The sequence below is a fragment of the Populus alba genome, chromosome 18 (assembly GCF_005239225.2).
Source record: "Populus alba chromosome 18, ASM523922v2, whole genome shotgun sequence".
Taxonomy (NCBI): domain Eukaryota; kingdom Viridiplantae; phylum Streptophyta; class Magnoliopsida; order Malpighiales; family Salicaceae; genus Populus; species Populus alba.
In genome coordinates, this window is record NC_133301.1 from 6014311 (window position 1) to 6086399 (window position 72089).

The 72089-nt window shown below is 33.4% G+C and overlaps 5 protein-coding genes across 11 annotated transcripts in view; 2 read left to right on the forward strand and 3 right to left on the reverse strand.

Annotated features, from left to right (window-relative positions):
• Nucleotides 1–221: 221 nt before the first annotated feature.
• On the reverse strand, nucleotides 222–7269 carry LOC118040670 (uncharacterized). 2 transcript variants are annotated; one of them, XM_073406430.1, is made up of 6 exons: nucleotides 6800–7269; nucleotides 6264–6667; nucleotides 5140–5540; nucleotides 1802–2180; nucleotides 536–613; nucleotides 222–460 (listed from the first exon to the last, which is right to left on the reverse strand). In XM_073406430.1, the coding sequence occupies exons 4-6, from the start codon at nucleotides 2156–2158 to the stop codon at nucleotides 410–412; spliced, it is 486 nt and encodes a 161-aa protein (XP_073262531.1). In that variant the 5' UTR covers nucleotides 2159–2180; nucleotides 5140–5540; nucleotides 6264–6667; nucleotides 6800–7269; the 3' UTR covers nucleotides 222–409. The 2 variants fall into 2 exon arrangements, with proteins under 2 accessions (XP_073262531.1, XP_034903559.1); XM_035047668.2 differs by lacking the exons at nucleotides 5140–5540; nucleotides 6264–6667; nucleotides 6800–7269 and adding an exon at nucleotides 2389–2650.
• Nucleotides 7270–11668: 4399 nt separating this feature from the next.
• Nucleotides 11669–15074, reverse strand: LOC118040672 (vacuolar-processing enzyme). The gene is made up of 9 exons (XM_035047671.2): nucleotides 14799–15074; nucleotides 14527–14691; nucleotides 14264–14420; nucleotides 13892–13977; nucleotides 13614–13813; nucleotides 13273–13321; nucleotides 12941–13150; nucleotides 12209–12415; nucleotides 11669–12072 (listed from the first exon to the last, which is right to left on the reverse strand). The coding sequence occupies exons 1-9, from the start codon at nucleotides 15012–15014 to the stop codon at nucleotides 11890–11892; spliced, it is 1473 nt and encodes a 490-aa protein (XP_034903562.1). The 5' UTR covers nucleotides 15015–15074; the 3' UTR covers nucleotides 11669–11889.
• Nucleotides 15075–40905: 25831 nt separating this feature from the next.
• On the reverse strand, nucleotides 40906–42813 carry LOC118040673 (probable protein phosphatase 2C 72). The gene is made up of 5 exons (XM_035047672.2): nucleotides 42546–42813; nucleotides 42145–42459; nucleotides 41904–42021; nucleotides 41586–41809; nucleotides 40906–41484 (listed from the first exon to the last, which is right to left on the reverse strand). The coding sequence occupies exons 1-5, from the start codon at nucleotides 42717–42719 to the stop codon at nucleotides 41287–41289; spliced, it is 1029 nt and encodes a 342-aa protein (XP_034903563.1). The 5' UTR covers nucleotides 42720–42813; the 3' UTR covers nucleotides 40906–41286.
• A 7070-nt stretch (nucleotides 42814–49883) lies between these two features.
• On the forward strand, nucleotides 49884–53698 carry LOC118040674 ((S)-coclaurine N-methyltransferase). Of its 2 annotated transcripts, none has more exons than XM_073406107.1 (8): nucleotides 49884–50199; nucleotides 50916–51024; nucleotides 51878–52102; nucleotides 52234–52333; nucleotides 52412–52522; nucleotides 52655–52738; nucleotides 52886–53024; nucleotides 53166–53306. In XM_073406107.1, the coding sequence occupies exons 1-7, from the start codon at nucleotides 50013–50015 to the stop codon at nucleotides 52997–52999; spliced, it is 930 nt and encodes a 309-aa protein (XP_073262208.1). In that variant the 5' UTR covers nucleotides 49884–50012; the 3' UTR covers nucleotides 53000–53024; nucleotides 53166–53306. The 2 variants fall into 2 exon arrangements, with proteins under 2 accessions (XP_073262208.1, XP_034903565.1); XM_035047674.1 differs by having other exon boundaries at nucleotides 49885–50199; nucleotides 52966–53024; nucleotides 53166–53698.
• Nucleotides 53699–70663: 16965 nt separating this feature from the next.
• The window catches only part of LOC118040675 (protein phosphatase 2C 53), a 4312-nt gene continuing 2886 nt past the window's right edge, over nucleotides 70664–72089 (forward strand). For 2 of the 5 annotated variants that reach the window (XM_035047677.2, XM_035047678.2), the window contains exon 1: nucleotides 70664–72089. This exon is cut by the window's right edge and continues 203 nt beyond it. In XM_035047677.2, coding sequence (XP_034903568.1) covers nucleotides 71408–72089 — 682 coding nt within the window. In that variant the 5' untranslated portion in view covers nucleotides 70664–71407. The other 3 variants (XM_035047676.2, XM_035047679.2, XM_035047675.2) reach the window with 3 other exon arrangements.

Sequence of the window (72089 nt, forward strand, 5' to 3'; positions counted from 1 at the left end):
AACACACATGATGCAAAAACAGCTATGAAGAAACTGGAGTTAAGCAGAGGGTGTTCTTGTCCACATCACAAAGCTATTATATCAAGTTCTTTGTAGCATAACTTACTTTTAGCTCACGGCAAAGCAGCGGCGGTTGGCATTACCCATCTACTTAAATCGAAGGGGGTTATAATTGAAAGAAGTGGTTCAGGAAATTTACGTAAGAAATGAAGGGAAAAACATGACTGAAATTTTCTACTTTTCATTCTTGCAGGAGGTGAAAGGTGGCGATTTACAGGGCAAGGCACTACAGACATCTTTCTTACATCCTAAAAAAAACAAAAAACAATTTCCAACGATGATTTGTTGTCTATCTTCTTCCTAGAGAAGGCTAAGGTACATTTGTGATTCGTCCAGAGTTTTCTTTCTTCTACTCAGAGTCAGAGTCTACATTTCCCATGGCCTTCAACCCTCTTGGTCTCTGCATGGAAACGAATGAGATGCTGTGTAATGGACAGAGCAATGAAAATAAATAATGTTCATGAATTGGAGGTACCTTCTTGGTGATCTTCTTCTCTCTGACTTCATAACGTTCTAGTGTCAAATCACATAGCCATGCTCCGGGGCTCACAAGCTATGCAACAATGTCCAATAACCAAAACCAGAGTCAGATTACGACGTTCCCTCTAGAAAATCGACAGCTCGATACACCTCTCAAAAAAATAAAAAAATAAAAAAATAAAAAAAAGAGCACCATTTCTAACGTGATACTACCATCCCCCCGTACCCTTTTAATAACCAATAGTAAAAAAATAATAATAATAAAAAATCGGATCATGGGATGACAATTTGCCCACAAAGTAAACATTATTCCCGGAATATCACAAAAAATATAGCACATGGAGATAGAATATCATAGGCATGCATTTTGCGGTCCAAGGTGAGAGTAACCACCATAATAATAAACCACGGAATAAATTAAAAGACGGCCCCCAACAAGAGTGGGTAAGTGGCGAGTAACCGTCGGTTCATGCTACTTTTGTATTACACATTTGATGACAAGCTAGGAAATCCTCACCCTACACCTGGACACCATGAGAGTCCTAGCAAGTAATCTATTTGTTTATGAAAATAAGATTTCTCAAACTAGAGAGATAGAGCTAACAAACTTAGGTCATTATTAGTAGGTAGGCAAACATCCACAGCTTGGCTGACACGTACAACAAGTTGCTGCTGCTCTCACTTGGTCACCACATTACACGCTTTCCTAGCTTTTCCAGCCAAATTAAAAAAAAAAAAAAAAAGAGACCAAAATCGCGTAAACCCACCCTCCTCCCCGCTCAAACCCTAATCTTTCAATTGACGGGATCCTTAAAAAATCCTTTTTCCTTACGTGTTACTTTCTCCAAAAGAAAATTCATATAAAAATTAAAATTAAAATAATATTTTTTTATTTTTTAATATTTATTTTTAATACCAAACCAATAAAAAAATAAAAAATCTTTAAAAACTTTAAACAGGAAATAAAAACACTAACTTAATCACACCTGCGTTATAAATGTTCGTGCCTCATTCTAAATTCAATCACCTTTCTCCAATTCTATCGTTTGTAAGGTTATCCAAGATGTGTCTATTTCAATCCCATAAAAATAAATTAGCGTACAAATCAGTGAATGAGACAGTAGATTATTATTGATCATCTAAAACAGTTAAGGGGATGTTTTACTTTCCTAATCTTCAAATAATTTAGAATCTAATCAAAGATAGAGGAAGAATTCAAAAAAAAAAAAAAAAAAAAGGAAAGGGAGGTGAGGGGTCTTACATTGAGGGTGCGCTGAATGAATTTGGCTCTCTTTTTGGGTCTTTGAGGCAGCTTGGACCCTTTAAAGACAAAGAAATCTTCTTCTTTCTCTTTATTAGTTAAAGCAATAACAAACTTTGGTGGCCAAACTGCTGGTGGTGGTGGTGGTGGTGGTGGTTCTCCACTTCCCCCAGAAGATGACCCTCCTGCTTTCTTGGTATCCGAAGATGCCGCTGATTTGTTATTGTTATGATTCTCATGGTTTTTGCTGCTATTGTGGTGGTGGTGGGTATGGTTGTTACTCCTCTTATCGTGCGCACCCTTGTCTGGTGAAGCAATCCTACCCAGACCACCACCGTTGCTCTGGCCTCCTCTCATGGCACTTGAATTCTCCGAATTCCTATTGAATTAACAGCACAAATACAGAACAAACAGCATCAAACAAACAAAATTAGATCATGTGACATGACTAGGAAATATGATAAAAGTGACACCCCCCATCTGAAGTGTGTTTTTAATGGAAAGTAGTGAAAAAATATATTTAAAAAAAAAAAAGTAAAAAAAGTGGAGAGATTTGAAGGGGGTAATTATGAAATTACGAGAATAACCTTTGGGGAATTTTGATTGATCTAAGATCGGTGGGCAGGGACTGTCTAGAATCTCGGCCGGTTTTGCGAAGAAAATGGGGTTTGCGAGTGAGATTTGACTTCTTTTGTGGGCTACATAGGATTTGAAAGGAGGGGTTATACTAGCAGGAGGCGCTGTGTTGTTTGATTTTTCTCCTATTTTTGCCCTCTGTTTATGAAAAGTTTTAGATATTTGAGGGGGAGAGAGATAGCAGTGGAGATTCTATTTCTATTCGTGTTCTAATCCAACGTGAACAGCTGGTCTTTTAAGCTGCTTTTGTGGCCGTTGGATCTTGTTTTGGCTCTTTTATAGGGTTTAAGAAGAATGTGGACCAGACTCCTGATCTTTTTATGTGAAATCGGACGGTGACTAGCGGTTTAAGAAAACGAAATTGGCGAGAGCTATGCTTTTCAGATACGGGTTAATATTATTTTGATGTGTGAATATTAAGAATAATATTAAATAAAAAATACTTTTAAGGAATAATAACCATCATGCTCTCAAATACCCTAAAACCCAAAGAGCCCCTGCGGGTGTGGATTAGAAAGTGAGAGGTTATGATCAAGAGAAGATAAGGCAGCCAAAAACCAACTAGAAACTACAGCAGGAAAAGTCAGATCTAATTCAGCCTCTCCTTTTCCTTCTTTTTCTATTTTATTCTGTATGCCTTTTGGACCAAATAATTCCTTATGGAAGCATACAATTCGTGTCATATTTCTGAGGTTTCCATGCAAGTAATTCTTCAAATCATCGTCGTAGTTTCCAATTCATAAATCCTTGCTAACAAGTCACTACTCCCTACTCAATTCCCCCCTTCAAGAACTCCCAACAAAATCATTAAAATTAGCAAAGAGCAGCCTATTTTATCTACACATCAATTTTGACTAGCAAGAAGAAGGCGCTTTCATGCACTGACCGTGACCGAACGGCTACAAAGAAGGCGCTTTCATGCACTTCTGAGCCCTTCCCATGCGCCACCTGACCATTCGGGAAGTGGACAAATATAAGCCTCTTTTAATATCTTACTTAACCAAGAAAAATATTGCTTGATCTTTTAAAGAATTTTATCAAACCTCTACGCCACCTGTTATGAAGTGTTTAGAAACTTGATGTAAATTACGTTTTTTTTAATTTAGTTTTTTGTTGAAAATTAAAAAAAAATTATATTTTCAAATTATTTTAATATACTAATATCAAAATTAATTTTTAAAAAATATAAAAAAATTTATTTTAATATATTTTTAAATAAAAAAATATTTTAAATCATCATCTTTATCACAATGTCAGCGACAATTTAAAAGTACCAAGTTGCTCGTTGAGACTGAAATACTTTATGAGGCCATCACCAGACCAGTCAGGCCAGGTGTCGGTCCAAGAGTAAATGGCATCAATTATATGCAGCCTTGTCCATTTTTATAAAAACCATCTACACTCGAACTAAAAAAAATAGTTTAACTAGTCACGAGTTCTAGCTTTCCCATGACTATTAGAGATATCGTTAATTTTAAAATTCATAATTTAATTAAGATATATAAGCTAATTCCAACACACAAGTTAATAATAATAATAATAATAAAAAAAGGATCTCAGACTAGTACCCTTATCCCTACAGTAAATATACTTAGTATTTGCGCTCGCAAGTCACAGAACTTCCTATTGTACTGATCATCAGAGCAAGGTAGAGATAAAATTTATTATATTTGAAATATTAGGTCATTAAATATCATTTAATTTTATCTGTATTTTCAACTAAAATTATTTTATTTTTTGATAATATTAATATTTATTTCGTTTATTATTATTTATGAACCTAACATGCAATTTTTAAAAAATTTATAGTCATGAGGTATCCTTTGATTTCATTTATTTAATTTGAATTAAAATTATTAAAAATAAAATAAAATATATTATATCATACTATATTTAAAATATTAGTTCATTAAATATCATTTAATTTTATCTATATTTTCAAATAAATTTATTGTATTTTTTTTGGTAATATTAATAATTATTTTATTTATTATTATTTATGAACCTAATATGCAATTTTTAAAAAAATTTATAGTCATTAATAACATGAACATAAAATTTATATTTTTTTATCTTTTTAATAAAAAAATTTACATAGTTTTCTCAAATTAATTATTCTTTTTTTTCTTCAATTGCGTACAAAGACATGATTTTCAATGTTTTTCTTTTTATCAAAATCTACTTTTCATATCATGATAATATTTTTTATTTAAAAAACTATACTTCTAATTAAGAAAAAAATGTTTTTATTAAAATAATTAAAAAAAATTAGTTTTGATGAAAGGGATACATTTTTTCTAGTTATTTTAAATTATTGAAATTTTTATTAAAAAATCATTTTAGTTGCCTTTAGTCTTAATTCAAAAAATATGCTACTAATAAATAAATATTTTGGTAAAAAAAAATGAAATTCTTTAGAGTTTTAATCATTTTATACAGACCTAAAACTAAAATAAGTGAAGGGAGGTGAAAAGTACTAACATGACCTAAATAAAATAAGTGACTAACACGACCCAAAAAGCATCGCGGGACCAGCCCGCGACCCGATCCGTATTCCTCCACCATTTCCCACAACCTCATATAATCAACACGGCAAGACCCCCACCACATAATATGCTCAAAATTTCATCCATCACATCAAGTAAACGTAAAAAGTTCATGTTACACTCACGAGCTGCATGGTAAAAGGGATAGATCTGTACCTTAAAATCCGCTGAGGGGGCGGCGGAGGAGGCGGAGACAGACGTTGACGGAGATTAGAATATCCGTTGCTGTGATTGCTATTATTATTATTATTATTTGTGCTGCTCGGGTGATGCCAAGTGCTGTCTTTATCTTTATTATCAGCTCTAACAAGTAACAACCCGACGGTCCACACGAACTGTTGTCTTATGAACCGGGGCGGTCGAAACGTCCTTGACTTGAACTTTCATGCACCTGAGACGCTTCCGGTTCCCCCACTGCAAGACAAGATCAGACGACGTCGTTTGCCTATTGGGATCTAAGCTGGTTCTCTGGGCACCGTTGTTGCTGGTAGTGGTGTTGCTCGTGCTCCCATTATTGGTGCTCCTCAACGAGTCCTTTTCCATTTACTCTTCTACACCTGTCCCATCCCACCAATAATAAAAACAAAAAAGATAAAGCGAACTTTGCAACTTCCACAGAATTCAAATAAAAAGAAGCTGGGCCTGGCTTGCAAAAAAAAAAAAAACACACAACAAGGGAAAATAAAAGGGGAAAAGAAACCCGGTGTAGATTGTGAATCTGACGGCAAGGATTATTCAAGAAAAACAAAAATGAGCTGTGGCCGTGAGATTGGCATCTTTTATCAGTAGAAATGTAAGAGATGGATTCAATCTAGAAATGGATCTAAGAAATTTTAAAAAATTTATCCGCGTGGAGAAACAAGAGCATAAGAAATTCCTCAAAAGGGGCATGGTGCTTTTATTTGCAGAGAAAAAATCAGAAGAAGAAAATTCTACTAGAGTGTCGAAACTCCTCAAAGTACAAAATCGAACGCGCTTTTTGAGTAGTTTGTTTTGGCCCGTAGGTTTCCATGTACCATAAACAGAGATCATTGAGAAAATGATAACGAGAATGAGAATTGCAGGGGGAAGCTGCTTCTCTTGATTGTAGAATGTTCATTTCCCAAAATCAGCGAGAAAGGAAGAACGCGTCAAGAACAACTGATAACTACAATGTTAATCAGAAAGTGAATCAAGTAAGGATTTTTCACGGAGAAAGATTTTGGCCTGAAGAGAAGGAAAATCTCAAGCAGAATCCATAAAGGGTGAGAGAGCAATTGAGGATAAAATCGATGCTTTACCCGGTAACTTCAAATATGTTGAATTGATTCTCAATCGAGTTGAATACCACAGAAAATGATCGTTCTTGGAACACTGTAGACTGCGGGAGAGCAAAAGCAGAGGAATCAGTTGCTGCTTTATTTTATAACAGGGGAGAGAGAGAGAGAGAGTCGCCAAGTAAATTGCAATTTAGGAAACTGTCAATCTTGAGAGTTAAACTGCAAAATCAGAACCTGGATTCTCATACAGATATCATTCAGATTTTGACGAAACGACTCTTATGACATTTCAAAGGACTTTTCATGTCAGATTCCAATCTCTGTATATCAAAAAAATCTTATTTAAATTGTATCCTCTAACAGTACACTCTGTCAAGAAATCCTCCAAATCCCTTCTGAAACTTCTTATATCTTTCCCAATGTGTCTGCAAAACAAAGAAGAAAAACAAACTCACGATTATTTGAGAAAATTAGCCAGAAAAAAGCATCCACATAAATCGAATTGTGTCTCAAATTCTGAACCTGAACCTATAGGTAATAAAACACAGCTCCGATACCTTCTCTCTATAAAACTCAATCAACCGAAGCCAATCTTCAAAATCAGAATCCAGCGTGGAACTCATTCCTTGTGAAAAAAAAAAACTTTCAAATCACTACAAATGTGCTTGTAAAACAAAGAATCCAACAAATTATCAACCACGTTTCCAGACTCTATCATGCAACGCTAATACAAAATCAGATTGCGTTTCTTAATCACACCTATAAATCTGTCTTCTTAAAAAGTTACAGATCCTCGACATTTATCCAGTTCTCTCCAATCTCATTCAAAACCCCACGTTTGGTTAGCGAGAAAGAGAGGAGAATTGCAAGAGATTTGGCTCTGAAAACCGTGAAGAAGAGCCAACCAATACTACAGAGAGCTGCTTCTCATCTTCCTCTTTAGTAAAACGAAACAAATGCTCTCTCTCTCTCTTCCCCTTTCAAACCCAGAGTTTTATTCGCCCCCCAGGTTAGATCCAACAATGAATAAATTGGGCTCACGGTGCTTTCTAGTCTAACGGAATCGTGAGAGACGTGGTGTTGTTTTTTCTCTTTTGTTAAATCATAACTAATAATTTAATTGTTTTGTTATTTTATTTAGCTGTGGTCAGCCAATCATGGTTAATTTGAAACAACATATGATATTTAATTCCTGTCCGGTAAAGTACAAGATTTTCTTTCTGCTTCGGGTTATACCAGGATAAATATGTAGTGAGATGCTACAAGGTGACTTTGAATGGTGTTATTTTTTCCTTACAAGTTTATTAATTAGATATGTTACTCATGTTTTACTCAGGTTGAGGTTGAGGTTGAGTTAATTTTTTAATATAAAAAAAATTGGAAACTTATCATGTTTTGAAAAACAAGATTCAATAAAAAAAAAAAAAACAAAATAATGACTTAATAATTTGAACATGTTAAAATAATAAAATAAGATAATAACTAATCTGAAAGAATGATGTAAAAAAATTACAATAAAAGGCAACAAAATAAATATTTTATTTTCAATTAATATTCACAAACATTTTTTATATTAATCTAGGCTTTATTTATATATATAAATTCATAAAGTGATTTCAATATCATTATAAAAAACATAATCTTATTTGAAAATCCATTGCAAAATTGGATAATATTTTAAATATCATTTAATTGTTTTAATTCATAATGAATTTGATTAAAAGAATTGAGGGTAATATAAAAAGATGCCAACACTGGGTCCAAAATGATCAGGCTACATACCTAGCCCAAAATAAAGAGCCCAGGAGTGCTTGGGCCAACAATGCTAGGCCTCTGTACCAGCCAGCCTTTTCTTTCTTTCTTTCTTTTTACATCATTAGCCCAGTTTTTATATATATATATATATATATATATATATATATATATATATATATATATATGTAATTAAATAGATGATATGTCTTCCATTTAGTAAAAAATTTTAGCTATTTGTAGAGGCTTTCAACTTTTTTTTTTAATCGAAAAACACTTAAAAAGAAATCCTAGAAACCCAAGCAAACTTATTTGTAATCACAAAACATCATAAATAGGTACAAAAAAAAAAAAACTAGATTGATTAACAAAAAAAACTTTCCAAACTTGAAAATATTTTTTTTAATAAGATGAAAGTTCCAAACCATCTTTATGAAACTCTATTATCTTTTTTTAAAAAAAAAAACTCATTAAAAATAAGACCAACCTTTTTCTTTGTTAGAATGTGACCAATTAAATATTTTTTTTCTCTATTATCTTTTTCTTACGATTTATTCTCCTCCATCAACACAAAGAAAAAAAAATGCAAACAAAATAAAGTTTATGATCTAAACATAAAATCCTTGAATAATAGGGATAAAATATATAAAAATATGAAACTCCAAGGACCAAATTATAGTTTTTTTACACATCTTAAAGAATAAAAAAAAATTGTTTGTTTTTTTAAAAAAATTTTGATCTCTGTTTTTTCAATTTTTTTCACAAACAATATTTTTTTTCTCCATAAAATTGATGGTTATTTAATAAAGGGAAGAGTTCCAAAAATCTTGTATATGTGACAACATGCAAATAAAGTAGAATTATGACACATCAATCGATGTGAACATCAAGAATAAAGATAAAATTAAGAAGAAATAAAATTTAAGGACAAAAGAAAACGAAGCATTATAGGATGAACAATGTTATCAACAATGCATACAGATAAAATCCAAAGTAAAAGTTTGTGGTGGCCTAAAAGCTTAGGTTCATCCCTAGCTCATATGATGGCCACTGGAGGCTTACATGGTCGTTAACTTCAGGGCCCGTGGGATTAGTCGAGAAGACACCCACGTTAATCAAAAAAAAAAAAAAAAAAAAAAAAGTTAATACTTTTACTTCACACATGCAACAAAAATTCAAATAAAAGACAACTATGATACATAAATCGATGCAAACATAGAATGTAATTTTAAAATTATGAAAAAAAAAATAAAGTTTGAGAATAAAAGAGTGTTATAGAATGGACCATGTCATCTACAATGCACGAAGACAAAACCAAAAACAGAGTTTTATTTATATTTAGTTTTTATTTTTATTTTTATTTTTAATTTAATTTTAATATTTAATTTTTTTATTTTTAATTTTTAATTTTATGAATTATAAGTGTCATTGAAAAAAATATGAGAGGATAATATAGTTTTTTTTTTATAAGTTTAAATTTACTTCTTTTATTTTTGAAAAACTCATTTTAGTTTGTATTTTTTTTTACTTTATGGTCCTATTATTTTTCTTGAAAATTACATTTTTGCTCTTATAATAATAATAATAATAATAATAAAACCTATTTCAATTAGCCTTTTTATATACAACTACTTTCATGTAATAGTTCATTACATATGTTTTTTTTAATATAACACTCATTGCCACATAAATCACTACAATTGTAATTCAAATTTAAAATTAAATTAAAAGAACTAAAAATACTAATAAATTTACTGTAGCAGTTAAAGAGAACACACTATGGATTATAAGAACAGTGCTCCAAACGTTTTCTCTTTTCTTTTCTTTTTTCTTTTTGTTTTGTTCCTTTTACCTTATTTTTTTCACTTGCTTTTTTAATTTGATCAATTCAAATTACGTTGATTTAAAATAGGCCTTGATTATTTGTTTTAATTGTCCAGATGTTGAGATCTACAAGAAAAAAAGTCTGTCATTATGTTGATGCTTAGTTTGACAAACTAAAACTCAAATTTATTAAATTAAAACAATTGTAACTCTAGGGACCAAATTTGAAACTTCAATGAATGTTTAACATTTTAGCAACATTGGACTAAAGTGAATGATAATGGAAAAATATTCAAGTCCTTCGATATTTTTTATCACTCAATTTTTTTCCTTCAATTTTATTCTTTTACATTGACTTTATTTTGGATTGGATTTAATGATTTATTTTGATTGCTTAGATATGGGGATGTTATGAAAATTTTTATTGATAAGTTAATACTTGATTTGAAAAATAGAATTCAACTTTACTTATTTAAAACAATTGAAAGTTCGATGATTAAATTTGAAACCGAAATAAATGTTTAGTTATTTTTTTCTCAGAGACCAAAGTGATCAGGTAAGGAGAAAAAGATTGAAATGTGTGAGATAAGCTGATGCCCTTCTTGTTGCCCTATAAGACTACTTCCAAGATCAAAAATTGGCGTTCCTTGGTTGTGTTGGGAGCATCTTGGCAAGTTCTTCCTTAGCACGCAACATGTGCTAACTAGAGAGTATGTGACTCCGACGATTTTTTTTTTCTCTTCTCTACTTGATTTTTATGTTGACTCTCTTCAAATGCCAAGGTGTTCTATCAATATTTTTATGTTAGATTTAATCTTTATTTTTTTTATTGTATTTTTTAGCAATCATAGTTTGATGATGCAAAATTTATATTTGATGGACCATGAAATGATTTTTAAAATCATGGACACACTAGGCAATGCACAATGAAAGAAATATTAAAAAAACAATGGAGATGTGATATAGAAGGGGGATGTGGTCTATTATGGATTGCAATGGCTACCCGCATTGTTTTTCCTTTGCTTTTTTTTTTTTTTTTATTACTTTGAAGTTTTTTTGTAACTTGACTATTTTTTTTTTATTTTGTCATTTTGATCATTTCATATTGAGATTATCTTGGATTGGGCTTGATGAATTTTTTGAGTTGGCTTGATGTGACAAAAATAGGTTTGAACGTTAAATCATTGTTCATTTGGTAGGAGCATTAGGTATGGAATTTGGAGCTAAAATAAATATTCAACTTTTTTTTTTTTTTCGTGCACGAGTTGCGTTTTACATTGTTATAGTCCATAAGTTCTTTGTTTTTATATTTTTTTTTCTCGGTTCCTTGATGTTTCTAGCCAAGATCCGGTAACAAAAAAGGTTGTTCTTAGTGTTAGTGAATTTATTTTTACAGGAAAGGTTTTATTATTGTGTTTTTATAGCGCTTCATCTTAATAAAAAAAAAAGTTTATCGAGTCTTTTTGTTTTTTTTTTGGAAGCTTAAAGTCTGATTAGAGATTATGAACAATTTATTGAGATCTCTAGAATTCTTTTTAGGTGTTTTCATTTGAGTAAAGATTGGAAAACGAGCTTATTAGGTCATAAAAGTTGGAGCCCACCATTCTAGACACTTACGATGGTCAGTGATCATGCTAGCAGGTAATATCTAGTCTTGAACCATAAGAAATTTAGGCGGAGAAGTAGTTTTTTTAGTATTTTACAGTTTACAGTGATAATTAGTGGCGGCTTTATGATACTAGCTAGTATTGAATGGAATGGCATTACCCAAGCGACTTGGGAGAACCTGCTGCCTCCTCTAGCCTGCTGGAATACCAGTTTTACAACGCATTTTGTTATAAACACGGGAAGAAGATGAATAAGCTGATTTTACTGGAAATCTTTAGGAAAATGTGCTTTCCTTACAAATCGCATCTTGGTAGAGAAGTGCTTCTAATTTATATTTACACAAGCAATCATGAGTGTGACCATTTGAATACATCACCGAAGTAACTTGTATACAGGTGGATCTCATGTGCAAAACAGCACACAGCCCTACCATTTTTCTTTTATATAGGACATTCTGCTTCAATTATTCGCTGAACCCTTTGTGAAGAGTGCTCCATGGACCAGAAGGAAAGCTGACACAAGCTTGTGCCGATGCCTCGGCCATCTGTTCCTTTCCAACTCCAGCATTGCAAAGGTTTGCAAGAGCTCGCATGTGTTTCATCCCATACTGGGATATGGATCCACAATGTGTTTCAAAAGTCCTCACCTGCATAGAAGAAGAGAAGACATTTTCTCAAAAAAGGAAATGAATCTTTCAATGTGTCACCAGCGGAGCTGGCAATCAATGAGAACATACAGGTTAGACGGTGATAAAGAAGAGGCTGAGAACAATAATATTTTACCAGTGTTTTAAGGCAGTCCCAGTCATCTACAAGAGGTTGCCCAGCAGGACGGATGGCATTCAACACCTCTGAGGCCTTTTCAATTCCAAAAAGGAGCTTCCCAATAAGTTTTATGCTGTGGTCTATATGCATTCTATGTGACATTGCTTCAAAAAATTGCTTCTGAGCTTCAAACTTCCTAGAAGAGCCTTCGGGGGCCTTGCGGTACTGCATAAAGCATGAGGACATACAGACTAAGGGAACTAAAGCAGAAAAGTATGGAGGGCATACAGAGTAAGGGAACTAAAGCAGAAAAGCATGGAGGACATACAGAGTAAGGGAACTAAAGCAGAAAGCTAATTTCTATGGTTAAAAACATGTGAAAAAACTTGTAGATAAAAGTAGTAGTTATGCACAGCATCCTACAAGAAGATTATTCCACTGAATTATCTTTCTACCTAACAACTTAGCCTTGATGTTTTTCTAAATCAAGTTATATCAGCAGCAACCCCAATGAGCACCTCTCATAATACCACCATAAAATGTCCTTTACTTGCTGGGCTAACCCTCATAATCTTCTAACAAAATTATAAGAACCCTCGCTCTTACCAAGCAACTGACACCATAGAGGGCATTGGCTTACAAGCACGAGAAAAAAAAAAAAAAAAAAATTAACAACTCTTTGCGCTAAAACTTTGTGCCCAAAAGGCAGTATTTTAATTCAAAATGGAACAAAGGAGGTAAGACAAACACCTTATCCCAGAAGTGGACAAGATCAGCATCACGCTGATTAACAGCTTTAGAACGAGGCCTCAACAAGTTCTCATCAATGAAAGTGAAGTTATCGTTAGCAGGGTTTGTACCCATATACAGGAAGATGCTGTCCTTGCTAAGTCCTACATCACCATATTGCATGACATGGGAACCATAGGGAGAATTGTCATTGGAAGTCCTCCTTTTTACCTGCAAATGCACCGCAATGAAATCATATGATTTGTAGGCAAGCAAAAAATATCAAATTTCTTGCCCTCCTTGGATTATATTCAAAATAGTCTAGTGTAAATAAATAGGTTGCAAGCACTTACCAGTTCATATTGCTGGTGCAAAGTTTCCGTCTGTAAATTGTGTATGTCGCTGTTCACAAGGTCAAATTATTAAAAAAAAAAATTGCATATAAAAATATCTGTCTTGGGAGAATGGAATAAAATTGAAATCATTTTTCAGCCCAGCAGAACATATGAAAAATGATTACCGGGCCAAGATAATCAATCCGAGAACCTAGGCCACTAATCAGCCTTGACAAAAAGTAAATCCTACATGCCTGATAGATGAGTGGCAAAAACAACTGAATGGTGTGTGTGACAATTTAATACTGACTTCCTTGCATCTAAACAAAAATAAAATTCAAAATTAACACCATGCATACCTATCCTCCATCCAAGCAACACTGTACAAGTCACCCAAACAGGTTTCATATTCTGGCGGGGGGCTAGGATTCTCTCCAGGACAATAGGTTCCCCAACTGCTCTCTTCCGCATTTGATGCTGTGGTTGCATAGATATTTAAACCTTGAGGAAGAAGACCCTCAAAGATGCTTCCGGATTCACAGGCTTCAAGATAAAACACCTGCAGTTTTACAGATATAGCCCATCAAGAAAAATTGGAAGTGGACTACTAGACTAACTCAGACTACCTTGTAATTACCAAGCTTTTATAGGTCCCAGATGCATGCTTCTTTTTTAAGACATCAATCAAATCACCAGCATAGAGGTAAGGATTGGTAGGCATACCTGACAAAAATCCACACATGAAAGTTAATTAGCCTATTTGATCAATCAGAAATGTAAAACCTACGAGAATTCTAATAAATAACAAGCCAGTAACAATAAAAGACAGTGGCAATAGCATTTCTAGGAATAGTTTTCAAAATTTTAATTCATCAGTCACAGGTTATCCATTTATTTTACTGGAATTTCAAGTTTCGATGTAATAATTAGATGAAACCAATTAAGAAGTAAATCCAAGGAAACAACAAATAGACAATGATCAGTGTGTATATAGAAATATGAAACTAACCTAGCACCCCAGGACCTCCATGATCAGTATAGTAAATGAAAATATGATCATTGGGGCCACTATCAACGACTTTTCCACTACCCCCAGTAAGAGCAGTCTTGTTTCCAAGTATAGCAGCAAAAAAGTTTCCAACAGTGACATCTTCACCGGTATAATCCTGCCAATACAAAACAACCACATGACTTGACTCCACAACATTCATATCTACATAAGAACCTAAGCTTCTTCTTCTTCTTCTTCTTCTTTTTTTTTTTAAAAAAAACCTTTGGAACTCCTTTGTAAACATCTTCTCCTTGAGGACTGTTAATGATGACTCCAGGCCTTGGATTCTCTGAGTTATAAGCAATGTCATCATACATGAAAACAATTATATTTTCTTCCTTTAATCCACCTTTTCTCAGCAGTTGATATGCATGACAAACATCTGCCTGAACAAGATTACAAAACAAAAATAAAACACACCTAATTATCATAAAAAAATACCATCATAATCACGCACAATATAAGAATATATGTAGCTAGAGTAAATTATGACCTGATGCCTGTAATTCCAGTAACCGTTAGATCCGGCAAGCAGGATCGCCCATCTAGTTCCAGCTGTTGAATCATCATCACTATTATCATCGTTATGGAAAAACCTGGAAGCCTCCGACGGCAACCGAAGAACGTCACCAACGGTGTCTCGGTCAGCGGCGGCGATACCACAGAAAGAAAGAAGAAGAAAAATTGTGCCGGCAGCGAGTCCCATCATTGTCGATTTTCCAGTTAAAAAGGAGGTAATCGGTTGGTGATTGATTCGCGGGTGAGGTTATGGATTTATATTATTAGATGTGGGTATATTGGTAATTCAAATGGATTAGAATCTTTATACTTGGGTGGTTCCTAAACAATCTGACGGCCAGGATATAATTGATTCTACTTATAAGAGGAATCTTGTGATAAGACTGCGGTAGACACCAGAGTGGGCCTAAGAAAATCACAGGATTTAATCTTGTGTCCTGACGGGGGAGGCATACGATGTAACTCATCTTATCGTGAGGCTCCGATTGAAACATATGGACTGACGTGTCTTATGTATTGACCGTAGATGCAATATTATTGGAAGTTGTACATAAATGCTAGGTGATATTTATGGAAGGATTGAGTTACATGGGAGAATGGAAGGTGTTTCTTTCAAGGTAAAACTCCATGATTTCTTATAAAAAGCTTAGGTGGGATATTTTAACATTTTATTACAGTTTCATGAAATTAATAAAATAATATAATTTCCACACAATTATAATTTTGAATATTAATTTTATAACAACCATTAATAACAACCATTAATTGTACACAATGATGTTTACTCCAAAATCAAAAGAATTAATTAATATATACAAAAAATTAATATAAAATTTTATAAAGATTTAATAGCCAAGATATGAAATTCAAAGTTCAAGGTTAAGAAATAAGAGGGGAGATTAGTTGATGTAGCATGGAAGAGAAATGAGAGAAGAAAAAGAAGGGAAAAAAAGAATGAGTAATCGGGGCTTCATTTTTCACATATTCGGTATTGTTAAAATGATCTCGATGAGATGATTCTAATCATATCATGGAAGATCATCAAATGAGGTCGTAATTAGTTAGTGGTTTTGTTTAAGATTAACCAAACCCTAAAGTACCTTAACCCAAAACTAACCCCAAACGAAATCAGTAACCAATTACGACATCTTTTGATGGTCTTCCATTGTGTGGTTAGAATCATCTTGTCAAAATCTATTTTAATGGGAATAGATGAGTAAGAAATAGAGTTTCAATATGTCCTCGATGACCCATTCTTTCTTTCCCTCATTTATCTTCCCATTATGTAATAACCCGACTTTTTTCATAGCCAAAATCGGTGGAGATTTTTTTTTGTAAGTTGTTAGGTTCTCGATGCTTTTCACAATATCATTATGTGAATTTATAAATACATTTCATTTATTAGAAAGACACAACCCACATAGGGTAAAGTAAGTCAACATCCTATAAAAGTGACAATACACATTCTCGCAATGATATTTAGGGTTTATCGTAACAATATTCATCTCATAGTGTAGTGCAATACTCATGGGATTTTACAATACAATATTCTCATAAAAGAGAATATCACATACATCCATTCACAACATCATGTTTACAAAATCTTACTTTCGCATTTATATTCCATTACAATTTTTTATACAAGTCTTTACAAAAGTGTTGAATGACAAATATTCAACTAGTTCATTTGTTGTTATCAAACACATAACACCTAAAACATACTATTACATAACACCTTTCAAAGTATGTGAGTCGGTGGAACGGGCTTTCCTACGCACCTTAATTATTCTCACTTATATGCCCTAACCTCTCCATAAGAGTTATAGGGTCGAAGCTTAATCATCAATCAGGGTAATTACTTCATGTTAGCCCGATCATCCACCTTGAATGCTTTTAGGCTAATCTCGGTCATTCGTCTCGGATGCCATTAACTAAAACAAATCACAAAATCAAACCCCGTCATCTCTTATGGATACCATTAGCCAAAGCTAATCATCACATTCAACTCGATCATCCTTCTAGGATGTCATTTGTCGAGACTAATCATCAATGCAGCCTAACCATCCATCTAGGATGCCATTAGTCGAAGCTAATCATCAACGCAACCCGGACATTCCCTTAGGATGTCATTAGCCGAAGCTAATCATCAATCGTAACTTGGTCATCCATCTCAAATGTCATTAGTCGAAGCTAATCATTAATCACAACTTGGTCATCCATCTTAGATATTATTTGCCAAAGCTAATCATCAATCACAATTCGATCATCCATCTTGGATGCCATTAGCCAAAGCTAATCATCAAACGTAACTCGATCATCCATCTTGGATGCCATTAGCTAAAGTTAATCAACAACTCAATCAACATTTCATAATAGGTTTAACATTCATCAACAACTCAACCAACATTTTATAGTCAGTTTAATATTCATTGATAACTCAATCAACATTTTATTGTTGGTTTAACATTTATTAACAACTCTATCAATATTTCATAATTGGTTTAACATTCATAAACAACTCAATTAATATTTCATAGTCAGTTTAACATTCATCAATAACCCAATTTCATCAACAACTCGATCAACATTTCATAGTTGGTTTAACATTCATCACAACGCAACAATATATCATCCTCAAATAAGTCATTTCAGAACATTAAAATTATATAAGAAAAGGTGGAAACCATTTACTACTCCTCTCGTGAGATGTCCTTATCTGGTTGTACTGCCTACCACATCAATGGTCACAAATCAGTACATTTGTATTTTGTAATCACATAACTCGTCACTGTACAAATTTCAAGAATACACATGTTCACATTCTAACATTCATATATTACAACAATACAATACACTTATTTTAATCATTGAACCAGTTTTGTAAAGTTAGTAACTTTCCTTTTCTTTTGCAATAAGTTTTAAATTTATGCCATAACCCAATTTTGAATCTCCTAAAATTATTTTATAAAAAATACATATTTTTATTCAAAAAAATAAAAAATTAAAATCTAAAAATATTTTTGGGACATGGAGAGATAAACCCTTAAGATGTAATAGACTAAAATGCTAAAAAAATAGTCAGTTTGGGATATTTTTTTTATAAAATGAGATGAAGAAAGACTTAATAGAAAGAAAATTGAGGTCGAAATCCAAAGTTGATAAAAAACCAGAAGAATTAATTAAGTTTAAGGATTTAATTAAAATTATAATGAGTTTTGTGGATTCAATCAAGGACTCAATTGAAGAAAAAATCAAGTTTAATGGACTAATTCAGATCAATTCACAAATATTATGGAGGATTGGGCACACAATTAAAACTTTGAAACGCCAAACTGGTGCAATCAGGGGTTAAATTAAAAGAAATTTAAAGATTGAAGGTTGATTGAGGGTCAAATTGAAGAACTTTAAAACCAAAGACCAAAGTGCAAAACATTTGAGTTTGGTAATTGAAATTAATCAAATCAGGGGTCACTTTAAAAGAAATTAAAAGTTTGATGGTTGATAATGGTCAAATTGCACAATCTAGAAACCAAAGACTAATTTGTAAAAAGCGCTCAAATTAAAGGATTTAAATCAAGGTTTTTAGGGTGCAATTGCAAAAATTGAAAAGGTTTAAGGTCAATTGATGCTGAAATTGGAAAGATAGGGACTAAATTTCAATTTCCTAAAATATGAATTGAAAATCTAATTTTTAGTGTTTAAATAGACAATGTGTCACTTGTTTTTAATGAAAAGATTGAATAACATGTCATCCCATCCCTACTTATCATCTTTTTTAGCAAATAAAAGTTGACTGAGATGCTATTTTCAAGTGAATGAATATGACATCTCTGACTATATTAGGGGTTTCAATCACCACCAATCGATTGATAAATATCTCTTCTAAAAGGATCAGCTACTCCCATCAAACATTTTCATTTTATTTGCTTTAATGATGTTGACAACATCTTGTCCCCAGTCAGCCTTCTTTGCATTTATAGATGTAGGCTGATTGGGGAGCAATCTTTTAATAAATGAATGAGGAGTTCTAAATCTCTAAATAAAATGAGGTTTGTTTCTAATGGTAGATATACATCACCTTTATATGATTCATGATGATTATGTCAATAAAGTAGCTTGCTTAGTCAACCATGATTAAAAATAAAATTTCACGTTCGATTATACTTCATAGCTACCTTCTCTTGATAGGTTTAAGCTCACAAAAAAGAGAAAATGAACTAGAACACACCTTTCTAGGGAGGTTCAATAAGAGGACGAGGAAGAAAATTATATAAACCACCTATGTTGTGTGAAGCTATCATGATTTGACAACTTTCTAAAGCCCATAAAATCTAAGCCATAAAAGAAAATACCATGAACAATCATCTCCCTTCCCAACTCCCATCACTAACATTTATCAACATCTTATAAATGCTCGTTTAATAGCATCTCTACCACTTGAACCCATCAAGCCACCTTTCCCTTGATAGTATAACAAAAATGCTACATGCGAGTACCATATAGGAGTTGTAAGACATCTACCATCAATCAATGTCAAAGTTTCAAAAGGTAGATTGATAAGCTGATTTATCATGGGTGGTTATCGTTTTAAGAGAAAAATAATGTATTCATCATAACCATAAAAGAACATCAATCCATTAAAGGTGAGCACTAATCTAATCCTTGACTTTATCAACTATACAAGATTTCAATGTCTAGAAACCCATCTCAAAGTATACCGCAATAAAATGACTAAAGTTATTCATGATAAGTAACTTTTGATCTATTATTTTCATGAGAACCTGAAAGGACCTGCTTTTAATTGGCACATGGATTTAAATGGCTTTAAAATGGAGAAGTGGGAATATTCGGCCAATATGTTTTTGAAACAATTTGGATTGAATTTAAAGGTAATCCTAACCAAGTCTAACCTTCAAAGAATAAGGATATGAAGTAATGAGTCAATTGAGGAATATGATTTAAGGTTGCATGAAATGGCAACACAAGTTTATCCTTCTTTGCTTGAAAATGAGCTCACTACCATCTTCATTGACACTTTAGAAGCCTTGTACTTTGACTATTTGATCAGTAATTTGGTAACAAAAAAAAAAAGGGTGGAGCAATGAGTGGAATTAGGAAGGATTAGGAGTTTGAAAGAAAGGTTTGATGTTATATCAGCTTATAGGTTGGAAGATAACTCCTGTATGAGAAGTATGAATATCAAGATCATTCTATCTCTTGGTGTCCTATCTAGTTTCTTCAAACCACTAATCAAACTCGAATTGATAAACAGTCATATGAAAACTCATAATAGAACAAGAAAACCTTACCACCCATTCCTTTTTACCCTTGAAAGAGATCTTCGAAAGGTTGATAAATATTAGGAAGATCGCTTTTATTCCCTAAAAACCCTTCCAACCACCATACCTTAAATGGTATAATCCTAACAAAAAAAAAATGAGTATCATGGCAGGGACATGGGACACATCATTACAAATTGTCATGCTTTTGAGAGTGAACTTCTTCAGTTTATTGAGGCTGGTGGATTGCATTTGAAAACTAGAACATCTTTAATATCAATTGAGTAATTAAACTGATTATGAGAGTGTCAAAGGAAAAAGAAAATGGATGTTATAATCAATATGCCAGCCTTTGAATTTTATGAATAAGGTCTTTGAGAACACATTTTTTACACTTTGTTTTTCACATGTTTTTGGAATTTCATTGTCAATTAATGAACCAATTAAAGAGTTAAAAGTTATAGTAAGGCTAATTTTACTATTTTAAAATTCAATCTGATAAGTTGACCCATGACTCGAGATCTAAACCGAGCCAATTTCAACAAAAATAATGTAATTGATCTAAAATGACCTTGTTAAAAACCAAGGTTTAAAAAACTATTCCTAATTTCAGGGGCCCTTTCCAGCAACCAACGGGGCTGATTCGAGTGCAGTAACTGTGCACGGAAATATCTCTCAACCGAATTAGTTGATAGGCGACATAGCATGCGGACTTAAGGAGCAAAGTGATGGAGACTGATATGGAATGTATTAGTACTCAATATCACAGATGCAAGTGATGTTGATGCTGCAAAAAGGAATACCTTCTTCGCACTGCACTCCTTGGAATTTTGATTAGACTTCAAAACATCCAAGGAGTATGGAATCCTTGTTCCATGCTTCTGAACTTTGAATCAGATTTTGTATGATCATTTTCTCATGACGTCCAGTCAAGCAATTACAGAAAAGCATGGGATGCATTATGAAATGACAATTGCTTTTTTTTTTTTTAAGTTTTCAAGTACAAAATAAAAGTTATTCAAGACTTTACTCGTTAAACATATATATATAAAATAAAAAAATATTTTTTAAATATTTTAAAAACTATCGTTTATAGTTTAAACTCTCATGTAGTTTTCCTTCTTCCGTCTGTCCCACTTATAAACATCATTCCCTTATTTTTAGCTGTTGCTTTCACAGACAGGTAATCCTTGTCGTATCATCCCTAAGATTCAACGCTACAAGTTTGATTTTCAAATTGCTTGACGCAAGGCACCATTGTCCATTTATAAAAAACAAAGCTTTTTTCTTGCTTCTTTCGTCACGGCTGTGTCTCTTATAAATGAAGGAATCCTATTCCACTTTTAAGAGAAGAGACAGGTGAATCGATTTGAAGATTCTGATTCATTTAGCCTGATATTTCATTTTGTTTTATTTCTTTTCTTTCCAGAACAGGCGGCTGAGTTATCATATCACAAGTTTGTCCTGTCGGTTGTAACGTGTAAGAGTTTTCTCCTCTTGTATAAGCAAAGCAACATGTTAGAACATGCGTCCTTTTTTACGAAATTTAGTTCCAGTAAAATAGTAGGAAAACTGTTGAACAGTGCTATTCACTGATCAAGGCTATATAGACCCAACCTAGTTATACTTAAGCAGGCACATATAGCAAGTTCCAGGACCGCATAATGTCATGACTTGGGCCAATCTCTTCCAGGCCTTACTGGAAAACCTAACCCACTATATACGCAGAACAAACATGATGCGAACCTCGTGGTCACGCAACCCACAATCAAGATTGAGATCTGACCCCGGAAAGCTGAAATAGGTCTGATATGAGTGCGACACAATGGAAACCTGCCCCAAGGCACCAACACTATTGGAATGAGTAGAATGACGCCACGAAACCAGTTAATCTTCGATAAGTTAGATTCAGTTCGTTCAAGAACTGAAGAATGCAAGAATCACTCTCACACGTTAAAACTGAAAAATTCAGAATAATAATCATCAAAGCTGCCGAAATTTTGGCCTACATGAGTTTAAATAGTTCTTGAAAAGTTAACCCTAATGGACCCTTTATGTGGACTTATATGAGGTCTACTCAAAACTGGTCCAAAACCCTAAAATAAAAAGCCCATAACTTAATCCAAACAAGCCTTGGATCCTAGCTTAAAACAAAGTATGAATTAAGCCCAAACAAGCCTTAGGCTGTAGCTAACAAAATAAAATAAAGCCCTTATCTCATGACCCAAATAAGGTTGTATTGGACCCCTCTTGCACATGGATAAGATGTACTAGGATCTCCTCTTGATACTCCAATGGACCTTCCAATTCTGACTTGGTGGAAACCTTCAAAACCAATGCATTCAATGTGTTTTTCAATGTCTTTGTCTTGGACTGAGTCATTGGTCCATTTGGAACATGTAATGGGTCCTGCTGGTGTTTATGGGTTGGTCCGCATCATCCCCTCTCTCCTCGAAAGGATTCGACCTCGAATCAAAATCTGTGTCAAACAAAGCAAGATCAGCAACATCAAAGGTAGCACTAACATTATACTCACCTGGAAGGTCATTTTTGTATGCGTTGTCATTGATTCTCTCTAAAACCTGAAAAGGACCATCACCACGAGGCTGTAATTTTGATTTCCTTTGGTTAGGAAAACGTTCCTTACGCATGTGCACCCATACCCAATCACCGGGTTGGAAAACAACCAGTTTACGTCCCTTATTTGCTTTAGAAGCGTAAAGTCTGTTCTTTTTCTCTATTTGTAGTCGAACTCCCTCATGGAGTTCTCTCACCATCTTTGCCTTCTTTTCACCATCTAAACTTATCCTTTCTTCAAAAGGTAAAGGAATTAAGTCCATAGGAGTTAGTGGATTAAAACCATAAACAATTTCAAAAGGAGAAAAAGTAGTAGTTGAATGCACAGTTCTATTATAAGCAACTCAACAAAAGGCAAACATTCTTCCCAACTTTTCAAATTCTTTTGAATTACAGCACGTAAAAGTTGGGATAATATTCTATTCACTACCTCAGTTTGTCCATCTGTTTGAGGATGACATGTTATCGAAAATAAGAGTTTAGTTCCCAACTTTCCCCACAAGGTCTTCTAAAAGTAACTAAGGAACTTAACATCACGATCTGACACTATACTCTTAGGAATGCCATGCAAACGTACAATCTCTCTAAAGAACAAGTCTGCAATATGAGATGCATCATCTGTTTTATGGCATGCAATGAAATGCGTCATTTTAGAAAACCTATCAACCACAACAAAGATAGAGTCTCTACCTTTCTTTGACCTAGGTAAACCTAAAACAAAGTCCATAGAGATATCTACCCAAGGTTCAGTAGGCACAGGTAGTGGTGTATATAGTCCATGCGGTTGTACTCTAGATTTTGCCTTTCTACAAGCAATGCATTGTTCACAAATTCGTTGCACATCTCTTTTCATCTTTGGCCAATAGAAATGCTCATGCAATACATCCAAGGTTTTCGCAACCCTAAAGTGACCCATTAAACCACCTCCATGTGCTTCACGAACAAGCAATTCACGCAAAGAACTCGCAGGAACACACAATCGCAATTCACGCAAAGAACTCGCAGGAACACATAATCTATTCTCTTTGAACAAATAACCATCCATCAAATAAAACTTACCGAAAGCCGAATGTCCACATGCATTATAAATCTCAGCAAAGTCAGAGTCATTATCATACAATTCCTTCACATATTCAAAACCTAACAATCTAGTATTCATGGTGTGTAAAAGAACATACCTGCGCGAGAGTGCATCAGCTGCGATGTTCTCTTTCCCTTGCTTATACTTGATTATGTAAGGGAAAGTTTCAATGAATTCAACCTATTTTGCATGCCTCCTATTCAACTTACCTTGTCCTTTCAGATGTTTCAAGGACTCATGATCCGAATGGATTACGAACTCTTTTGGCCATAAGTAATGCTGCCATGTCTCAAGTGCTCTTACCAATGCATAGAGTTCTTTATCGTAAGTTGGATAGTTCAAGGTTGCTCCACTTAACTTCTCACTGAAATACGCAATAGGTCTCCGATCCTGCATCAAAACAGCACCTATTCCTATTCTAGATGCATCACATTCTATTTCAAATGCTTTCGTAAAGTCAGGTAAACCCAAAACAGGTGCAGAACATAATTTCTCTTTCAAAAGAACAAATGCCAATTCTTGTTCCTCCCCCCATTTAAACCCAACTGATTTTTTAACAACTTCATTTAAAGGGGCAGCTATTGTACTGAAATCTTTCACAAAACGCCTGTAAAAACTAGCTAACCCATGAAAACTCCTTACCTCACTTACCGATTTGGGTGTAGGCAATCCTAGATGGCCTTAACTTTCTCCTCATCCATCTCGATACCTTGTGCAGTTACAACATAGCCAAGAAACACAATTTATCCATGCAAAAGGCACACTTTGTAAAATTAGCATACAATTTCTCACTACGCAACACACTAAGTACATTACGCAAATGATCAAGATGCTCAGTTAAGTTCTTGCTATATATCAAAATGTCATCAAAATACACAACCACAAACTTACCTATAAATGCATGCAAAACATGATTCATTAAGCGCATAAATGTACTAGGTGCATTTGTAAGTCCAAACGGCATTACTAACCATTCATACAAACCATGTTTAGTCTTAAATGTTGTTTTCCACTCATCACCTTCTTTCATCCTAATTTGATGGTACCCACTTTTCAAGTTAATTTTAGAGAAAATACAGGATCCATGTAACTCATCTAACATGTCATTAAGCCTAGGAATGGGATGTCTATATTTTACCGTTATATTGTTGATGGCTCGACAATCAACACACATCCTCCATGTTCCATCCTTCTTTGGCACAAGTAGCACGGGTACAGCACACAGGCTCATACTCTCACGAATGTAGCCCTTTTCCATCAGCTCATCAACTTGCCTTTGAAGCTCCTTCGTCTCCTCGGGATTGCTTCTATAAGGTGGTCGGTTAGGAATTGAAGCTCCGGGTACGAAATCAATCTGATGCTCTATCCCCCTCAATGGTGGTAATCCGCTAGAAGTATCGTCGGGGAACACATCATCAAATCCCTGCAACAAAGAAATAGCAACACTAGACACAATATGATCAAGATCATTAGTATTAAAGTAAGCCTCTTTGTACACAAGTAAGATCATTGGCTTGTTAGTGAAAAATGCAGATCTGACCTCACCCTCTCTAGCATAAAAATTGGGTTGTTTCTTTAGTTTTTCCACACAATTTTCATCACACTTGCTGACTTTCTTCACTCCTCTTGTCTTACCTCCACTCTCGGCCAGATTTGGGTGTTTTTGAGTTGTGGTCGAATGGTTTGATTTGTCTGGAGTGTTGGCCGAATATTTGCTTGTGTTTGGATGGGTGGCCGAATGGGTTGTAGTGGTTTGGGTTCTAGCCGAATCTAATGGTCTTCTCTCCCCTTGTTCCTCACCTTGATTTTCTCTTCCCATCGCCTCATGCTCACTTTTTAGCTTTATTTAATCATCATACACCTGTTTGGGTGTAAGAGGTACAAGAGTGATGGTTTTACCATCTTTTACAATGGTATACCTATTTTGAACCCCATCATGAATTGCCTTCCTATCATATTGCCATGGTCTCCCCAACAAGATGTGACTTGCTTGCATTGGTACCACGTCGCACAGAACTTCATCAACATATTTCCCAATCGAAAATGGAACCACAACCTGTTTAGTCACTTTCACTTCACCACTATCATTCAGCCATTGCAATCTATATGGTTTAGCATGCTTAGCAGTACATAAATTCAGTTTACTAACAAGGGTGGCACTGCAAATATTAACACAGCTTCCACTATCTATAATTAAACCACACACCTTTCTTTGTACGTAACAACGCGTATGGAAGATGTTCTCCCTTTGCTCATTAGTATCATCTTTTTTGACCTAAACCTGAAGTGTTCGCCTTATAACCAAGGACTCCTCAACCGGTAATGCTAACTCATCCCCATCACTATCCTCCAATGGTGGCATGCCTTCACAATCAGAACTGTCACTTTCAGATTCCACATCACCATTATCTCTAATAATCATGATTCTCTTGTTTGGACACTCTGAAGCATAATGTCCATGTCCCTGACATCACGAGTACGTTTAGGTTGAGTTTCAAATTTACCTTTGGCATCAGTAGGGACATCAACTTTAGCCTTTGGTGGTTCAGTTCTAGAAGGACCAAAGGATCTTAGGCGGACAGTGCCCTCTCTCTTTAGATTCGGCTTCCAAGATGATGACGAACCCGAATTAAACGCTGGCCGAGCATGCCCCCTCCTAAGTTGTCTCTCCACCTTCGTCGCCATGTGAACCATGTCCTCTAGCTCCACATAGTGCTGTAGCTCAACCACATTAGCAATGTCCCGATTCAACCCATTAAGAAATCTAGCCATGGTGGCTTCTCTATCCTCAACAACATTAGCCCGAATCATTGCTATCTCCATCTCTTTGTGTTATTCATCTATTGTCTTATAACCTTGATTCAGACCTTGGAGCTTCAGATATAAGTCTCTATAATAGTGGTTTGGCACAAATCGTCTCCTCATTAAGACTTTCATCTCCCCCCAAGTCTGAACGGGTCGCTCGCCATTCCTCCTCCTACTGATCACAATCTGATCCCACCAAATCAATGCATACTTCGTAAACTCAATTATCACCAATTTCACCTTTTTTTGTTCAGAATAGCTATGGCAATCAAAAATCCAATCCACCCTTTTCTCCCACTCCAAATAAGCCTCCGGATCATTTTTACCTTGAAAGCTAGGAATTTCCAGTTTAATGGTGTCCAAGTCCCCATCCATATCTTCATAAGTGCTCATGCCACGGAAATTCACATTCCTCCTAGCCCTGTTCCGTCCAGACCTGATTCCTTAGCCAGCTGATGCAAAATCATAGTCATCTTCACCCCCATCTACGTTTTCATCAACAAACTCTTCAAAATCAGATCTGACATTCCGTGCTGCCATACGGACCGTATTTCCCCAGCGATTAGCCCCACTATTCTGTTACTTTATCGAATTCACTTCATCTTTCAGATCCTTGTATGTCCTAGACAACAGCTCAAGTTGCTGGCCTATGGATCGCAATTGGAAAGCTACATCAAAGTTTTGTGTCGCTGATTCGTTGTTTTCAGACATTCTTTGAATCTGCAAAATTTGGTCAGTAGCACAAATATATCCTCACACCTCTCATGTATCACACAAAATAAAATCAAGGCTTTTCACTCTATTAAGCTCTCTATGCCTTTTACCTCACATCTTGCTTTCTTTTGGTTCTTTAGGAACTGAAATCAACAAATCAAAGTCAGTAGCTTTCGCGACGCACTCTAATTATAATTTTCAGACTCAAGAAGCAAAACAATATACTGAAAACAAATCAAAACGAAACTACAATTACGATTTTGCGAGTAGCAATGCAAATTCGTGCGAATTGTGGACAAAACGAAGACACGAAATAAAACAAAAGCGAATATTAGCGAAAACAATTACTTGACTCCTAGATAACCTAAATATAATAGAAATAAAAAGATTAAGACAAACCTAAACAGTATAGATCATGTTCTCAAACTTGACGCAAATCTATCCTATTATGCAATTTTTACGTAACAGAATTGAAACCCAGACCAAACGATCTCGAAATGACCTCAAATTCAATATTTGATAATATAAGACTATGAAAACACTAATACTCAATTTATAGGTCGTTCTCTTATGTCTAGGTACCCAAACCCCTGTATGATCAGTTTGCGGCAAAATTGAACCTCCAATTAAAACCTCCAGAAACCGATATCAAAATAATCTCAAATTTAATATGTGGTGCAATCGCATACCCAATACTCAGAATATGAAGTTTCAATAGATCCCAAGGCGTTTTACCTAGGGTTCACTAAGAGTAGTGTTTGGCGGCAGAATTGAAACTCGAATTAAAACCTCAAGCAAATAATATCAGAATAAGCCCAACTTTGATATATCATGCGATCCCACCCCTAATAGACTGAATATGAAGTTTAAATTGATTCCGAGGTGGTTTGCTTATGGTTCACCAAGATTTGTGTTTCTGCGGCAAAAATTGAATGATCCTTCAAATTTCAACTAATCACTCTTTTCTCTATTTCTTTCTCATTTTTTTCTTTTTAACAAACTGATATGATTAGAGACAGTAACAAGATGAAATATAAACTTTTTTTTTTTTTTTGCTTAGATGACACAGACACGAAGAACAAGAAGATGGATGCAAACACTGAAAAAATTAAGGGACACTAAAAAAAACAAAAATAACAGAATGATATGACCTTGTTTCGGAGCCTAGCTCTAATACCAACTGATGCGAACCTCGTGATCACGTGGTCACGCAACCCACAATCAAGATTGAGATCTGATCGCGGAAAGCCGAAATAGGTCTGATATGAGTGCAACACAATGGAAACCTGCCCTAAGGCACCAACACTATTGGAATGAGTAGAATGACGCCACGAAGCCACTTAATCTTCAATAAGCCAGATTCAGTTCGTTCAAGAACTGAAGAATACAAGAATCACTCTCACACGTTAAAACTGAAAAATTCAGAATAATAATCATCAAAGCTGCTGAAATTTTAGCCTACATGAGTTTAAATAGTTCTTGAAAAGTTAACCCTAATGGACCCTTTATGTGGACTTATATGAGGTCCACTCAAAACTGGCCCAAAACTCTAAAATGAAAAGCGCATAACTTAATCCAAACAAGCCTTGGATCCTAGCTTAAAACAAAGTATGAATTAAGCCCAAACAAGCCTTGGGCTATAGCTAACAAAATAAAATAAAGCCCTTATCTCATGGCCCAAATAAGGTTGTATTGGACCCCTCTTGCACATGGATAAGATGTACTAGGATCTCCTCTTGATACTCCAATGGACCTTCCAATTCTAACTTGGTGGAAACCTTCAAAACCAATGCATTCAATGCGTCTTTCAATGTCTTTGTCTTGGACCGAGTCATTGATCCATTTGGAACATGTAATGGGTCCTTGCTGGTGTTTCTGGGCTGGTCCGCATCAAAACAAGTTATGAAAAACCTAGCCCATTATTTAGATATGCAAATATGCAACGATGAAGCCATCGACATTTAAGAAGTCTGAGATAACCAGAGCATATAAATACAAGTCCCCTCTCAGTTTTAGCTGGAAATCCAAGATGTTAATTTCTAGAGTTACTTGCCAAAGACAAGAGATGGATGTTAATTCATTGTTCGTTGGATGCTTCATTGGGCATGAAAGATTGCATGTTGGATCAGGATAATGCAGTTGATATGTGAGATGATCATGGTGTTGTTGTCCTCGAAATTGTGGCTATTATTGCGGAAACCAACGATGATATCACAGTTTTAACATCTTTAGCCAGCAACCATAGCCGTTGTGAATTGGAAACACTAGGGATTCTTACATGTTACAATTCGATACATTTCAACTGAAATGTTGTTTTGCTTTGCAGATTCTGGCCAAAAAAAAAAAAGAGTAAAGATACAGACTTCCTAGACAAAGAGTGAGGGGAACGTAAAAAACTCCGAACAGAAAGTGATTTGCTGAGCAGAAAGAAGACAGCTTCATTGGTGAAGTATGAAATGCAACATCATGATACATAAAATTCAAAGGTATAGGCTACTGGACATCTTAAAACATATAAACTCGGACCAACATACACGGTAATGGTATCAGATGCACACTTCTGTTAGCCATGAAAGCATAATCAGGAAACCAAAAATTGTCATTTAGCTCACAAATTGATTTCATGAGCAAAAGAGATCAATCTTACTGATTATAGATCAAACAATCTTTTTTAGGTGAATAAAGGACACTACCTCTTTCAAAGATCACTCAATGCAAAAACCCCAAAACAACCTACAGTGGTAGATAACATGTAGGATTTCTTCTTTTTCAAGCGTCTACATGTAATCTTACATTTCAACTGAAATGTTGTTTTGCTTTGCAGATTCTTACATGTTACATTTCGATACGTTCCCTAAATGTTGTTCTGGCCAACTTGCGCGCACCACAACTAATCCCCGGGCTCACTGAACATCCTGCAAGCCCAGTGAGCATGTAAGGCACCGCGGGGGTGACATGCATACACAAGTGGGGCTTGAATCCTGGTGTGAAGGAAGGGAACAAGTCCCTTCAACCACTAGGCCACAATCCCATGTGTAGTCTGTATCTTTACTTCTCTGATTTGTACATGGACTGGCTATTCATATGGTCAGTCTAGACATCACACGGTGCTTTCCGATGACAATCTATCCTACCACCTAGACATGCTTCCTTTATGTTCTACATAGGGTTAATATCTTGAAACAAGCCACCATTCATTTTGGTAATGGGCAACTGGGCAAGCAAGATGTACTTGCTAGTAGACAGGAAAGGTATGGATGAGGATGTACATGATTCTGGACTGGCCTAAGCCATCAATGCTTGTCTAATCTATTTAAGGCCTTTCGTAATATCTGATGTTGTATGTTGTTTCCATACCCTTGCAGAATTTCATTGTTGAAGCTATTTTTCCGTTTCAAATATTGTGCTCTGAGATGAGATACAACTTGGCTGAACCACTTCATCAATTTTTTTTTTTAAAATTTTATTGACTTGGTATGCATTTTGAGACTGTCAACAAAATTTCAACTTCCCAAATGTTCTCTAAAAAATTAGAAAAATATTTTTCCTACTCTTGACAGCGCCTTTTTCCCGCTCTCTAAACTAAGTTACACGCTCTTTATATGATAAGCGTATCAAGTTCTTGATTATAATTCTTTGAGGAGTTTTTTGCAACTTTGTGCTCTTAACATATAGTGTCGCCATTCTCATGAGTATTGGTTGTTTAAAGTAATGATATGAATATCGTATTCATATTATGCAGCTCATACTAAAATTAACAATGAATCATGAAAAACTAAAATAAATATGATAAAAATATAATACAATGAAAACCTATTTCAAGTACCAATACAATTGGGATAAGAATCATCATCCTACAAATATCAATTCTCAAACGAGAAATATAAAGAAGATATCATGAAGCAAATTAATTTTTTATAGTCAATTTAGTTCGTTCAAAAACCAAAAAATACGAGAATCTCTATCACACAAGCTAAATAAATTCAGCATTAATAATATTATCAAGTCTTTATATTTTTTCCTTACAAAGAGTATTTATACACTTGAAATTAAAATAAAAACTTAATGGTAATGGGTCAAATATGCACCATATATAAATAAAGTCCAAACTAATTAAAATAAGGTTTAAAAATAATAAAATAAATAAATAAATAGTCAATTATTTTTCACCATTTTTCGTATATGATAGTAAAAAATACCTAAGCGAAATAATTGTTGAAAAACCCTTATTGAACAAAAATCTGATGCCTTGTAAAATAAGAATTAATTTCTAACAAATTAATTCTTCTTATTTAATATGAAATCCTTGCAAAATAAGTAACTCAAAGGCCGCCACATAAGTTCCCAATAACATTAAGAACTCCTTGAAGTGAAATGAATTTATAACTCTTAAGAAAATAATATTTTTTATGTTTTGCACTTTGTTAGCAGATTATAGACCCAACTTTAAACATGTTATTTTCTCTTGTCCGGATAAATTAGTGGGCCTGCCATATATCAATTTTTCCCTTCATCCTCTTCTTTCATCTTTATTGACGATGATCAATTTTCAAGTCAATCGTACTAAACACATAAGAGTCATATATAACTCATTAAGAATATCAATAAGTCTAGGGATAGGATGTCTATACTTTACCAAACTATTGTTGATTGCACCCGACATTGCGATGACCTTAAAACTTCACGAAAAAAAATAATTTGGCATTTTGTTCTTAGAGAGAGAAAGATGTAGTTTAAGAAGTTGTTACCTTGTATTATGGTTACTAGGAACCCTAACTAGTCAATAAAAATTATATGATGCAAGACTAATTATGAAAAAAGAAAGATACTATCACCCTTTTAGCATCTTATTTGAGGTAGGCTGCATCGTTGGTTTTGTCTTAAATTGCTAAGGATTTGTTGTATTATACTACTGATGGTCTGCTTATAATGTTCCTGACTCTGACATCAGTGAATATTTAATTACAAATACTTCTAACTCTGGTGTTGGTAAATATTAAATGAAGAAAATGTATGATATTCCTGACTTTGACATCAGTTAATATTGAAGCTTACAATAATTTTCAATTCTAGTGTCTAATATTCCTAACTTTGATGTTAGTAAATACCAAAAATATTTTCAATTATGGTATTAGTGAATATGAATGTTCATGACTTTGACGTTAGTATATAAAATATGCATTGAAAGCAAAACATATATTTTGTGTGTGTGTGTGTGTGTGTGTGTGTGTGTGGGGTGCAATGAGGGAGTATTTTTTTTTAATTTCAGAGAACAACAAGTATATATTTTATACTAGATTTGTGTCTTATATTATAAGTTTATGGCCTAATATTAAGTAAAATTGTTGAAAAAAACACGCAAGGGACCCATAAATAAATTCAAAATGTCCCTGATATTTTTTTTTGGAATTTTCTAAAAATTTCTTAAAAACATGTTTGGCTAGATATCAAAATAAAAACAAGTTAAAAACTAAAAGAAAGGCATATGTGTACACGCAAGGGACCCATAAATAAATTCAAAATGTCCCTGATATTTTTTTTTGGAATTTTCTAAAAATTTCTTAAAACATGTTTGGCTAGATATCAAAATAAAAACAAGTTAAAAACTAAAAGAAAGGCATATGTGTTTTCCCAAACACAACCTTAGCTTAGGGGAGTTGGCTAGTTGGGCCAAATGCTTAAGATTAACCTAGTTTGGTTAAGTTGGGCCAACTAAAGGTCCAGTTGTTTCTTTAGTTTTATGATGGGCTGGACCCAGCCCACACGCCTAGGCTGAAGGTCCAGCCCAATTTACCCCACTGCTGGCAAATGCAACTAGTAGCAAGACGAGAAAAAAAAAAAAAAAAAAAAAAACAGGAGGTTGAAATGGGCTTGCCTGGCTAGGGAGTGACATTATTGATGGCGTTCTTGGTGGCTTGAGGTGGAGGTTGGCGTGGCTAAAAAGGAGATCCCAGCTACTCATGGCGCAACTGTTGTTGATCACGGTGGCTACTGCTTAAGTTGTTGAAATAAGTGTTGCCATTTCTGAGAAGAGAAGGTTACTGCTGGAAGTGCAGGGTTGTGGCTGGTGCTTTTGGTGAGAAGGAAAAGAGGTGTGACTTGTGGTCGAGATGGAGGAAACCCCTTTACTGCTGCTGGCTTGAGCTTGCTCATGGTTGTTGGAGCTAGTGCAAGAGACTAGTGAGTTGGCTTGTGTGCTGGTTCTCACTGATGAAATGGGAGGAGCTACTGGACGAGGCTGCTGGTTGGAGCTGTTATCACGGGAGAGTAGAGAGATGGAGCAATGTCGGTTGATATGTGGAGGAGCTGGACACGGTGGAGAAGAACTTCTCATGACTGGGCCAGGGGCATGCAATTGTCGTGGGTGGGCTGCTTCAATGGAGACCATAGTATACTACTGGAGCTGAAGATGATGTTGTTGCTATGGCTGGTGCATGCTCACAGTGGTTAAGGAGTTGCGACTATCGGTGATGGCTGTGCTCGTTGTGAGTGATGGGTAGCTTGGTGGTGTTCTTATTGGATGGTAGCTATGGTGTTGGTCAGAGGGATGAGAAGAGAGGGGTTGTTTTTTAGAGTTGCTTGAACGGGAGGAGATGATGAAGGCTAGTATCTGTTTATTTTATTTTATTTTATCTTTTATTATTTTTTTGGCTCCCTCTTGTAAAGACGTGGGCTAGGTTGTTTTTGTGTGTTTTTTGGAAAAGTGCATGGGCTCGAGAGAAAAGTGTGGAAAAATTGTTTTAGGCTTTTTTTTTTTTTTTCTATTGTTTTTTGCTCTCTTTATTATCTATGGTTTAGGGTTGTATTTATTATACAAAAGTTTTAAAGTTTTAAACAAATACAAACTTTTTTTTTTAAATTTAAATTTGTTTAAAATTTAAAAAAATTAAAAGAAATGAAAATATTCTGATGATCTTTTTCAAACTAAAAATCAAGGGAAAAAGAGAGAGGCAAAAGCATGTTATAGTCCTTAGTTTTTTACAAGTTGACAAATCACACTTTTAACTGAAATCAATCTCTGATATTTTAATATCTAATTTTTATCCTTTGAAAATTAAATTAAAAGCAAATAGGTGAATTCAAACTTTTGTAAAATTATTATGTGATGACCATTTGTTATCCAATGGTCTTGGAATTCAAGATGCCATATATTAGACTTGCTATAATGAGATTAATTACACGGGGTATAACCTAATAGGTAGGTTTTAGTCGTTAAGTGCATCAATGGGTAGCTGACTATCTAGTGGTCAAAGGATATTCTCGTATATTCAGTGATCGTTCTTTTAAATAAGTCGATATAAGGTTTATAAGAAGTGTGAAGATTAAAGTATTGGATAATATCAGACTAACATACCAATCATTTTCAAGTAAACAATCAAGCGAGAGTTTGATAAGTTCACAGAATCACAGGTCTTATCGAGGCTTGATATCAAAATAAAGAATGTTTGACTAGATATTAAAATAAAAATACGTTAAAAACTAAAAGAAAGGCATATAAGTGTGTTTGCCCAAACACAATCTTAATCTAGGTCTTACTTTTATAAAATTTGTATGTGATGACCATTTGTTATCCAATAGTCTTGGAATTCAAGATGCCATATATTAGGCTTGCTATAATAAGATTACACGGGGTATAACCTAATAGGTAGGTTTTAGTCGTTAAGTGCATCAATGGGTAGGTGACTATCTAGTGTCAAAGGATTTCTCGTATATTCAGTGATCGTTCTTTAAATAAGTTGATATAAGGTTTATAAGAAGTGTGAAGATTAAAGTCTTGGATAATATCAGACTAACATACCAATCATTTCCAAGTAAACAATCAAGCGAGAGTTTGATAAGTTCACAGAATCACAAGTCTTACTGAGGCTTGATATCAAAATAAAGAATGTTTGACTAGATATTACAATAAAAATAAGTTAAAAACTAAAAGAAAGGCATATAAGTGTGTTTGCCTAAACACAATCTTAATCTAGGTCTTACTTTTGTAAAATTTGTATGTGATGACCATTTGTTATCCAATGGTCTTGGAATTCAAGATGTCATATATTAGGCTTGCTATAATGAGATTACACGGGGTATAACCTAAGAGATAGGTTTTAGTCGTTAAGTGCATCAATAGGTAGGTGACTATCTAGTGTCAAAGGATTTCTCGTATGTTCAGTAATCGTTCTTTAAATAAATCAATATAAGATTTACAAGAAGTGTAAAGATTAAAGTCTTGGATAATATGGCATGCCAATTATTTTAAAGGAAACAATCAAATGAGAGTTTGATGAGTTCACAAGTCTTACTAAGACTTGATATCAAAATAAAAAATATTTGACTAAATTTTAAAATAAAAATAAGTTAAAAACTAAAAGAAAGTCATATAAATGTGTTTGCCCAAACACAATCTAAATATAGGGGAGCTGGCTGGTTAGGCACGAGGCCCAAAAAGTAGCTCGGTTTAGTTGAGTTTTACTAAAGACCCAATAGTTTCTTCATTTTTTTTACCCCATTGCTGGCAAATGTCGGCAGTCGCAAGATGTGAATTAATTCATGTCCTGCATGTAATAAAATAAAGAAAGTATAAGGTAAAGAGCAGGGGGCCTGCCTGGCCAGGGAGTGACGCTACTGATGGCATTCTTGGTGGCTCAAAGTGGAGGTTAGCGTGGCTAAGAAGGAGATCCCAACTGCTCACCGTACTGTTGTTGTTGATCACAGTGCTTGCTGCTTAAGTTACTGAAATCAGTGTTGCCGCTGTTGAGAAGAGAAGGTTGCTGCTGGAAGTGTAGGGGTGTAGTTGGTGCAGGCGACTGGTGCTTTTAGTGAGGAGGAAAAGAAGTGTGACCTATGACAGAGATGGAGGAAACCTCTCTACTATTATTGGCTTAAGCTTGCTCACAGTTGTTGGAGCTGGTACAAGAGACTGGTGAGTTGGCTTGTGTGCTGGTTCTCATGGCTAAAATGGGGGGAGAAGAGAGATGAAGCAGTGTCGATTGAGATGTGGAGCAGCTAGTCACAGTGGATAAGAACTTCTCACATTTGGGCTGAGGGCGTGCAATTGTCATAGGTGGGCTGCTTCAATTGAGACCATAGTGATGCTGCTAGAGCTTAAGATGACATTGTTGGTGCATGCTGATGATGGTTGAGGAGCTGGGACTATGGTGTTGGTAAGAGGGATGAGAAAAGAAGGGTTGTTTTTTAGAGTGCTTGAACGGAAGAGATGATAAAGGCTAGTATCTTTCTTCTTTTTTTTTTTTTCCCCCCCATCAAGAAGAGTGTATGAGCTAGAGAGAAAAGTGTGGACACTTGTTTTTTCTTTTGTTTTTGGCTCCCCCGCATAGGGTTGTATTTATTATGCACAAGTTTTGAAGTATCAAACAAACACAAAATCTATCTTTTTTAAATTAAATTTGTTTAAAATTTAAAAAAATTAAAAGAACTAAAAAATTATGATCTTTTTCAGATTGAAGATTAATGAAAAAAAGAGAGCAAACACATACTATAGTCTCTAGTTTTCCATAAGTCAACAAATCACAACTTTAATCAAAATCAATCTCTAATCTTTTAAGATATATATATATATATATATATTTTTTTTATCATCTTTGAAACTTAAATTAAATGCAAATAAGTTAAAATTTGGGTTATGACAACACCCTTTTATCAATGACAAACCACTATGGATCTCATCAGGAAATACATTGCAAGATTTGAACAACAACTTTGACCTTTTATTATAAAACATTACTAAACTCTGATTGTCCTAAAATTTTAACTAAAGATAAAAAAATATATCTGAAAACTTTTGGAAAACTTTTAGCTTAATTTAGGTTGGATCAAAAATTATGCTTGTTGGCGTAAAGCTATGTATAAGAACAAATTAAGCTCAAATCCAAATTTGATTGTCTTATATAATCCTTAAAATCTTATAACAAAGATATGGCAACATTAGGAATAAAATAATGAAAATTGTTAGTGTTCAAATATATTTTTTTATACATGTAAAATCATAAGCATGCAAGAAAAAATAAGCATTATTGATCTTGCTCTATTTTGGATAGAAATTAAAATGTACTTATATTTTCTACACTCTCTTCTTTTATCATCCTTGTTTTCTTCTCTCCACTCTGCTCAATTAACTTTTTTTCTCCCTTAGCCAAATTCAAGTCTTTTCTCTCATCTCTTATTTTTTCTTTCAAACTCATTTTATTTTCACTCTTTAAACTCATGAACTCAAATGATTTATTTGTCTCATTAGTTTTACTTTCTCGTTTCAGCTTTAATTGGTCTTGTTAAAGCCTTTAAATATTTTTTTTTTGTCAATTGTTTCCTTCAACAATATTGTATGAAAATAGTAGCTGATAATAATTTCAGATATGTATTTTGTACTAACCATTTCCGTATATATTCTTGCATGGTAACCACAACCTTACATTGATGTATTACCATTTCATCTTAACTTTTCTTTTTGAATTTCATTTGGTCTTCATAAACTTATTTAGGTGACAATGATTCAAGTGTGTATGTCCTTCCATCATTATCAAGAGAATAACTATTTTTAAATCCATCATGCTTAACCTTCCTATTAAATTGTCAAGATATCCCCAACAAGATGTGACTTGCATGCATTGGAAACACATCACACAGAACCTTATCAATATACTTATCAATTGAAAACGAAACCAACACCTGTTTAATCATTTTCACCTCACCACATCATTCAACAATTGCAACCTATAAAGTCTATCATGCTTAATCATATACAAGTTCAATTTACTAACAAGGATAATACTAGCTATATTAGCCCAACTTCAATTATTTATAATCAAATTACACTCTTTATTTTGTACATGGCAACATATATGAAATATGTTCTCTTTCTAGCTAAAAGTTCCACCCTGGTCAAATCTAACATTCTTTTGGCTCTAATTATACCGAAATCGATCTATATTCATCATCATTTACATTTGTGTTTTCATTCATGAAATCAATAAATTTAGTTTTAACATTTTCTACGGCCCTTCAGATAATGTTTCTTCTCCAATTAGCCCCCATTTCCAATCCATCCATCCCACTATTTTATTGTATTGTTGAAACCAACTCGTCTTTCATATCTTTCATCACCTTAGTTAGCAACTTAAGTTGTTGGACGAAAGCTTGCATTTGAAAGGTGTTATCCATTTTCGGTGTCGAGGAGTCATTATTTCCATACATCATTGAATTTGTAAAAACTAATTATTAGCAAGAAAAACATATTCTTGCAACTCTTGTGTTTCACACAATTTAAGGCTTTTCATTCAATTGTTCTCACTATGCCTTTTACCTCTTGACTCACCTTCTTGTGGTTATTTAAAACTGAAAATCAATGAATCAAAGTCAATAACTATCGTAATGCAATTCAAATATATATAACATGAAAAAAGAATCAATAAAATACTGAAAAAAAAAAACAATGATTATGATCTCATAAGTAGCAAAGTGAATTCGTACGAAATATGAATGATATAAAAACTCTAAATGAAACAGAAGAAAAAATGAATGAAAACACATATTTAAATCTTAAATAACTCAAACATAACATAAATACACTGAATAGGTTAACACAAACAATTGTAAACATGTTTTTTTGCAACTTGATGCAACATTGACCTGTTACACAATTTTAATCACTAGAATTGAAACTCAAACCTAATGATATTTGAACAACCTCAAATTTCATATGTAGTACCCTTGTACCCTAATGCTAATGGGTCAGACATGCATCTAATTTAAATAAATTCAAAGCTTATTAAAATAAAGTTTATAAATAATAAAATAAAAAATATATCAAAATTATTTTTCACCATTTGCCGCATATGATAGTGAAAAATACTCAAGAGAAACAATTGTTGAAAAATCCATTCCGAACAAAACATCTAATGCTTTGTAAAATAAGAATTAGTTTTTTGATTAATTAATTCTTCTTGTTTGATATGAAATTCTTGTAAAATAAGTAACCCAAAGGCTTCCACATAAGTTTTCAAAGCATTAATGACTCATTGTAGTGAATGAAATCCATAACTTTTAAGGAAACAATGTCTTTTTTAAAATTTTGCATTTTGCTAATATATTATAGGCTTAAATTTATGCATGTTGTTCTCTCTTCTTTAGATGAATTAGCGAGCCTGCCATATATTGTCATAATGGTAAATATGTCTACTTTCTAACCAAATTGAAATTGCATCCAAACTCCTCTTGTAGTTTCAAATATGATCTGAAAAGCAGACAGGTTCAAAGAGGTACATTTAAACATTTTTAACCCAAGTTTTTTGACGTAGACTATTGAACTCCTCTTAGATCCATTTTGTTTTAGGTCTTAGAATAGACCCAATAAACACTCCTAATAGATCCTTAGCCAAAACTGCTTTAGATAGTTACTATGCTGTTGACCAACTGTTTGGTTGTTGGCAAACAATAATTCCTTAATTTACATATTTTGATAGTTATTTTTTTTTTCTACTAGTTTCTTGCTTTGCATTCTTGATGGTAATTTACAACACCATTTCTGTTCCTGTGCTACCTTTTATTTTGTATATTGAAAGAATATTTTTTGCTTTACTGCCACTCCATTTTCTCTTCCTGATCCTTTTTGCAAGTGTTTGCTATGTTTCTGTTTGTTCCTTTTGGATCTTTCTTTTTTGGGATATGCATGCTATAATGGAAGTTTCAGGTGGATGCAATCCAGTCTTGTGGAGGGCAGATGACAGCTGATGGAAGACGTTTTCGAACAGGTGGCGGGATATTATTGAATACCATGAAAACAAGAGAACCGGTGGCCTATATAGAGATAATGAAAAGGCGAAGGGGAATTTGAGCGGTGAGTGTGTGAATGCATCTGATTAATGAACTTTGTTTTGTTCCAGCAAGTAAGCAAAATTTGGGATCATGCCTTGGCGTGAACACAACCATGTATAAATTACATCCTTCATGTCACTGTATCTGAGCCACTTCAACGCATGTTACTGATCTTTGTATCACACTGTGCCTCCGCTTGTGTTACATTCCATCTTCTTTCTGAATGCTAACAATCTGTCTATCTGATCCTCTCTTGCAGAAGCAATTTAGGAAACAAAATGTTTGGCGAGAAACGGAGCAAGACAATGAGGGTTCCTCTCAAAGGTCTGCCTTTAATTGTTTTCGTTGATGAGGCGCCAGCCAGTGTACCTGATGGTTCTCAAAATGAGCTTGCATCTCAATATCAGAACGAACAGTCTAGTGCTGATGAGAAACGCAAATCTGTGCATGAGTGGATCAGGGTACCTGTTCCATACGACGACTTGCTTGGAGATGATCTCAAAAGTGAAGCATGATTTCTGAACGCATGGACCAACCTTGGTAGCAATTTTGCACTCGGCTGTGTGGGGATACAAAAATACCCTTTAAGACTTTGACAGGATCTTTTTCTAGTTTATGAAAGGAGAGTTTGCGCATAGGCTGTCCGTTTTTAACTTGCAACTGTGTACTTCTTGAACATAGAATGCCCTCTCTTCTTCCTCAATTTAAAAAACAACTATTTAATCTTATTGTTAAGGATGCATTTCCTTTTGCCTTACATTCTTTAAATAGTAAAGGCCAACTTATGTCTGAAATCTAAATGAGCATGCCTCGGATGAAAATACAGAAAAATATACGGGTCTTGAACCCATCATGAGACTATACGGACGGAGAAATTCTGGTTCACATAATAAAGCGTTGGGATGAGATTGGTCGACATGTGATTTTCGAGTTTTTTGGGGATTACTTCAACTTATATCGTTGGATACTTTAATACTCGGTTCTCAAAGTGTTCACTGTTGTTTTGTTGATTATTGTAAAATCTCTCTGCATTTTCAACGATTCTTGTGCCCACTGCATACTATATACTCGGTTCTCAAGGTTTCTCAATGAGAAATCTGAAAATCGCTGGCAGTATTACAGCATTATGAACATAAGCTGCACTAAAAAGGAAAGAGGGGCAGTGCTCAACTATTACAAGACATTGGCTAAAAGATGAAGTCAGACTGCTGTTTTCTCTTTTGTAGGAAGAGGCAAACCACCGTGCAGTCATCCACTTTCGAAGAAGTAAACTTCCTTTTCCATGCAGCTGTAGCAGCCTCCACCACTGACTTTGCTGCAGCCAGTTCACCATCTGCTGTCGAAATTATGGATACCACTTCTTTGTTGCTAAGCACATCCCACACCTAAGAATCAGGAGGCAAGACGCAAATCAGTACTTATTACTTCACCATTGAAAAAAAAAAAAGATTCCACCAACAATATTTGTGTTGAGTCGGTTGCTTACCCCGTCCGATGCAAGGACAATGAACTGGTCCTTGGGAGTTACTCTGTGATAAGAGATGTCTGGTAATGAAATTATGCCATGATTTTTTAGGAGAAAGTCTCCAAAAGCTCGAGACATGGCTAAGCCTGGAGAATCTTCATGAGGTAGCCAGACTCGATGGATGTGTGGCTCTTCCTTTAGTGCAAGTACTCTGCCATTACATTTCCTTATTCTTTCTGCTTCGCCTGGATTATAAGAGGACCCCATTTAAAAAATGAGTGAGAGGATAAGTTTGCATAGGATCATGAACCTTCTACTTGAGAAGAAAGGATGCCTTACTTGGCACTCCAGGCTTCAAATCTGTAGTTAATTGAACAGGCATGATTCCATTCTGATCATTTATTCTGCCCAACACTGCTCTTGAGTCTCCAAGATTTGCTATAATAAGATCATCACCCTGTTTTCATTTTTCCAAATAACAAACATAAGAATGAGAAAATAAACAAATAAACACCATTCCTTTACACGTGACCAAAATAGGGATTTGTTTGCTCAAACCAAAACCAGCATGCTTTCTTACCTGCCTTAAAACGACCACTGCAGTGGCTCCGCTGCAAGAGCAGTCTAGACTTCCTTGAAGCTTGATCTCCTTGTCCATCTCCTTGAAGGCACTGATACAAGCCTCTTTCCATTTATGGAAACCCTCGCTTGGTGCTAAACCATCATCTGCTTTCTCATTGCTGTGATCTCTAACAGTCTTCGTCTTTGCTGAAGCATTCTTTTGATTGAGCAAGAGCGATGGCAACGTATTTCTCACGATCTTGCTCACTGTGTGACCATTCTTTCCATGCCCATCAAAAACTCCACAGAAAGCTCCATGTTCCATTCCATAGCCCTTTAAATAGAAAAGGTTTCAATCAGCAACAAAAGTTATAAGAACAGAAGGTGAGATCTAGTGAAGGATAAGTAGAATCAACCAACCTGGTGAAGAATAGCAGCGTCTTGATTCACTCCTTTGCTACCTTCTTTAGAGTAAAGAGAACCAAGCCTCTCAATTCCGTGAGAAACAATATTTTCTTGGACATGCATGACATTTTCAAGGCCATCATCTGCCTGGTGTATCCCAGAAGATGCAGAGGATATGCAGATTCCCATTTTTCAACTTGTACAGGTTTTCTAATTTCTCTACCAACTTATTGCAAGTCCAATGACCTATGAATATAATGAAATAGTTTCCTTAATCATGAAATTAAGGACCCCAAGAATGGGCATGTTAGCTGAATAATAATTATTATTATTTATAAAGCTTAGAGTGGCTCCCTGCGAGCTGAAAGCACAACCTGCTTCAATAATTCACTGTTTTTTTAATTGTTGGGTGTTATTTTAGACTACCCCAAGATTCACTTAAAGGGGCATGTGAGGTGTATCTTGTGAGATTAGTATCTTGACACCCACTGTTCCCTGTATGAAATTATTCTTTAATGTGTAACCAAATGGTGATTCTGAAGAAAAAAAAAACAGAGATGAAATAATGTTATCCATCCCAATGGAACTTTCAAATCATGTTTTAGGAAACAACTTGTTAATTTATTGTCCACACTAGTGCTGCGGTTCTCTTTGTATAACAATTAAAACTTGAAAAAATTTGACCCTTAGCTTTAGTTTTAAACCTTATTTATTAGTTAGGTAGGTTTAAAGGGAAATAAAAAAAAATTAATATTGAATAATAAAATTAAATAAAAAATTTATATTAAATGATAAAATTAAAAAAAATATATTAAAAAAAGGCCAAAACCCAAGGAAATTAAAAAAAAAACTCATATTAAAGGCTATAATTGAAACGAAAAAAGGTAAAAAAGGGGTCAAATGTTTATGATTATATGATATAAAACAATAATTGATCTTTCATCAACCTAATATTGAAAGATAAAATTAAATAAAAAACTTATATTAAAAAATAAAATTGAAAAAAAAACAAAGATAAAAAAAGGTAGAAAAACTCAAAGAAAATAAAAACTCATAATAAATGATGGAACTATAAAAAAAAACAAAAGATCATTAAAAAAGAGCTAAAAAACTTTTATTATATAATAAAAAACAAAAAAATGATTTATTATCAATTAAATACTGAAAGATAAAATATTATATTAAAATATTGGATTGAAAAAAAAAAAGCTAAAAAATAAAAATAAAAAGGGACTAAAAAACTTAAATAGCTAATAAAAAATCATTCACTTATTAAAAAAAGTTGAAGCATGTCTATTTTTTAAAAAAAAAAAAATTACAAAAAAAATAGATTGTTTGCTATCAATGGAATTTAATCAATCTTGCTTTCATTATGGATCGAATCTATGACTTCATCTTAAACCATGTATACTAACAACTAAACTACGACACGTATTTATTAACCAAGCAATTAAGAGAATATATTAACATGTTTCACTTGTTTATGGAATGAAAATAATTTTACTCCATGTATACATCAAACACGCAACCTTATCTTAAGTCACGCATATTAACCATTGAGCTAATATATACATGTGGTAACAAAACAATTAAAATTATATATTAATTTGTTTCACTCTTAGTATGATCTGTGGAATTATATAAACAGTGAAACCTCACTTCATTTGTTGTGTGTGTGTGCGTATACACATGTGGAATCCATCCATGCTCTTAACTGGTGCAATGCGGTGCCGTCCTTGAGCTCATCTTAGCATGTTGTCCATCCAAGGGGCAAAAAAAAAAGAAAAAAAAAAAAAGAACAAAAAAAAAGAGGTCAGCTCAGCAAGAGTTTAAAAACAGTCTAATAGGGTTTTTTTAGAGAGGAATTGTGTTTTTTAATACCTAGAACTAGAAACAAGCGTCATGCCGGCTAATCAAACAATCATGACCGTACAAGCTGTGCTCTTCCATAAAAAAATAAATTCGGGGTGTTAACCGTCACGATAATCCACGTCGGCAGGTATAATTTTAGTTTAATTGTGGGTTCTACTCTCAATAATGTGGGTTTTTCTTTTCTTTTTCAATATCGTGCCGTTGGCCAGCCAATACTTAACTCTACCGTCATTGGAAGCTTGAAAAATATCATATGCTTTTTAAATAGCTTTTCGTGCCGAAATACATGTTAATGATGTTTTTTCATTTTTAAAAAATTATTTTTGACATCATCACATCAAAACGATCCAAAAAGTACAAACCGAACTCAATTTTAACAAAAAAAAATTTTTTTTTTCAAATTTACACCAAACACAAAGACAAACAGTCTCTTAAAATAAAACCTTGATCAAAGAAAAGGTTTGTGGAGGAACTTCCTAGATTATGAAATCCTAATATGATTAATAAGATTGTAGTTTTTATAGTAATATTAATAATTATGAATGAATTTAAGCTCTAGACTTTTTAAAATTTATTTATGAATATTCATTAAAAATAAAATATAAATATTTTCTTATTTTTTCATTGTTATTTTTTATATAATTTTATTAAATTAATTATTTTTTTTATACATTTCTTTAAAAATAATAAAGTCATGATTTTTTTTAATTAAAACTTGTTTTTTTTTTTTCAAATTATAGTATGTTTTTATTTAAAAAACAATGACATAAAAATATATTTGTTGGAACAAAAAAATTATAATATAATTGGAAATTAACCTATGAGATATTATTTATAATTTTATATGATATTCAGTTAGCTATAATCAACTGAAAGCAAAGACAAGAACGTGTTTAAATTAACCTATGAGATATTATTCATAATTTTTATTTTATTTTTCTAGTTATTTTTATATTTCTTTTTCAATTATAATTTAAAATTTTAATTTAATTTGGTTTTAATTAGTTATATAGATTGTCTAAATATTTTTATAGCTTCTTTTTCATAACAATAAAAATTAATTATAAAGTTTTCTTTATAAATTAGAGCTATATATAATCTTAAAATTTGAAAGAGAAAACAAAAAACTTTAATCATTCTTTCAATCTACGCAGACATTATATCCAACCTATCACAAATTTGAGCAGCCTGAGCTTTAAAAAATTTGAAAAACCATGAAAAAAAATTGGTGTTCGCGGTAAATTGCCCCCGCCACCCTACCAATTACAAGGTAAACTGCCGTATGCAACTTCAACAGCTATGAGAATGAAACCCACGTAATTAAAGTCCTGCAGATTTTGTACCTAGAAAAAAAATTCGAACTTCAATGGCTTATGATAGTGCCACAACTCCATCTTTTTTTACTGATAAAGATAAAGAATTTTTTCTTCTTTTTATTACTTATAACCATAAAAATCCTAGTCCTAGAGGATGTTCATCGCGACGCTACATACATGTAATAAAATGGTAACTTACTAGAAACTTTGTTAGCTAAGTTTTATTGTTTGTCTAATTAATGTGTTTTATATTTGTTGTTCTGTTTTGTTTTTTTAACATACATCCTTTTATGCGTTAAATTATTTTTGCTTATTGGTTTGTATATTTTTATTATCAGCATGAATACATTTTATACTTTAATTTTTTATATTGTGTATGCATTTATATATTGAATATAGATTAATGCCTTGTGCATCACTTGCTTTAATTTTTTTTTGAGAGCACACATAAGCTTCTAGGTTAGGTAGAGGATTGATGGTCTTTTCTATAACAATTGGTCAAGGTTTAGATGTGTTAAACACCCAACTCATATCCGAGTATCTACTCGGTAATGGTGGATATATATATCTTAATCATTCCTCGTAACACCTCCATATTGTCTTTATAAAGTTTGCCACTAGACAAATCCAAGATCATTTAAGACCAGCTAAAACACCTACCTATATCCACTTAATGAATAAAATCTATTTTTAGGACGTAATGTACCACTTGTAAATTGCATTAAGGAAAGCCCAACATGTAACATCCTGAATTTCAGGATATTTGGGTGGCAAATGGTTATTATATAGATTCTATAAAAGTCTGATTTATTACAAACTAACTAAGACGAATATGAATTCCCTTATTGGTTTAGTAAAACACTAAATGATGATCATTGTCACCCTTTAAAGAACAAACCTGCATTCAATTTACCTTTTTTATATGCATGCCATATTTATTAGCTTTACAACAATGTATGTCTTTTATTTGCAGAAAAAATATAGACCCACTCCAAAACGCCAAGCCTGAATAAAAGAAATATAACTTCATGAGAAAGAAGATTTAATTGATCTAATAATACAAACCATTTGTCCAAAAGAAAGCCCCAGTGACCTACAAAAAATTCAATGATTCATGACAGACTATTTATTCATAACTAGTAAAAAATGAGATGATTGTTGAGTGATATCATTTATGATTTCAACAATTAAAGACCTCCTCATCTAAGCCCCATTTTCTAATTAAAGCTTCAGTCTCCAAGTCTTCAAGTGCCTTAACCTTCCTTCTTCTACATAGCAATTGACTTGCCCTCGGATGCTCCTGTTCAGCAACCCTGAGTAACCAAAGACAAATCAAGATCCCCAGAAAGCTCCTCGTTACTAGATGAAGCTTGAGCACTGAGGGCAGGTTCTTCGTGCTCTTTGTTTCTATCCAAGTCTATAATGAAGCTCCCAGTAGCTATGGCTTCTTTCTTAAACTGTCTTAACAAGCACTCTCTAGGAGACTCAGGATCACTACCTGAACTCAGACCCAAACTGACTATGATCAATTCCCAGCACATTTAAAGAATTGCTTGCGACAGATGTGGTAACTTCATCCAAGCTGAGCGATTTCGTTGCCACTTTATTAGCCTTGTAACTTGATTTAGTTTCCACGAGTTTTCGTTCTCTAGAAACTAGCTCACAGCAAGCTGGCTTCCAACTTTCTATTTCAGATTCTAAAATGAACAGGTTATTAAAGGCTGATTCCAGATCTTCCACGGTTGAGCCTTTCCAGCATACACTATTCTCTTCATGATCTTCCACGGTTGAGCCTTTCCAGCATACACTATTCTCTTCATTTTTGCAGTCATCCATCAAAACCTCATCTACAAATCCAAGAAAAATATTTCCCTCTGAAAGAAACTATGTCTCCTCATCAAGGGCTATATCAGCATCCTTGATTATTTCATCCACATTAATAGTTTCAATTGCAGAACCATCACTGGTCTGAATAACATCTTGTTCTGATTCCATTTGTTCCATTTCAGACATTTCTATCCCCTGCTCAGCAACAGAAAACTTAATATTATCATACTCATCTCCACGATCATCTAGATCAAACTCAAACTCCGAGTGAAAAGTTGGTTTGAGTTGCTGTCTATGGTCAGATAATGTGTCAAGTTCTTCTGAATTGTGCCAGTTCCTGACAATTTAAATCACTAGGAACACTCTCAATTCGCCAAAGCATCCCATTACTGTTAGTTTGCCCAAAACCTGTTTTGGGATCCACTGAAGTCCTATCATGCACTAAATTTACAAGCTCAGAGACCCTCATATTACTTGTCGATTCAACTAAATTGTCCTTCAATAATGAGAAACCAAACCTAACATTTAGAGGAGCACCCTTAGCCTTGCCATCAAGCTTATAGCTTGTAGTTCATTTACCAGTACTTTTCTCCCTCTCCAGTTCCTCCAGATTCAGTGGCAATAATAGTGTCGCATGCATCTACCCATTGTTTCCCCTTATCGACACCTGGATCCCAACTGTGGAAGAATAAATCAAGAAAAGCTTCGGTTCATGCTTTGCTGCATGACAAGGCTCACTTCTACTTACCATATATGGAACATTTATGCATCAAAGTCTCATCAAATTCATCCATGCCCTTCAAAACCTTTGCTGAACGTGTCCGGAAAACCACATCCTTCGTCTTCCAATGCACAGACAAATTGATACCATTAAAACTTGGCGGCAACCCTTCAATGGAATGCACGTTGAGAAAGAAACATATATTGAACTCTTGACAACCAATGTGAGCTTTTCCATCTTCCAATTCATGCCGATGAAGATTTCCTGTCCTTAAATGACACGTTTTAATTGAAACTTTTTGGGTTTAGACTCGATTTTGATTCCAACAAATGATTTAGATAGAACACTGGATGGGGAAATCAAAGCCTATTGTGGGTTTTATGCAAGTATAGGGCTCTTCTTATTGCCTCAATGTCTCTCAACAACTGACCACTATTCGAACTTACATGACCGTCACCATTTCTAGACCCAACTTTCGAAAGCACCATTTTGCCATCATCAAAACAAAGAACCTCTCATGCATAATCCAATCCTCAACAGAACATCTTGACAACCCAGATTTCCTTCTTTGATTATATCAGCTGTGACTCCCTTGGATCACAATTCTAATACACAAAACCCATAATAAAAAAAAAAGGGGGGGGGGGAGTTTAAAAAATCACTACTCGCAATTCAATCGATTAGAGTTTAACAGAACCAATTCAGATGAGCCACACCCACCTAGTTCACCTTAGCAAATGGAAATACAAGCAACTCCCAAAGAAAGCACAAACATACAATCAGTCTTACAACTTCGCATTTCAATCCCTAAAGAAAAAAACCTACTCACATCATACCAAAAGAACAATTCTTTTTTAACTTTTAAGAAAATAAATCAAATAAACTACTGAAAAATAACTTCAGAAAGCAATAAAATTGTTTAACTTATAGTGATTAAAATTCAATTTCCAATGATCAACCATAGGGTAAGTTCCAAATGAGTCCAAAACCGGGAAAAGAGAAAAGAAAGGTGTGAATAATCATTATTTGGATTAAACTGTTTAATTTTAGGTTGATTTGTTTTAAAACTCAGCTCAAATTAAGATTATGTTGATGAAATATTTGAATTTTGAATTAGAAAAGAGGAAATAAAATTATGTTTCTCCATCTAATTTACAAGATAATCACACTTCAAATCTTTTAGTTTGTAATGTCAACTACACTTGATCTTCGATAGGGTAATCCAACCGTCAAATCTAGTGATCAAATTGGGTAGGTAGGAAGGTTTGGCTTTGGCATGCATTATCTAAAATTCAAAGCAAATTTGAATTAAGATTGTTTTTAATTTGAATTAATGTATAATTGATCCTAATCATAAAATACCAAATTTGAATCAATTCTCAAATCTAAGAACTTTGTAGTCAAAATAAATTTAATACAAAATAGTAAATAATAATCGTTTTAACGTCATTATTTCTTCTCCATCAAACTAAACCTAATTTAAATAAATCCCATCTAATTAAATTAGTTTCTGCTTTACCCACATTAAAAAGGGACTTGAATGAAAAAAGGTGAAAGCCAGGGGTCAAAGTAGAAAACGTTTGTAACTTAAAAATCAATCAAGCCCATTATACGGAACCCCACATGGAGCTCAGAGCATCAAGGATAAGAGAAGTCACAGAATCCAATCTAGAGGGTGCGGCTCTCAATCTGTGTTGGCACAGAGGTATTTAGCTAGCTTGTAGCTGTAGCAGATTGCTACTTGAAATGGAGAGTTTAATGCAGGTGCCTTATGAAGCAACGGTGAAAGTGATGTTGGCATCTCTGGAAAGAAATTTGCTACCAGATGCGGTGATCAGGAGGCTCACTCGCATGCTCTTGGCAGGCCGTCTTCGTTCTTGCTACAAGACATCCTCTGAACTCCAGCTGGCTGACCTTCTCCAATTCGTTCATTGTAAGTTTTTCTAACCTCATATATATGTTTGCATTCATCATTCATGTCTCTACATCTCGAGATAGAAAAAAAACTATGCGAAACAAAACGTCTTCAAATTAGAACTTAAAGGCAATTATGAGTTTGGGGTGATTCACAGGCGGCAACAAGTCATTGCTAAAAGCCATTAACGACAACGGCCAGGCTAAAACGACACATCCTTTGGTTTCAGAGAATTTATTTTCTCCTCATTAAGAATTTATTTTTTTGGTGGTTGCAAATAAGAATTATTTTTTTAAGGTGGAGTTGGCTATTTTCAACGTTTTTAATAGTGCTGATTACTTGATTATGATGTGGGATTTGGACATGGTGCCGTGGGTTGTGTTGGGAATTGGAATCAAGTTACCTATTGGGACCCTTTTAGTTATAAATTCCAAGAACTTGAAAATTTCTGGAATTTGAATAAACAAAAAGGAATCAAATAAAAAATTAAATCCCAGTATAAATAGCCCAGTTTGGAATTAGAGGTGAAAAGAAAAACAATAAGAAATTTCACGGTGAGACGAAAAGGAAGTCATGAACTTTGAAGTAGAAGAACAATTTGTTCGAAGCCAAGGAATGAATTCATTTAAAAGTAATTTAGAAATTAGAAATTAGAAATCGAATTATTATTATTCTTTTTCTCTTTTTATCTGTCCTGATGTGTGAAATGGTTATGTTTGTGCCTATGTTTGCAGCTCTAAAAGAAATGCCTATAGCTATCAAGACTGATAAGCCAAAAACTCAACATTATGAATTACCAACCTCTTTCTTTAAGCTGGTCCTCGGGAAAAATCTCAAATACAGGTGTGTTCATGCATCATGATTGGAATGGAATTTGTTTTTCATAGAAGTGTCATCAGTAAGAAATAGATCTTTGACATTTGGGGCTTTAAATTATATAGTATGTACTGTGATGCATGCAACAAATTTGTCAATTTTCCCCGGAGGAAGGGGTTGAATGAAGTTAGTACAAACTCAAGCAAATACAGGCCTGCTACAAGGTCAAGAATTACATGCCATAACTAACCAAAAATTAAGGGTAAGCATCTATTCAAATCTGGTTTGAACAAAAAGCTCAATCGAATTGATTTCTTTTTCTGAAAGTTTTAATCCAAACCAAAATGAATAAAAGAATAAACTGATTGGTTGTGATTGGTTTGATTCAGTTCGGTTTTATATTTATTAAAACCAAATAAACTCTTTTTAACAGGCTTGAATCTAATAACCCTTTGGTTAGATTTGGTTTTTTCAATTTAGTTTGATTCAGTGTTTTTAGATTAGTTATTCACTTTCTCTCATTTTCTTTTTCACTCTTCATTTTTTTCTTCTCGATTTTTCAATATTTTTTGCTTTACTCTCTCGCTCATCATCTTGTCTTTTCCTATATTTTTTTGACTCGCACATGATTTTTTTGTCTTTTTTTTATCTACCTACTCGAAACCAAAAGTTTGGGAAATAGGTAAATTTTGAAAAACTGGAGAAGTTAAATGAAAAATGCTTTTTTTGTTTGTATTTTTTGAGAAATGTTCGAAAAATTGAGGGTAAAAAACAATCCAGTGATCAGCATTTCTGCTTTAATCATTTCAAATTAGTGTGTAGAAGGTCATCAATTTTGATATTTTATGAGCTGATATGGTTTGTATTTGAACTAGTGCAGCTGTTGTTATTTTTCTGATAAATCGAACACCTTGGAAGATGCTGAGAAAGCAATGTTGGAGCTGTACTGCGAAAGGTCACAGTTAAAAGATGGACACTCTGTCCTTGACGTTGGATGTGGCTGGGGGTCACTCTCTTTATACATTGCCCAAAAGTACAGTAACTGTAAAATTACTGGGATTTGCAATTCAACAACACAGAAAGTACACATTGATGAGCAGTGCCGGTATGCTACCTGATATATTGGCACGTGTTTGTAGGGTCTGACTTTGGATTCAGACATCTAGTATTGTCTGATTGATAGCAATATTGCCCACTTTATATTTTATAGTTATATTCTCGGTTTCATTTCTTTAGGGATCTTCAGCTGCAGAATGTGGAGATCATTGTTGCGGACATTAGCACATTTGAAATGCAGGCATCCTATGACCGTATATACTCCATTGAAATGTTTGAGGTGGGTGCATTTCATGCTACATTAGGGATGTGAAGGTCAAAGTTGACTTGGTTTAAAATTGAATTTGTCCTTTCGCAGCATATGAAGAATTATGGAGATCTTCTTAACAAGATATCCAAGTGGATGAAACAAGATGGCCTTCATTTTGTTCATTATTTCTGTCACAAGACATTTGCTTACCACTTTGAGGTAGAGCTGCTCAAAATTTGTTGAGTGCAATTTCATTCATATTATTGTTTTAAATTAGCTATTCTTAAGCATCTCTTCATTGAGAAGCTGAAAATTTTGAATAAACTTACATTCCAACCTCTTTCTATTCAGGATGTTAATGAAGATGACTGGATTACTAGGTATTTCTTCACAGGAGGTACAATGCCTTCTGCAAATCTGTTACTTTATTTCCAGGTCAGCACTGCAATCTCATTGTCAAATACATGCTTTACTTTCCAAGCACCAGTCTCTAGATTCAAATCTCAATCCAAGCTTCTGGTGATGTGCCAAATGATGAAATACAATATTAAATCATGAAATTGACATGTATAAGCATATCAGAACACCAGAGAATTCCAAATGCTGCATGAGTTTCATTTGCTCACTTATCGAAGGCTCCCTTCTAAAAACTCTCTGCGCAGGAAGATGTTTCCATTGTTGATCATTGGCTTGTGAATGGGAAACATTATTCACAGACAAGGTAAGGATGAAAAACTCCACACATATGACAGCAATAATGTTCTTGGTTAAGAAGCTTTGTTTGAAGTTCAAAACTTTCCAGATCAATTACTCGGTTGTTGCAATGGATCATCTCATTGTTTTTTACATTGAAATCTCTCAGTGAGGAGTGGCTCAAAAGAATGGACCGGAACCTAGCTGCCATTAAGCCAATAATGGAGTCAACCTATGGTAAAGATCAAGCTGTTAAGTGGACTGTTTACTGGAGAACATTCTTCATTTCTGTTGCAGAACTCTTTGGATACAACAATGGAGAAGAGTGGATGGTTGCACATTTCCTTTTTAATAAAAAATGAAGTATTCCAATCTCCTTTTCAGCAGAAGATAAGACTATGTTGGAAGAGGTGGTGCTGTACATCTCTTTTTCCAACTCAATAAGGCCTTAATGATAGGGTTAAGTGAATCTGTCGACTGAACAACCACCATTTTGAATGTGTATTCCGTCGTCAGCTGAATAATATCTCAAACACCGCTGAAAGTGTATTCCGTTGTCAGTTGAACAACTGTGTTCTTATATCTCAAACACAGTTGTAAATTGGGTTGCCCCAGAACCACTTTCTCAGATTCTGTTTTATCAAACAGGCGAGCCATGCTCCAAGTTTCTCAGTTAATTCAAAATTTCCTTCTTTGATTTCAGTTTTCATTGCTACATTAGGAATTGTTTGTTGCATGCTATTGATGCAACCATATTATTTGATAGTTGTATACATATTTACATAGTATTTTACCTATGTTTTATATATAAAATATCTTAATATTCGTTGTTTTATATTTTGAAGGCATTTTTTGATGTAAGATTCAAAAAGAAGTAAATTGAAGATAATTGATAAATTGACCTCTAATCGATGTTTTGTGTTGAGCTTGAGCTCTAGAGGTTGAAATGAAATGATTCTAGTGGCATTAGAAAGCTAACATTCATACCTTTCTATACATATATGACAAGAAAAATAAAAAGAAAAAGAGCATGGAAATCGCAGCCTTCAAAGACAAATCTCGTATTCTGCCAATGATGACTGTCAGTCATTCCGACTTGAATATTTTGAGCTAGAGAAGTCTATTTGATGCAAACTCAATTTTGTTGGATTCATTACTCGAAGATCTATCAGCCTACCAAATTGCAATAGAAAAAGAGTTCATATGAGAGATAAATGATTTTTCTAAGATGACACATGAATTCTGTTAGCAGAAAGGTTTTGTGAAGAAATAAGTTCAAAGTATTTCTCAAAGCATCCAAACTTACACCTAAGTCTTTATTTCGGCAATTTAGCTCTTCTAAGTCTAAAGTCAAAGTTTGAAGATTTTATGCAAGGCTATTTTTTTTTTTTTAGAAAAATAATTGTTGAAATACTTAAATGTAAATTGTATACTTGAAAAATGACTATTTTGTAGGAAAGGAGGATTGGGGTTTTCTATCAAATAAAAAGAAAGAGAAAGAAAAGGGGGTGGCTAGAAAGACAAGAAAACCTTTTTCCTTTAAAAACTCGAAATCATGCATTCTTTGTTCCTTTTGATTAGTTTTTCAATAGACATGTAAGGTTAAGTTCTTTTTCTTGGTTACAAGGACACAAAAACCTTTGGATTTCAAGAACTTTGAGATTTATTTTACCATTGAGATTTATTTTACCTTTTCTTTTTAATTTATATGTGAATATGTTTGTTTTCCTATGATTGTTTATTTTAATTACTAGAACAGACTCTAAATTATTATTGTAAATAATCTATTACTAAGTTTCCAATCAAAACCGGAGTTTTGATATATAAACTTATGAAGCAACTAAGTAATCGTAGTGGACTATATTATTAATGTTAGGGAAAACATTTGATCAAATCAAACATGTACTGCAAATAGTTATGTGTTTGGATTAATCAACTTATCTTGTTTTTAAGGCTGTCATTCAATTAAACTACTAATGCAGACACTGTGGTTGTTTGATGATTAGAGTTAGTCATACGGCAAATCAGTTAACTAACTAGTGTTAAGAAAGGATAAATATTTAGAATATAAATTGATGTATTGTTTCAATGATCGATTCTGATTTCTGTAAGTGGACGTCTACTTGAAACTAAGTTTGTTTTCTAGATAGTTTTCTGATTGATTTAATTTAGCTTGATTATTTTATTCTGCTATAGTCTTGATAACCTCAAAAACCCCCAATTACATATCGTATAGCATAAAAATTTGAATTAAATGTTCCTCGTGGGATCAACCTCTTACTTCCTCTATACTATCTTGTTTATTTAAGTTAGGATTATTAATTTGTATGATCACGACATCACAACAACTATCTGGTGGAATAAATGTAGACACAGGCAAAGTCAAGTCAAGTCACCATATAACTTTGAGCTTATTGCTACTGGAAATATCATATGATATAAAAATGGCTTTGCAAGCATTGTAATGCATACTGTTTTATTATGTCTAAACATATTTAAAATCCTGTTATATTGTCATAAAAGGATTTGTTGGTAAGATAGAGCATTATCCTCAAGTACTGATCATTAAACAAGAAACCTAATGAGTATAAGCAACAAAACAAAATCTCTACATCAAAACTTGTCATTGTAAATAACTAATATTAAAATATACTCATGTAGAAAGAGTTTCCTAAGTCAACGCCCTTAAATTGATACATGGTACAATCCATTAAATAATTCAATGGTAGGCTTCTCTGATGCGAGACAATAAACTAAAAAAAAAAAAAGAAATAAAGAAATAAAGAAGCCAAGAATTAAAAATAAGGAAACAAAAGCTTGGAAGAAAAGACAACTCAAATGAGGAATAGTTTGTTATTTTTATTCAATCATTCAAAATTATCTAACAAAATGAAAAAAAAAAACATAAAAATAGAATAACTCTAAAACATCAAACTATTGGGCTCAACCCATTAATTAAAATTGTTTAACATAAATAACTTAAATAAATAAAACAAAAAAAAAATGAAATAGGCTTAGATGGGATTAGTCTCCTAAACAAATAGTGACAAGCTGGGTCATCCTTTGTCGTTTTTGTCCATATACTCATGTAATCTATGGTGTGGGTCTAGTGTCCCACCATCTCTCTCAAAGTTAAATAAACTCGACTCCATCGAATGTAGCTCTGAATGACTTTAATAGTATTCCTAAAGATCTGAATCAATTTGTTGTAGTGTATCTTTAGTAATTTAAGTGCAATCTATATCAGGTCGGTCCATCCAATGAACTAGAAACCATTAAATTTCACCATCCCTGATTAAAACAACTTGTTCATCTAGAATAACATCAATATTATTATTTTGTGATGATATCATGGTGAAGGTAGATATTTCAATATAATTATTAAGAATTGAATTAGGTGGCATCTCAAATGAATCATTTGAAATAAGATGTGATTTCTTGTATGCAACTAGATCCTCAATGTTAAATATGGAGCCAATGTTAAAATCAAGTGGTAAATCAATAACAGAAGTATTTGGACCAATCCATTGTAGCACTTTGAATGGCCCACCACTACATGCCTGTACTTTTTTATTAGTTCTTGAAGTCTACCATTCGGGTTTAATCCGTATCATAACATAGTCTCCAACATTAAATTTGTTGTGTTGTATATATAAATCAACTTGAAGTTTATGTTGCGCTTTATTTGCTTAGTGATCTTTACATGCAAATGACTTGATTGACTCAGACACCCTAGCATGAGGAGACATGGGAAAAAGATTTAAAGGCCTCCTAAGTTTGTAACCATGTACAACTTCAAAAGAACTCATGCCTATCGACCTATTGACAAAGCTATTATAGGCAAACTGGTTTATAGGAAGAACTAAATCTCAATTTCTATTATGATCATGCACTAGACATCTCAAAAAGTTGGCTAAACTCCTATTAACCACCTCAGTTTGACCATCGGTTTAGGGGTGGTAAGCACTAGAAAATTTCAACTTAGTTACCACTATATGCCAAAGGGTTTTTCAGAAATAACTCATAAATCTAACATCCCTATCTGAAACTATAGTTTGAGGAAGACTACAACTTGACAATCTCATTAAAATAGAGTTTCACAACTTTAGAAGCATTTGTGGTCTTAGTGCAACTGATAAAATCGATCATCTTTGAGAAACGATCGACAACCACAAATGTAGAATCATGCTTCTTTACAATACGTGAAAGCCTAAACATAAAATTCACACTTACATCTTACAAAGAACAAGTGGGAACATGTAAAGAGGTGTAAGACTAGTGTTCTGTTTTTAATGATAAGTTAGTCGACATGTTTAACATTGACCTACCAACTTAGTTACATCTCTTTTTAAGCTAAACTAAAAGAATTGACATTCCACCTCTTCAATGGTTTTATTTCTTTTAAAGTGTCAAGAAAGACCTCTAACATGAATCTCCCACACTAAAAAATCATGTACTGAAATCTTCGAGATATAAAGCTTGTTATATTAAAACAAATACCATCATAGAGGTAATAATCATTTATAATATGGTTACTCTCATCTTTAAATGTCATGTATATTTCTCCAAATTTTGGACAAGATTTATACTCTTTAAGTCTCTTAAATCTAGTAACTTCAACACTTTTTACGAATAACAATGTTACATGGTGACTCAAGACATCTGCCGCCTTATTCTCCATTTCATATTTATATTTCAATACAAATGAATAGGCTTGCAAATTCTCTACCCAACGATTTTTCTGTAGTTTAACTTTTTTTGGGAGTTGAGATAACGAAGGGTCTCATGGTTGGAGTAGACAAACTTATATGATAGCAAATAATGGCGCCAATAGCACAAGGCCTAAATTACCATATAAAATTCTTTGTCATAGGTTAAGTTCTTTTATTTGGCCTCATTAAGTAAAGTACGCTACAAAGTGACATTCCTGACTAAGTACTCCACCTATACTAACTTTTAAGGCATTACATTATGCCTCAAACATCTTAGTGAAGTCAAAAAGCCATATTATTTGGGCTTATATCATCTCCCTCTTAACCTCTTCAAATGTCTTATGAGCTCTTTTACTCCATTAAAACTTACCATGTTTCAAATAATTCGTTATATCAGACGTGATGATGCTAAATCCCTCGACGAAAAGATGATAGAATGTCACAAGCCCAAGAAAACTACAAACCTCATGAATATTCTTAGGCTCAGACCAATCTATAATCACTTGGATTTTTTAGGTATCAATAGAGATTCCTTTACATAACACTATAAACCCTAAAAAAACCAATCGATTCATGAAGAAAAAACATTTTTTGATCCTAGTAAACAAATTTTCCTTCCTTAGGATGGTACAATCTTGAATAAGGTGATCTAAATGTTCTTCCTTGGTTTTGCTATAAATAAGGATATCATCAAGATACAACACCAAGAATTTTCCTATAAAGGCCTAAGAACATGTGTCATTATTATCATAAAGTACTTAGTGCATTGAAAATGCTAAAAGACATTACTAATATGATGATACCTACTCTTCATATCAATATTAGAGAAAATCTAAGCTCTTCCCATCATATCTAATATGTCATCCAATCAAGGAATAGAAAAAAAATACTTGATTATAATCTTGTTAATAACTTGATTATTCACACACATTCTTTATAATCCATCTTTTGTAGTTGTTAAAAAGGCAAATATTGCACAAGAGCTCAAACTCCCTTGTATAAATTCCTTGTGTAATAGTTTATTTACTTGCCTTTGTAATTTGACATGTTCATTAGGGTTTTTCATATAATAAGGCAAGTTTTGCAACGAGGCACTAGGGATAAAACCTATGTTGAATGTCATTTAGGGGGTAAAACATTAGGTAGTTTAGAGGGAAAGACATAAATTCTTTTAACAATTCCATCACCTCTTTAAGTGGTTCATCTAAAGAATTTTCTATAACCTTCTTGGCTACTAAGGCAAACACAACAAACTCTTCACGAATCTCCTTTCCAAACTCCTTATGACCTATTATATTAAACCCTATTTCTTTCATCATTTCCTTTTTGTTACTTTTTTTTTTTGTTTTATCAAATGTAAGAATTGTATAGATAAAAAAACAAGCTGGAGACCAGCAGTACATATATACAGACATAACTAGGCAAAGGGAACAGACTCCCTTGAATAAACTAAGAGCAAGATAAAGGGAATAGACTCCTTCTTCTTGTTACTATTATTAGGCTTTAGTGGTAATCCAATGAGTTTAATATTTTTGTCATAAAAAAATAAATGAACAAGAACTTGATCACCTAAAGATGGTAATGTCTAAGTCATATAACCAAGGCCTACCCAAAATGATATGTCTTATGTCCATAGGAATTGCATCACACCAAATTTCATTATGTATTGTTAACCTATGATACACTATATGTCTTAGGATATGGGACAAACTTTAAGCTTAAGCAACATACATTACCAGAAGATATTGTATTGATACAACTCCAACTATCTATGATGATTTTGCAACCTTTATCTCCATATTTAATATAGGTGTAAAAGATATAAGTTCTTCTCCAATCCTTAGTTTTTATGGGTTGTGTTAAGACATGTCTAATTATACTTAACATGATTGTCTCTCACTTACAAAGTCCTGCTCAATCTAAGCGGAAATAGACCTAACACATCCTAGTAGGTTGGACTTATCCTCCTTATCATTAAGGTCCTAAAAATCATTGGGATTAGGTTCATACACCTTATCATCATAATTGTTTTCCTTACCCATATCCTTTTGATCTTTAATGAACAAGGCCTTATTAGGAAAACTAGAGGAAACATGACTAAAACCTTGACATTTAAAACACCAAATCCTTAAAGTCATCTTAGGTGCTTCACAAAGAATACCCTTACCCTTGTCTTCCCTAAGCATCTGGCCAATGGTAGAATTGGGTTTACAGGGTGGGGCACTAAATAAAGAATTATTACCAGGTTTGGACCTAGGAGGAATACTACCATTGTCTTAATGTTTTTCCACTAACTCATAGTTTTGTGCTAGGGTATAAGCTTCGTCAATGATGGACACCTTTAAGCACAACCTCTCTTATAAGGTCATCATTTAATCCTTTTTCAAAATCTACTTATAGTCATTGCCTTATCCTTCCTAACCACGCACCTCATCTTATACTCATCTAAACATGTCATATATTCATAAAAAAGTTAGATCTACCTATCAAAGATCCATAAGTCAAGTTGACCCTAAAAAATTAGGGCTTCTACCTTGATATATCTCATGATTCGATCTTCAAGGTCATAATAGTTGTGGTGGCCCTGATTATGGTTGTACTAGCAGTTCCTAGGATAAACTAGCCTATAATAGTAATTGTTGGAATTTTCACTATCATTAGGGTTACCATAGTTATGGTAACCCTAATAGTGTTCATGTTAGTGGTTTCTATAGGGAGCTAGCCTTTGATGATACCTACAATTATCATTAGAATGCTCACTCTCATTAGATTATCTTATTTGTAAATTTTTTATGGATTCAAATTTCTCGATAAGGTTGTTGATCTGAGTGAACATGTTGTTCATAACAACTTGTGTAAATTGTAATTGCTATTGAATATTCCTAAGACATGACTAGAGGTTTAGTCTATAGTAACTGGAAGTTCTGGATTGTACACTAGATGATCACTTTCTAAATGCATGCAATACTAATTCTAAGACTATGAATAAGACTACAAATGACACTTACAAGTAAAACACCATAAAATTAAAGCTAATATTTAAAAAAATTTTAGGACTAAGCAATAACAGATTAAACCAAGATAAAAATCGCAAGCAAGCAATGCTAGTCTTCTAAATGGACATAGCTAATCTAACACAGTGTTTTAATTTTCCCATAAATTTAGCCAAGCTCTATAATTAATTAAGAGAATCGGATATTCAATATAAGTGAATAAATAAGCCAACAAAATTCAGATAGCTCAAATTGCAAGATGAGCTATATTATGATGTACATGCATAAAAGAATAATATACCACAAATATACCAGGAACAATGATATTCAATGGTTAAAAAAAGTATGCAGAGGCTTACTAACTAGATTAAGATGGGAATATGCTAGAAATTATTGATGCTGATATGGCGCTGACAAGTCAATCCTAGATGACATGGTGTGAGCATGTTAACACTGGCTAATATGGCGTTGATGTGTTAATAACAATGGATGCTACTCACTATTGCTCAATTGAAGGAGGAATGGATGTGAATCCGTTGTATCATGATATCAAACAATTTATCCAACCTCAAAAGTATCCCACTGAGGCATCCAATACAAATATGAAAACCTTACAAAGGTTAGCCATGGACTATTACCTTGATGCAGAAGTGTTATATAAGAGGTTGTCAAATGGAACATTGTTGAGATGTTTAGATAGGATAAAAATAAAAAAAAACAACGCTTCAAAAAGTTCAGGCTATGACTCTTGGCTATGAAAGAAAAAAGGATTTATAAAGATCAAATAATGTTTTAGGGTTTTAAAAACTTTGGATCATTGTTAGTTGCTTGACTTAATGTGTCTTTCAAACTTTTTTTTTTTTTGCCATTTTTTATTGTTCTAAAAAGGTATCCTTATTTGCTTTGATTTTTCATCTTCTTTACTATTTATTTACACATGCCCCTTAACATTTGAGTTTTTTAGGCTCTCTTAGTTTTGGATTTTTTATGGAATTTCCTCAGTCTTCGATATATGAACTTCCACATGCCCCCTGGTGTGGGGGGTGATCCTAATCAAGATTTATAACATCCCCTTATCTGGGATAAAACATTTATCACATATCAAATGGAAAACATGGTAAATAATTAATACACACACACACACACACACATACAATTTTCTTATAAAAGTCTAATAAAATTTTGGCAGATTCTCCACTATACTGAGAGGTCCAAAGTTATTGAAATATAACATATTTACACATAATATCCCACATCTTATAACTCAATTATGACCTAATCATCATGGGTCTCAATTCCACAAACATCATCATCATTTCAACCATAATATTTATAACATACATTGAACAACAAATATCATTATAGAAGGATAAATGAGATAAACATGCATACATGGAACATGGTTATATGAATTTCTCTTAGTCTGGAACCTTTGAATAAAACTAGCATTGTAATACAACTTGCGGATCATAGTTTTGTTTACCTACTTGGTATGATAGAAGATGTCCTGGTCAAGATTGATAGTTTGGTCATTCTATATGACTTTTATATTCTTGATATGGAATATGATTCTTGTGATTTCTTGTGATTCATCAAACAACACTCTTGTATTGTTTGGGAGACCATTCTTGAAAACTGCCAGTATAAAGATTGATTGTGGTAAGGATACTTTATCTATAGAGGTAGGAGATCAAAAAATTGAATTTAATTTTCATGATGCAATGAAATATCCTTACAATAATATTTATTCTATCATATGTTATGACCAAGTTGATAACTGTGTGGAGCAAGTTTTTGATTATAACTGTGAGAACGGATTAAGTGTGGTTTTGAGTTATGACTATGATTTTATAAAGATAGAAGAGATGAAGAGGCATATATGAGTTCCCTAAAACGTGCACGAATCAGCATTGGCTTTGCAAGCTTTGCAAACTGCCCCCCTATGATGCAGGAGTCATTTACCCTATCACAGACAGTGAATAGGTGGCGCCTATCCATTTGGTGCCCAAAAAGACTGGAATCACGTTGGAAGAGATATATAATAATGCTTATGAGAATGTAAGGATTTACAAAGAAAATACTAAAAGTCTTCATGACCGAATGATTACAAGAAAAGAGTTTAATATTGCAGACAAAGTCATTCTTTATCATTCGCATTTGAAACTTTTTCCTAGAAAGTTGCGCTTTTGTTGGATTGGATCCTTTGTTGTTTTTAATGTTTTTCTTTATGGTGTAGTTGAAATTACAAGTTTAGAAACAAACAAAATGCTTAAGGTCAATGGGCATCACTTGAAACCTTTCTATGAAAGTTGGACGACAGAACTCACTATTTTTGTTATAGTTAGCTTAACCAATCTATAAAGAATGAGAATGCCACATTTCAAGCAATGACATAAAATAAAAGCGCTTACTAGAAGGCAACCCAGCACAAAAAGAAAAAAAATTCAGATTTGCTTTCTTTTTCCCTTATTTTTTATATTTCATATTTTACTTTATTTTTATCATTCTCTTATATTCCTTTTTTTTTATTTCAACATTGAGGATAATGTTGTGTTTAAAGTGTGGGGGTATTAAGATAATTTTGGTTTACTTTCTTATTTTTCAAAAAAAAATATAATCTATGTTTGATCTTTTTGAACTCCTATTGGTTTATGAGAATATGAGTATTATGTATAAGAATTAATTGAGATAGATGAAGATATAAATAGAATGAATGAGTGTGCATACAAGTTTTAACGGTTAATTGGTTTAGGGATTGACTTTAAAAATATTCCATGTTGACTTTATAGTATTGTACCTAATGCAAACTTTTAAGCCTTTAACATTATATTATTTGATTGTGCATTTTTCAATAATATGTATCTCTAGAACTTCCTTCATATCTTGTTGAGATTACATTCGCATTACATATATACATAAAGATGATAAAGGCATTAGAAATTTCAACCACTTGAGCCAAAAAGTCAACCTAAAGCATATTATTCTTAGTGAGCCCCTTCTGAGCTTGTTTATCTTTTCTTTGCTTTATCCATGTACAAGCCTTAACTTTGTATATGTTTTCTTTTTCCCCTGGCCAAGGATTAGTAGAGCATATGCTTGTGATATTTCACAGAATTATGATTGGATATTATGTGAAAAGAAAGAAGAAATGATGCTTGATGAAAAAATTGGCAAAGTTGCGAAAGGTGAAAAACAAAAAGAACAAAGAAAAGAAGAAAAAAAGTGTTCCTTTATGTTCTTAAGATGTTATGTTTAAAGAGCTTGAAATCAAAAGAAGTAAGCATTGGTGATTAAAGATGGAAAATTTATGTGCTTTGATGGAATATCTTGTTTGAAATATTATTTTTCAGAATGCTCTACTTTCTTTGGTTTGAACCTTTTCTTCTACTCTCTTTTACCTCACCTTAACCTTAGCCTCATTACAGCTAGAAAATAAGACCTTATGATTCATACATTATTTTTAATATGTTAGTAATGAAGATGAGATTGAATAGAAAGCTTATGGTAGAACATATTTATTGATTGAATTTGAGAGATTTAAACACAGAAGTCCTAAACACATGAGTGTTGAGTGTATATCAATGAGAGCACCTATCACTTTGGCATGACATAGATTTCATTTATATCCCGATGATTAATTAAGTTTTGAAGTTTGCATATAAATAAATTCATGAAAATTTATACTCTTTATCCTTCTTGACTGTATTCTTGTTTATAATGCATATATTCTTGGATATTGATGGGAGATTAGGTGATTAGTCATGGTGATTTAATTTGATTTGATTTAATTTCAATTTGATTTTACCTATCCTTTATCGAGGACGAGCAAGAGCTAAGTGTGGGGGTATTTGATGTAACTATATTATTCAATAGTTTCACCCATATTTAACTAGTGTTTTGCCTATGTTTTATATATAAAATACTTTGATATTCTTTGTTTTATGTTTTGAAGGCACTTTTGGATGAAAGATACAAAAATTAGTAAATTGGAGGTAATTGACAGTTTGACCTTTAGTCGATGTTTTGTGCAGAGCGTTAGCTCTAGAGGTCAAAATGAAGTTATTCTAGTGGCATTAAAAATCTAACATCTATACCTTTCTGGATATCTAAGGCAAGAAAATAAAATAAGCATGGAAATTGCAGCTTTCAAAGTCAAATCTCAAAATCTGTCAATGTTGACCTTCGACCATTTCGACTTGAATATATGGGGCTATAGAAGTCAAATTGATGCAAATTCCATTTTGTTGGATGCCTTACTCAAAGACCTATCAACTCTCCCAATTTCAGTAAAAAAACGATGTTCTATGAGGGAGATATGATTTTTTCAAAAATGATAATCGAATTCTGCCAGCAAACATGCTTCATGAAGAAACAAGTCCAAATTACGTTTCGAAGCATCTAAATCAACATCCAAGTTTTTATTTCAGTAATTTAGCTCATTTAAGTCAAAGCTTGAAGATTTCATGCATGAATATTTCTCCTTTTTTAGGAAAATAGTTATTGAAGTACTTAAATGTAAACTGTCTACTTAAGGGAAGACTATTTTGTAAAATAAAGACTAGGGTTTCCTAGGCTATAAAAAGAATGAGAGAAGAGAATGGGGCATCCAGCCAAGAAGAGCAAAATGCCCCCTTCCTCTAAGAAACCCAAAATCATGCATTCCTTCTTTTTTATTAGTTGTTCAACAAATATGCAAGACTAAACTTGTTTTCTTAGTTTCAAGGACACAGAAACCTTCGGATCTTAAGAACTGTGAGATCTATTTTACCTTTTCTTTTCAGTTTATATGATGAATATGTTTGTTCTCCTATGCTTATTTTTCCTATGATTGTTTATTTTAATTGCTAGAGTGGACTCTAAGTTATTATTATAGACAATCTATTGCTAAGTTTGATATCAAAACCGGAGTTGTGGTATATGAACTTGTGAAGCAACTGAGTTTAATAATTGTGGCGGATCTACGTTATTAATCTTAGAGAGAACATTCAATCAAATCAAACATAAACTACAAACAATTATGTTTTCTTGATTATCAATTTATCTAGTTCTTAAGGCTGCCATTGAATTAAATTACTAGTGCGGACACAGTGGTTGTTTGATGATTAGGGTTAGTTATACGGTAGATCCGTTAACTAACCAATGTTAAGAAGAGATAAATATTCAGAATATAAATTGATGTCTCTTTTTCATTATCAGTTCTGATTTTTGTAGGTGGATGTTTACTTGTGACCAAGGTTTGCTCTCTTGATAATTTTCTGATTTTATTTAATTTTGCTTGATAATTTTCTGTTTTCTTTTGCTTTAGCCTACATAACATCCAAACCTTTTCAAATTGCATATTATCTAGCATAAAAATCTGACTTGAACCTTCCTCGTGGGATTGACCCCTTACTTGCTATATACTATTTTGTGTGTTGTGTTTTAAGCTAAGGTAATTAATTTGTGTGACTGCGACATCACAACAAATTCATTTCTACTTTTGTCAAACCTACCCAAAGGATCGAAGGGTTCTTCTTCCTTATAAATGATGCATTTTTTTTTTCTAATTAACAACCACATTATAACATCACATCTCAAATAATTAAGTAAGGAAATCATAAGTTCTCCTCCTATCCTTTCTTCCCCTCCAGTGGCCTGTCACCTTGCATCTACTCTCTCTCTCTCTCTCTCTCTTTTCATTGCACCTCTCCACATTTAAGACCATTTCTATCACTAATATATGCATAAAGAATACTCAACCCATATAAGGAATTTTGTAACTTGATTGAGTAAGCTTTTTGGGGATTTGAATTATATGTTTCAGGCCTTTTAAATCCTTCAGGAATTTTCATATAAACATCATTATCAATTGACCTATATAAATAGGTTGTGACTACTTCCATTAGACATATATCTAACATTTCATGAATTGTCAGGCTAATGAGATACCGAAATGTAATTGCATCAACTACAGGAGAATATATTTCATCATAATTAATGACAGGTCTTTGTGAAAACTCTTGTGCCACAAGACGTGCTTTATATCTTACAATTTCATTTTTCTCATTTTGTTTTCACAAAAATACCCATCTGTATCCAATTGGCTTTACACATTTAGGTGTTTGGACTACAGGTCCAAAAACTTCATGTTTTGTAAGTGAATTTAATTATGTTTAGATTTCTTTTTTTCATTTTGGCCAATCATTTTTGCATCGATATTCTTTGATAGATTTAGGCTCAAGATCCTCATTTTCATTAATGATGTCAAGCAATATATTATATGAAAAGATATTGTTGATAATTATTTCATTTCGATTCCATCATTATTTTTTTTCTATAGAGACATAACTTATCGAGATCTCCTTATTTTTACTATTTTCAGGCACCTGAACCTCTTTTGGGGTTTTATGATCAGTTATGTCTATCTCCTTATAAAAATTTTCCTTCTCAATAATGCCAATTTGATTATTTACTCCTTTTCTTTTTTGAGGATCTTTGTCTTTTGAACCAATTGGTCTATAACGCTTCTAGTATGCCATAGACTCATTTGCTATAATTTTAGTGGATTATTTTGCTAGGACTTTAATTTGGGCTGGAGCATTTACAGCTGGTATATGAGATTTGGTTATTCTTTTTGAGTCAGTGAATGCATTCGATAGTTGATTTACAATGTCTTGTAAATGAAGTATCTTTTGAACTTCTTGTTCACATTGTTTTGTAGGAGGATCAAAATTCAATAATGACAATGCATTTCATGTAATATCTTTATCCAGCTGTTTAAATTCTCCCCCTGATGCTGGAAACATAATCTCATCAAAATAACAATCGGCAAATCATGTCATAAATGAATAACTTGTTAAGAGTTCAAGATATTTAATTATTGATGGGGACTCAAACCTAATATATATTCTCAACCTCCTTTAAGGACCCATTTTTGTACGTTATGTAGATAAATTAGAACATTTACCACACAACCAAATATTCTTAAATGAGAAATGTTTGACTCATGACCAAAAACCAATTGTAATGGGGAGAATTTGTGATACATTGTTGGCCTAATACGTATAACTATTATTGCATGCAAAACAACGTGTTCCCAAGCAGAGATGGGAAGTTTTTTTCTTATAAGTAGTGGTTTTGCAATAATTGGAGATATTTAAGAAGTGATTTAGCAAGACCATTCTGAGTATGAACATGGGTAACAAGATGTTTAATGTTTATCCCAAGTGACATGCAATAATCATTAAATACTTGGGATGTGAATTCATCAGCATTGTCAAGATGAATACTCTTGATTATATAATTTGAAAATTGTGCTCGTAATTTAATAATTTGAGTAAGTAAACTTGCAAACACCAAATTACGAGTTGATAATAAATACACATGTGACCATCTTGTAGATGCATTTACTAAAACCATAAAGTATCTAAATGGTCTATGCGGTAGGTGAATGGCCCCACAAATATCACCTTGAATACATTTCAGAAATCTTGGGGATTTAGTCTAGTTGGTGATGGTCTAATGACCAATTTGCCTTGAGAACAAGCAGCACACGAGAATTCCTTGAATTGAAGAATCTTCTGGTTCTTCAAAGGATGACCATGTGAATTCTTGATAATTCTTCACATCATTATTGATCCAGGATGGTCCAGCCGGTCATGATAATAAAATTATTTGGCTCATTAAACTTCTAATTCATTATTGCATTGACTTCGATTGTACTAATTCTTGTGTAATGCTAACCTGAAGATAAAATGAGTAATTTTTTCAATATTTGTCTTTCAGTAGAGACATTTGATACAATGTAAAGATATTCTATACCACTGTCATTGGTAATCTCAATACAATACTCGTGAAGTCATATATCTTTGAAACTTAGTAGATTTCTCCTTGATTTAGTAGAGAACAAAGCATTATCAATAATAAATCTTGTTCTATTAGGAGGCATTATATTAGCTCTTCTGGAGCCTTCAATGAAGTCTATTGAACCTGATATTGTATTCATTTTTACTTTCATCATTCTTATATTTGAAAAATATTGCTTATGCCCAAGAATGGTATGTGTCGTTGTACTATCTGCTAAGCATATATCTCAATAACTGATATTAGGCTTATTTACAACATGATGTGAATCCATGTTTTCTTCATGAAAAGGAATACAATATATAATAAGTTCATAATAAGACATAATGATGATAACATAATCTTTTTCATTAAATAAGCCAACATGAAAGGAAGAAAACAAAACACATTGAAATATACTAGCATAAAGGAAACACGCTGAAAAGATAAACATAATTTTAAATTCTGACATTGTTATATTAATTAATTATTATCATTACAAAAAAATATTAACTTTCTCATCAGTTTGCTCAAAATAATCTGCAATGTCAAGGTGTGTCATATTTAAAGGATAAATATCATCATTACCTTGTTGTGGGTGAGAAAAATGTATTTCTATGTTCTTCTCCTTTCCTTTTAATGAGGACTAATATAAATTTGCAAGATGTTTGGCCATATGACAGGTATGACACCAATGTCATTTTCTTTCCACATTGATAACATGCATTTTCTATCTACTTGGTATCTTTGTTATCTATATTCTTCTCATTTTCTTGTTTCTCCTCATTCTGTAAGGGTTTGTAAAAATTTGATGAATTACAACCATTATAGTTGCGGTAATTAAATCGTCTTCTCCCAGGGCCACGTCCTCAACCTTTATTATAACTACAACCATAATTATAATTATTTATCATAAAATTCACTTTAGGGAATGGAGCTGAACTAGTTAGTCGTGATTCATAATTTTTCATTAAAAGCTTATTATTTTGTTCAGCCATAAGGAGACATGAAATTAATTTAGAATATTTCTTAAAACCTCGTTTTTTATATTGTTGCTGTAGGAGCATATTCAAGGCATGAAAAACAGAGAGTGTTTTTTCTAACATATCATCATCAGTGATATTGTCTCCACATAGTTTCAATTTAGAACTAATAGTTAACATTGTAGAATTATATTTACTTACTGATTTAAAATCCTGCAATCATTAATGTATCTAATCATAATGAGATTTTGGGAGAATAAATGTCTTTTGATAGTCATACTTTTCTTTCAAATTTTGCTAAAGAATAAAGGGATCTTTGATTCTGAAATACTTTATCTTTAACTCCTTATGGAGATAACAACGTAAAAACATCATGGCTTTTGCCTTGTTTTAACTAGATGCTTCATTATCATTTATAATGATGTCTTTAAGACTTATGACATTCAGGTGAATTTCAATATCAAGGATCTATAACAAATGATTTTTGCCTATAATATCAAGTGCCATAAACTCAAGTTTGGCAAGGTTTGTCATTGTTACTTCTACTTCTTATCAATAAACTAATTATAATTATTTGCTTCAACATGAAAGATATGAGAATTTTATGCTTCTAATTCTTATTAAATATGATTGTCTGCTTCAAGATGAAAGTAGAGAGCATTTTATATCAATAATGTATATAAAAACTATGTTTCAAGACGCATACAATAATAATATAATTAATAAAAAATAAATAAAATATATAAGAACAACATAGATTAGGGGATGAAGATAGAATATTTTTATTTTATATGAATTTGTAGTTATATGTGTGTATCATATTCTAGTAATAATGCTTATATATATACATATATAAGTTTAAAGATCATAAGAAAATATAAATTTAAATAAATTTAAAAAGATTTAAATAAATTTAATAATGATAAATAAACTAAGGAATGTGAAAAGCGCCTAGACATCAAAGTGCCATGTATGATTGTGGTTTATTATAGTATTTTTTTTTTTTTAAATAATTGATTAATTCTAAATTATTTTTTTTATTGATATTAATGGCAGGCCAGCACCACTCTCTATATCTTGTTTCTGTATTTTTTTCATGGTTCTTGGTTATGAAGAGACATAGTGAAAAGCAAAAGCCTTAGACACAATTAGGTGTAGTGTCTTTTTTTTTTTTTTTTTTTGTAACTTCTCTTTCTTGCTTTCAAGTTTAATTTTTGCAATTATTAGAGAGAGAAAAAGAGCTATTTTACAAGAGGCTGTGATGGGTTGCCTTGGATCCAGGGAACTCTTAGTAAATATGTGAAGAGGTCCTATCTTTTTTAGGGTTCTCTTGTGATTCTTGGGACTTTTAAGTTTTCTCGGGTTCTTTTTCATGACCCCTTTTTGTTTCTCTTTCTTGGGTTTAAAGATCAGGGGTTGGTTTCCAATTTCGTTTTTTTTTTTTTTTGAAATTCTGTTCTATTTTTTTGTGGATTTAAAGTTGCTGTCTTGTTGTTTCTCTCATTGTAGTAGATGGAGGTAAATGGAGAAGATTCCATATAAGAAGTTAATGAGGCCTTAAACAGGTCTAGCCTATCTATTTAGAGTCTGTAAGCTTCCACAAATGGAAATTTGGATCCATTCTCGTTGACCAGATCTGACTAACCATTTCACTTTTAAGAACTTTTAGCTCACCCATATCTTTGCATCCACTGGATTGGCCTCCTGATTTTGTTAGAGTATTAAACTTTGATTTACCTTTTCCTAAAAGGCATGGAAAATGGTCTGTCAAAACCTGTAGTTCACATTCCAAAATCATTCTTGATGAGTGAAGGGTTGATAATTTTAGTTGAATAATGAGAGGCTGTGTGATCTTGGAGGGGTTAGAGGGTAACTTTTTGTACTGTCCAGATAGTGATTTTGATGGAGGAGATGTACCGGGCGGTTGCAGTGCCATTTAGAGTAGGTAATTCAGTCTGTGAGAGTCCGTCCTTAGATACCCATATGGATATCACAAGACTTTTAATGGCAGACACAGCTAGCTTATTATCTGATACTGTAACTAAGGTTTCTACCGTGGGGAATAAGGATTGTAATTGTTGTGATTTAGATGATGAAGTTAAAGATACAGCAGTGCAAGCTCCTAAAGAGGACAAGGGAGGAGGAGGAGGAGGCCCTTTGTTGGATATGATCTCTGAAAATGAAAGAAATTGGGTTGTTGGTGATGATGTGATAACACGGGATAGCGAGGAGGACGATTCTTTGTCGTTGGAGGGTGATCCAATTCTTGATAGTTCTCTGTCAGTGGCCAGTGAGACAAGTAGCTTATGTGGAGAGGATTTCTTGAGTTTTGAGGCCACCTTAGAGGTAGGAACACCAAGTTCTGTAGATACTGAAAAGAGTGCAGGTGGTGTTGATATTATTCCCAAGACAGCAGATTTGGGGGATTTGAATGTTGACGCCATCGTTAGCGATTCCCTTTCTGTGGTAGGAATTGTTGAGGAAGAGGTTGGAGATGGATCTGATGCAAAGACATCCGCTGTGGTACCTAAGTTGGCTCTGGAAAGAGGGGCCAGTGGTACAATCTCAAGAAGTGTTTTTGAAG

What these genes read in the sequence shown, in the direction of transcription:
- LOC118040672 (XM_035047671.2), bottom strand. Translation starts at nt 15,014, where the DNA reads ATGATGGGACTCGCTGCCGGCACAATTTTTCTTCTTCTTTCTTTCTGT. An exon ending in TTTACAAAGGAGTTCCAAAG is followed by an intron (nt 14,421 to 14,526) that starts GTTTTTTTTAAA and finishes TTGTATTGGCAG; the next exon opens with GATTATACCGGTGAAGATGT. An exon ending in TGCACCAGCAATATGAACTG is followed by an intron (nt 13,151 to 13,272) that starts GTAAGTGCTTGC and finishes GTGCATTTGCAG; the next exon opens with GTAAAAAGGAGGACTTCCAA.
- LOC118040673 (XM_035047672.2), bottom strand. Translation starts at nt 42,719, where the DNA reads ATGGGAATCTGCATATCCTCTGCATCTTCTGGGATACACCAGGCAGAT. An exon ending in TTTGAAGCCTGGAGTGCCAA is followed by an intron (nt 41,810 to 41,903) that starts GTAAGGCATCCT and finishes CTTATAATCCAG; the next exon opens with GCGAAGCAGAAAGAATAAGG. An exon ending in TTGTCCTTGCATCGGACGGG is followed by an intron (nt 41,485 to 41,585) that starts GTAAGCAACCGA and finishes CCTGATTCTTAG; the next exon opens with GTGTGGGATGTGCTTAGCAA.
- LOC118040674 (XM_035047674.1), top strand. Translation starts at nt 50,013, where the DNA reads ATGGAGAGTTTAATGCAGGTGCCTTATGAAGCAACGGTGAAAGTGATG. An exon ending in GGGAAAAATCTCAAATACAG is followed by an intron (nt 51,025 to 51,877) that starts GTGTGTTCATGC and finishes GAACTAGTGCAG; the next exon opens with CTGTTGTTATTTTTCTGATA. An exon ending in CATTTGCTTACCACTTTGAG is followed by an intron (nt 52,523 to 52,654) that starts GTAGAGCTGCTC and finishes CTTTCTATTCAG; the next exon opens with GATGTTAATGAAGATGACTG.
- LOC118040670 (XM_073406430.1), bottom strand. Translation starts at nt 2,158, where the DNA reads ATGAGAGGAGGCCAGAGCAACGGTGGTGGTCTGGGTAGGATTGCTTCA. An exon ending in TCATTCAGCGCACCCTCAAT is followed by an intron (nt 614 to 1,801) that starts GTAAGACCCCTC and finishes ATTGTTGCATAG; the next exon opens with CTTGTGAGCCCCGGAGCATG. An exon ending in AGAAGAAGATCACCAAGAAG is followed by an intron (nt 461 to 535) that starts GTACCTCCAATT and finishes GTTTCCATGCAG; the next exon opens with AGACCAAGAGGGTTGAAGGC.